This window comes from Coenobita brevimanus, chromosome 99 (assembly GCF_032717465.1).
Source record: "Coenobita brevimanus isolate Jiangsu-jjx chromosome 99, ASM3271746v2, whole genome shotgun sequence".
Classification (NCBI taxonomy): Eukaryota; Metazoa; Arthropoda; class Malacostraca; order Decapoda; family Coenobitidae; genus Coenobita; species Coenobita brevimanus.
In genome coordinates, this window is record NC_137052.1 from 181647 (window position 1) to 253735 (window position 72089).

At 41.4% G+C, this 72089-nt stretch overlaps 1 protein-coding gene and 1 non-coding gene across 2 annotated transcripts; both read right to left on the reverse strand.

The window, feature by feature from the left end:
- Positions 1-3666: 3666 nt before the first annotated feature.
- Positions 3667-26831, reverse strand: LOC145414395 (cyclic AMP-dependent transcription factor ATF-2-like). Its single transcript, XM_080283933.1, has 14 exons — positions 26774-26831; positions 25679-25793; positions 22578-22711; positions 20696-20886; positions 19817-19966; positions 18179-18373; positions 14412-14568; positions 13568-13705; positions 12103-12227; positions 11135-11325; positions 8255-8547; positions 7264-7373; positions 6084-6102; positions 3667-4008 (listed from the first exon to the last, which is right to left on the reverse strand). Exons 1-14 carry the CDS (start codon positions 26822-26824, stop codon positions 3799-3801), a joined length of 2079 nt encoding a protein of 692 aa, XP_080140059.1. The 5' UTR covers positions 26825-26831; the 3' UTR covers positions 3667-3798.
- A 2868-nt stretch (positions 26832-29699) lies between these two features.
- On the reverse strand, positions 29700-29818 carry LOC145414465 (5S ribosomal RNA). Its single transcript, XR_013899884.1, has one exon. It is a non-coding gene; the product is annotated as a 5S ribosomal RNA (ribosomal RNA).
- Positions 29819-72089: the final 42271 nt, after the last annotated feature.

Genomic DNA, 72089 nt, shown 5'->3' on the forward strand with positions numbered 1-72089 from the left:
GGATGGAGCATTGGGCTTCGTAAAATACAGTAGTACAGTAGACCCTAGTTATCTGTGGGGTTTGGGTTCCAGAGACCCCCGCGGAAGGCAAATTCCGTGGATACTGAAATCATCATCATAAAATGGCATATTTCCACATAAGCTAAGCACATCCCTGAAAAAATAAAAACATATTTTGAAATATTACAAATACATATTAACACTCACCAAAAGACTGTGTGTTTTCTTCCTAACCTTCGTACAATGATGATAATTGCTGTATGACGATGATGACTGCTGTATTGATGACGATGACTGCTGTATGATGATGACGATGATTGTAGTGGTTCCTACAGTGCCAATGTGGTGAGGCAAGGAGATGTGTGGCGGCACAGTACGTAAGCTGTGAGTTTGGTCTGACCCTTCTGACAAGATGCCAGATAATACCTTACACTCTCTCTTTGGCTTAGAAGGATTGCTTTTATCCTTTACTTGTTTCTTGGGAGCCATTTTTCACTTACACAATGAAGTACAGTAGAGTTGTAAACACGAGAAGGGTGACGACGACGTAAGTAACAAACTGATTGGCGTTTATGATAAGACTGGCAGATTGGCGGGAAAGCCCGTGGGTGCGGGTATGCTAACTGTAGCTACAGAAAAAGTGCAAGTTGCGCTCCAATTTCAAATTGTTACAGTGTATAGTACAGTATTAAAATAAGTTTGATCCGCGGAAACTGAAATCCGCGGATGCATATTTCGCCAATAAGAAGGTTCTACTGTAAAGTACACCCTTGTTATACGATTCTTGGTACTGGTATACCTGGATATACGATACCCCTAGATGTGATACCCCGGCTTAACAATGAGGGTAGAAATACCACCACACCCTGCATAACGATGGCCAAACCCTGGTTTAACAATGAGTTTATTTTTTTTTACCGATTTTGAGGATATTTTGGACTAACCTTATGTGTTTAGGTTGATTTGTATGCTGTTTTTATACTAAGATTAATGTGCTTTAGCCATAGGTGGGGTGAACATTGTCATTTTGCGGTACAGTTTACTAAACCTGATTTTTTCCAGACATATTTGATGATTTTCAGATTTTATTTGTTGATTGTGGTAGGTGAGGGCACTCACCATCCACTCACTCAATGTAGCGTTGCTCTCAGGTGTCTGCCCTTTCCTTTCCTTCAGCCTTCTTTCCTTCCATCCACTATAAAAAAAAAGAAAAGAAAAAAAAAAAATGAAATCCCCGAGCTAAACCTCTTCAGATCATATAGCCCTGCTAGGGTTACAGGAGAGCGTTACCCCTCCCAGCACAGCAGCCACTGGGCGGGGAGTGAACTTGCAACCTCACGATTACGAGCCCGACACCCTACCACCGAGCTACCGCGTTCCCCTCCTTCCATCCACTTCTGTCTTTCTTTCCTTCATTCTTTCCTCGTCCTTCTGCCTACAGGTGACTTTACACTCCCTCTTCTGTCTATCTTTCCTTCATTCTTTCCTCTTCCTTCTGCCTGTGGATGACTCTACACCGAGTAACAGGCCAAATGGTTTCCTGTACACCAGGAAACCATTTACTACGCTGGGTGGTAACCATATAACCAAATTTTGGCACCTGGTGGTTTAGTGGGTAATTGAGGTGCTCCAATCAGATTGAGCCGGTGAAGGTCTACATCTAAGGGGTGGTTGGGGTTTATTGCTCATGTAATGCCACTCAGGGATGAGTGAGGCTGGTCACTCTCATCTTAAATGTCAGGACCAACTTGCCAAGCCCTGGGCTCCTACACCCTTCATGGAGCAATGTAGGATTGGATGATGGAGGGATGGATGGATGGATGGCTTTAGAGAGTTATTTACAGGTGTTAAGCTTTTATGGCTGTTAGGCCATTTAAACTGGCTTTAAACCTGTTTTGGGGCTCATTTGGGTGGTTTTTGGACTTGGCTGGGAGAAACCCAAGGATGAAAAAACACATCCCATTACTTTACATGTTAAATATACCCCGATATACGATACCTCGGCTAACGATGGGTTATTACCTAACCAATTGCATCATTAAACTGGGGTACACCTGTATATGATCATTCACTTACATGATGAACAAGAATTTAGGACGTTTTTTATTTTACAATTCTCTTTTCACTTACACAATTGCTGTGATGCCCAATTTTTAGTTATACAATAGTTTTTTATTGCCAATAACACCTGCTGCAGAGCAAAAAATCGTTAACTAATCATTTAAACCCTGCATCCCCATCTTAAAACATAGGTATGCTTTAACAACAAACTGTGTATTTGGAAAGCAATAACATCTAGCCTTCCCTACCACCATTACCATGTACAGTACATCTATGGAATATGGAGCTTTTATTAATATTTTGCTTAAAGTTATTTTTTCATAGACTGAAACCCTTACCTTAAAGCAAGGTACACCCGCACACATTTGCTATTTGAAATAAACTTATAATACTAAGTTATCTGTTTTAACAACCTGGTTATCTTAATCTCTGAAAATTAAAAACATTACATTAATTACTGTACAGTACTTTTCAGAGCTAATCAGTGCACTTTTCAGGTATGATTGCTGACAGCTCCCTTTGGTGAGTTTTTTCAAAGGTGCAAGAAGTTTTCATATGTACGGGAACTGTGAGGTGATCATTTGCACAATGTTTGTACAATTAGTGTTTTATGTGATTCTTTCCAGTAAGCACAAGCTATTTATATAAACAGCTAATGCCTTAGATTACTACACAAATAGGGGACCAAGGGATTTTTTTTTTTTTCCACGCAGCATGCAAAGCTTTGTAATGCCAAACCTTTCCTTAGCTATGTATTTTGCATATTACACCTTAACATTCTCTTGCATGTTACTTATATCACTTTAATATCAATATAGTGTGCATCAATATCATACAAGATTATAATGAAGTGTAATGTGAAGAATAAATTGCTAAAAATGGTTATGAAATATTTTAAAGTCACTTAGAATGCAATCCCAAGTTAGGCCCAAAGGTAGTGATTCAGCACTCTTTTATCAGATTACAATCACCACCTGATAATCATTTTAAATTAATGGGATAATCTCTTCAGTATGAAGGAGTTTTATTCAGCTCTGAGGAGACTTCTCATGGTGAAGGGGTTTTTAGATATAATTTCTTACTAACCCCTTCAGTACCATGATATCATTTTTATTTTACTCTTGCTAACACTTTTTCTCTTACATGCCAATTAGTCTTAGTAGAATTAGCTTATTTTTCCAAACGATAACCTCCTATTGAACCAAAAGGCCTCCTGGTATCTGTACTTTCCACGCACTGCTATGCACTTCTATGTATCAGTTGGCTTTTGTCAGCTTTGGAGAGACCTCTCAAAATGGAGGGGCTAAACTTTCTGATCTGAAAGTCACCAAGAGTAAGTTTACCCTTTGAATCTGATAATATATTTTAAAGTTCATTCTTGTTTATCTCCTGACACTTATATTCAGCATGGCGGAGACTTTTCAATATGGAAGAGCTAGATATATCCTTTACTAAACCCTTCATCACTCTGGGGAAATTACTTAACTAAAAGTGATTTCAGAGCATCAGCAAGAATAAAATAAAAATAAACATCCTCTAGCTAAAGGTATTAAACTTAGTATGTTTTGTGTGGTGTGGTGTTTGTTGCGTGTGGGAGGGTGGTGGTGGTATTAATACGTGTATGTTTTGTGGGAGCAGTGTCTGGTGTGTGTGGGAGGGTGGTGGTGGTATTAATCTGTGTGTGTTTTGTGGGAGCAGTGTTTGGTGTGTTGTGGGAGGGGGGTGGAGGTATTGATCTTAGTGTGTTTTGCGAGGTGCAGTGTTTGTTGTGTGTGGGAGGGTGGTGGTAGCAGTGGGGTGGAGTGTGAGGTTGAGGAGGTGAGGTGGTGTGGGGTGCGTTGGGGTGGCCACTATGACATTTGGTGGCGCACTGATTACTAGAGTCTTGGATGCAGCTGGGTCGGATGTCAGGACATCAGACGCTCCAACCACAGTCACTTTACTCACCTGAAAAAGAATTTTGGCAATGTTAGCAGTCATCGTTCATCATCATTTTCTCTGACTCAATATCACCATCATCATCACACCTCATCTTCCCTGACTCATCATCACTGGTGAATATTAACATCATGGCACCTGTGGCTTCTATTCCCATGCACCACACACACTGCCCTCACCATCATAATCATCATCACACCTCCTATTACCAGATTTTGCACCTTCACAGGTAAGCTACCAAAGAGCATGTCTTGTGTTGCAATAGGCATTTTTTTCTTCTGTTTAAAGAAGTACATGTTTTGTTGGAAGTAAAGGTTAAAATGATAATGAAAATAATATTGAAAATACAGTGGTGGGGGGGGGGGATCACCATCCAATCATGGTGTAGTGCTCCTCGTGGGTGACTGCCCTTTCCTCTCTTCCTCTTCTGTCTTTCTTTCCTACTTTTTTTCCTCTTCATTCTGTCTATGGGTGACTCTACACTAAGTGACAAGCCAAATGGTTTCCTGTACACCAGGAAACAATTTGTTATGCTGGGTGGCAACCATATAACCAAACGATAGCACCTGGTGGTTTAATGGGTATTTGAGGCATTCCAGCCAGACTGAGCCTGTGTAGGTCATTCAATATTATTCCCATTATCAATATAACCTTTATTCTCAACAAAACATCTATCTTTATAAACAGAAGGAAAAAATACCTAATACAACACAAGACATGCTCTCTGGTAGCTTACCAGTGAAGGTGCAGAGGCTGGTAACAGGAGGTGTGATGATCATTATGATGGTGAGGGCAGTGTGTGTGGTGCATGGGAACAGATGCCAAAGGTGCCATGGTGTTAATACTTGCCAGTTAAAGTGATGATGATGAGTCGGGGAAGATGAGATGTGATGATGATGGATGATGGATGATGACAATGACAATGATGATGATGATGAGGAGGAGGAGGAGGAGGAGGAGGAGGTATGATGATGATGATGATGATGATGATGAGTCAAGGATGATGAGGTATGATGATGATGATGATGATAATCAGGATGAGGACAGTGATACTGCTGCTGATGGTGCTGGCAGTGTAAGGCAAGTAGAAATGTCGTAAAAACATGAATGTTAATCCATAAACTGCAGCACTGGGTTTTCCCACCTTGCTTGTGGTGGTGGTGGAGGGGGTATCAATTTCCTATGTGTAAAAAAAAAGAAAAAAAAGCCTTCCTTGATTAAACAGAAAATATGCTGAAGTTTTAATATCCCTAATATACAAATAATACTGTATCTCTTATAGTCTGATTATAATGCAACCAAGTTCCAGGATTTTTATTTGTTGTATACAAACTGACAGTCTTTTACATGATGAGATGAAATAACATGTCCTTGACTGCACGCATGCCAATTATTTTTCAATATTTACTGGAGTGATGTCAAGGCATGTTTTCATATTTAAATTCTGATTATCACTGAATCAAAAATACTGTACAACATGGCCATTGCCATAGCTGGAGGGGTGGTTCAGGTAGCAATGGCCACCCTGAAATATGCCTGAGCACTCCAGTGATCTCAAACTTCAGGCCAACACCTTTAGACCTCCTAATGAATCCTCCTTGGGCCACCCCAAAACTAGGTCTGGCTACCCATTTGTAAAATTCTAGCTACATTCCTGAACATGAGCAGCACGGACTGGGTGGGGGGAGGGAACAAATTAAAAATTTTCCTGATGCTTCTTCATGGTCAGGTAATTCATCACCTATTTGCATAAAAACAAGACATGAAAAAAGTCTGTGGCCTGACTCACAAGATACATGTCCCAATTCCAGGGTTAACACTGTACTTGACCATAAATGTGATGATGATGATGATGATGATGATGATTATGGCAGTGTGTGGTGGCTGGGAGGAACAGGAGTGTAGGTGCCTGAACATGTTAATACAGTAGAACCTCTTTGGTCCGGACCCCTTTAATCCGGATTTCTGTTAATTCGGACAAAATTTAAAAATAATAAGCTCCAAAAATATGTTGAAAGTAATTCTAAAGTCATTTTCAGTATTGGCGCGAAAGCGATCATCATTCGTTTAGTATCTGATCACACTAGGTTGCAACATGGGCGCCTGTTTAAACACAAGCTAGCATTAGTTCCATCAACTAGTTCACCAACCATTTATATTTTTACGCTGTGTTTCAAAAGTTAATCCTCCTTACCATGCCCCTTAATGCAAGTGTAGCTTCTGCAATGAATAAAGGTGTTAAAAGGAGGAGTTTGCTTACACAAAAATGGGTCAGAATATTCTGCAGTGTTTAATGATTACTATAGGTTATTTTTTGTACTTAAATGTGCCTTACTTGTACATCAAACATTAGCTTCTTGCCCATATGGGCGTTATCAGTATGCCAAAGATGACAATGTATTTTTTGCCTACATAAGTTTTATTTTTATTCCAAATATTACAGTTAATTAGTTAATTTATTTTTTTGCCTACACAGGCCTTAGTCACTTACTACAATTTAAAATGTAGGCTAGTTTCTTGTCATGGCCTTACCTGTAAATCATGCAATACAAAACTATCGTACATGATTAGTTTTGTTATGTTAGTATCCTTTCACCTTTTGCAGTTACGTAGGGTTGACATATGCCACATATGTTAATAATTAACAAACATACCATATGTAGATAGTTTTTGGTATGAACTGGAGATTACCCTGATGGTCCGGACAATCTGCTAATTCGGACAACCCTTCCCCCCATATAGTCCGAATGAGAGAGGTTCTACTGTACTTGCCAGTTAAGGTGATGGGCCAGGGAGGATGAAGCATGGTGATGGTGATGATTATGGTAGTGTGTAGTGAGTGGGCAGGAGGCAGTTGGACCCCCTTCCCCATGCTGAGTGAATACAAAACTTGTCTAAACAGCAAAACAGCATGCCTGTTTTATTTATATGGGAAATTAAACAAACATGTGACAGCAGAAAAAATTAAACAAATATGATGTACTCTGGTTGATGGTTTTAAACAGTACGTTGTTGAGTTACTGAGGGGGACGATGAGCCTGCAATGATCATACAGGCTGATGATGGTGATGGCAGTGTGTGGTTTGCAACAGGTAGTAAACTACCTCCCCTATGTTGGGAAGAAAAAAAAATTGTCTGATAGCACCAAAAAAAGATGTAGAAGCAATGCACTCAGGCTGAATGGTTTAAAAAGCTCTCTGGTGACTTACTGGGGAGGGAGATGAGCCTGGGATGATGATATGTGATGATGATGATGGTGATGGCAGTGTGTGGTGTGTGGAGGGCAGCTTAACCACGTCCCCCAGGCGGGTATGGTGCTGGTGCTGTGGGCTGAGGTAACTGGTCACTGTGTGGCTCACGGGGATGATGGCTGCCTGCAGGGAAGGATACCAGGGACGGGATTCACATGCCGGTAACAACCTTACTATCTTCTTTTCATTATAACTTGGCCAAAAATTGCCATCTCTCCATCTTGAATGTTGAGGTTTAGCAACAAAGACTAGAATGGTGCTAGTCCTAAAGAAGTGCTATGGAAAAGATGCACAGGCATAGCACTGTCTTCTTCTACCAATGAAGTACAAGAAATAAGCGGCAATAGAACGAAACTCTGGCCCAAGTTAGAGTGAGAGGACTATAACATCACTTCCTTACCAGTTTACTTTCATATCTGGTATGTTAATATAGTCTTGTATATTATTTACACAGTCCATTTTGATATAAAAATGAATAACAGCATACAAATGAATGATAAGGTTTACTGTGCAAAACTAATTGTTAAGGTATAAAAAAATTCAACCTCACACTTCTACCATCCATGCCAATGAAGTATCTAACTGGTGCTACTTACAAATATGTTTAGAGCTTTGTTGCCTATATATTAAAATGAATAATGAAATTTTAAAAAATCCATTCCCACTTTTACCTCCATTACAGTATTCATACAGCTGATTCAGCAGTTTTCCCAATTAATGATACCGCATCAACTGTACAGAAAAATATGTGATACCAGACACAGTCCTGTCTTATAAGAAGGACTCACTGTAGTGTAATTTACACAGCCATAAGAGAATTAACTTACTTTTGTAGAAGATACGACTGAAATGAGAAGCATATCAGGTTCATGCAAAGTTATGCCTGTGGAAGAGTCACAACTACACTCTCTTAGATCCTACAACTCACCACTGACTAAAACTGCCTAATGTTTGAACCAAAATAAAAAGGGAGAGATGACTTACCATGAGAGGATTTAACTTACTTTTGTCGAGGATGAGACTGAAGTGGCAGTGTTGGCTGAGGACTGCAGCAGTGGCACATAGCAGGACGAAGTGGAGGAACAGGATGAGGAGGACGAGAGATTTACAGGAAGCAGTGGATCTACCTTACTAGTGGCTGTGGAGGAGGGGATGGAGGGGAGGGAGAGGGAGCGAGTGCGAGGCTTGTTGCCCGGGGAGGGGGAGGAGGGAGGAGGAGGGCCCAGGATAGGGATGGCAGGCACTGAGGAAGGGGCCTCCTCACATCCTCCACTATTCATTCCATCAAAGAAACCATCTGAAAAAGGGAATAAAATTATCGTAGGTTAACCACAATAATGGCTTTATTCTTGGTAGCATTGGAGTCACTGTGGTACCTTTTCCTTAGTTACTTATTTAGTATTTTACATATTAATCTTCTACACTTGATCTGGAGAAGGCCTCTGACAGAGTCCCTAGAGAGGTGGTGAAGTGGGCAATGAGAAATTTTAGGATCAAGGAGTGGCTGGTTAGGGTGGTTATGGCCATGTGTGTGCGGGTGTTCGAATCAAGGTAAGGGTGAATGGAGATTTTTGAGTTTATAGTTTTCCGTGAAAGTTGCTGTGCATCAGGGTCAGTTTTGGGCCCCTTGTTGTTTATCATGATACCTGAAGCCCTCTCACATGACTTCAGATACTGTATAATGTTGATTGTAGAGAATGAAAGGGAGGTAGAGGAAAGATTTAGGAAGTGGAGAGATGGTATGGGACACAAGGTTTAAGAGCAAATGCAGATAAAACAAAAGCGATAGTATTTAAGGCTTGCGGCAGTACTGTCAGAGAAGAGGGAGAGTGGCCGTGTGTGATCTGCCCTAGGGAGTGGGAAGTAACTGCATCTTGTGCAGTGTCTGTGATAAGTGGGTGCATAAGAGATGTAGTGGTATTGGAGGTAAACTGTGAGATAATGCTGATTTCATGTGAGTGGCATGTTGGGGAGAGCAGGTGGAGATTGTCAGGTGTGAAAGGATTGATTTTGCTGGCGAGTCTCTTGAGTGTGTTGAAGAGTTTTGTCATTTGGAAGACATGTTATGTGCTGGAGGTGGGGCTGGAGCTAGCTCTGTGGCTAGAGTAAGGTGTGGCTGGAAATAAGTAAATCTCACTTAAAAGAAAAAAAAAAGCACATTGTGATCCATTATTAAGTCTTTCCTTGTCGCCACTGTGAATGTTTAAAACCTCATTATATGATTCTAATCATCACAATGTGTATATAAATAAATATATTGCTCATAAAATATTTCGGCTCGTAGTCAGTTTGGCTACTAAAAATTAATTTGGCTCATATATCTGAAACCTTAGGAGCCAAATGGCTCCCAACCATTGGCATTTAGCAAGAGCCCTGTATCACTTAGGCTACTACTACTGTATTACTTATTACCATTATCATCCTCATGCTGTCCATACTATCATAAATGAGGGGAGTTAGATAAAGAAAAACACACACACACATGTACATGCGCACACACACACAAACACACACACACACACACACAAAAGCATGACAACTATCATTAGAGACTGCTAAAAATGTACCACAACCCCAATGAATCATGCGATATATTTTATTGGTTTATTCTTACTGATTCCAGGCCAAGCTAAGAATACAGAATGGAGAGAGGGTGGATTGTATAGCAAAAGAAGAGAGGGACCTTTGCTTGGATTTGTATGGCATGGAAGAGAAGGACCTGGGAGTGACCATACAGGATGACCTATCACCAGAGAAGCCTATCAACAGGATCAAGGGAAGGGCATATAGACTACTGGCCAATGTAAGTGGCTTTTACTTATTTAGATGAGGAGATGTTGATGGAGATAACAGTGTCTATGATAAGACTGGAGTTTATGGTGGAGTGGTAACATAACCACATTTTGAGAAACATATTAATAAACAGGAGAAGGTACAAAGGATGACCCTAAGACTGATACCAAGCCAGAGGGGGTTGTCCTATAGGGAGATGTACCAGAAACAAGAGTTACCAGTCTTAAATGGAAGGAGATATAGGAGACTTGATTGTGATGCTTACATGAGTTAGAGGATAGAGAAGTCCTTTATGTATAAGATGAGGGCAGGGCATGAGGTTATAAAATGAGGAAATGTCTAAATGATGCTTAAAAAATTGTCTGTTTATATACCTAGGCTGCTTCCCCCAAGAAAGGGAGGTAGCCGAGACAGGACAACACACTTCCAATTTACTTATCCATTCAAACACATTCATTCACATCTTAGCCCCTGGGGGAGAAGGGACAGATCCTCACCTCACCACACCGCACGAGGGTCAACTGCGCAATGCAGTCAGCAACATCCGCAGCAGAGCCCGACAGCAGAGCTGGTTTACCCCTGCAACATCATAATGGACCCATCCCCTTACCCGCACCTGACCCGATCAGCTGATCAGACAAATGCAGGAGAATATCCCCCCATGGCGGCAGCATCACTCATTCATTCACAATTTCTCTCCAATCTTTTCTATCATGTGCAGCCACTCTCCCTTGCTCAACAGACATCCCTCTCGCATCCAACGCTCACTTCACACTGTCCATCCATCCGATTCGTGGTCCTCCTCTCAGCCTTACACCTCTCACATCTGATCCAGTTATCTTTTTCACCAATCACTCATCATCCATTCTCTCCATATGCCCCCAAAATAATAATAATAATAATAATAATTTAAAAAAAAATCCAGGCAGAAGCACTGACATTTGGAAGAGATGGAGACATGGTGAGAGCAAAGAACATCCTTGTATTCAAAACAGGCAACTAAAAGGAAGATAAGGAAACAGGACAACATAAGCTTAGCTTAAATCCTGTATGTGACAACTTAGGAAATACACCGATGTCAATACACATACCTCCCTGCATGGCGAGGGTGACAGGACAGTCCTTGTGTTGCAGTAACATGGACTTGAGTGTTGCCACCTCCGAACGCAGTGATGACACCTCTGACTGCAGCTTCTGGTTTGTGCACCCCAGCTCATCGTACTTCAGCGACAAATTTTCAATCCACTTCTTTTTCTTCTCTCGGCAACGGATGGCTGCCGCTCTGGTAGATGTAAACAGAGTAAGGGTAGTGTGCCTACACTTCAAACTGTAAGCTAAAATGCAAGCTCCCATTTTTTCCCAACAATTTCTGAGGCACATGACAAAAATGGAATGTATCTGACCTTCCTGTATCACTGTTGCTAGCACTCTTTTAATATGGGACACACACTGACCACAGCACTGTGCAATATGTGATGCAGGCTGACCACAGCACTCTATAATACTGGTATGTGATGCAGGCTGACCACTGTACCCTATAATACTGGTATGTGATGCAGGCTGACCACTGCACTCTATAATATGTGATGCAGGCTGACCACTGCACTCAATAATACTGGTATGTGATGCAGGCTGACCACTGCACTCAATAATACCTCGACGAACATAAAGGGATGCATGCCTAAAAGGCGTTCATTTAAACCAACAGTTGGAAAGATATGCATTTAATTATTTTGCACTTTGTAGCTTAACTGGTACTTTAAGCATGACTGTACAGTTAGATGAACCCTATTTATTTTTTAAAAAATGAATATGGTTCAGCAGAGTTTTCTGAAATCCACCAAGCTCAAGTTCAGATGAATCTGGGGTCACAACAACAATGACACTGCAAAATATACCTATCTATCTATTTATCTATCTGCATACTTAACTATCTATCTATAGCCAGATGTCTTAATCCTCAATGAGGCAGTCATAAACAAAACATTTCCACGTCGCAGAAATGGCACAATAATTAAAACTTCAACTCAGCCACTACAACATAACAGTACTATAATACCTGTTTCTTTCCAGGAACTTTTTGCGCTTCTCAGCAGGATCTTCATTGTCTGAGGAGTGACGTCTTTTTCTCTCCCCAGTCTTGATGCCGACAGTGTTCAAATTACCTTCATCATCCGCCTCACCCTGGCCAAGAGAGAAAGAGAGGAATATATATATGAATACATAAAAAGAGAACAGCTGACAGACTGACTATCTGATAGGTATGCAATAAGCAGTGAATACTGCATATAACACACACACACACACACACACACACAAATGAGGACAGTAATAAGGAAAAGATGTCCAGATAGAGGGAAGTAACAAGTGGAGTCCCACAGGGATCGGTGTTAGCGCCAGTAATGTTCCTGATTTATGTAAACGATATGGTAGATGGCATGATCAGTTATGCAAGTCTGTTTGCTGATAATGCAAAGTTCTTGAGGAGAGTAGAAGTCGAGGAAGACTGTAAAATGCTGCAGGAAGACCTGAATAGGATCCAGATGTGGGAAATGAAATTTAACGCAAAAAAATGTAAAATATTGGAAATGGGTAAGAGTGGCACGAGACCACCACTGAATTACATGATGGGTAATGAACCAACCAAGAACGTGAGAGAAGAGAAAGATTTGGGAGTGCTGGTCCAGGATAGTTTGTCACTGGAAAAACACATCAACAAGATAGTTAGAAAGACGTACAAGCTCTTGACTAACATACAAGTGGCATTCCACTACATGGATGAGGAAATGATGAAAAAATTGATAGTGGCCATGATCCGCCCCAAGTTGGAATATGCGGCAGTAGTGTGGTCACCGCGCAAGAAGAAAGGTATAAATAAGATCGAGAGAATACAAAGAACAGCAACCAAGATGGTCCCCAGCCTGGCAGATCTGTCTTATGGAGAGAGACTGAAAAAGCTGGACCTGCCTTCCCTAGAAGGAGAGAGAGGGGTGACATGATTGCAGTGTTCAGGGCCATGATGGGACTAGAAAAAATTGATAAAAATGATCTGTTTGTATGGGATGGGAGAGTAACAAGGGGACATGGAATGAAACTGAAAAAGCCAAGTTGTCTGAAGGATATCAAGAAATATAGCTTTCCACACAGATGCACAGACCTGTGGAACAGCCTAGACAAAGAGATCGTCCAGTCTAAAAACCTAAACGAGATCAAAACAAAATTTGACTTAAAAAGAGATGGGACCCCTCGAGTGTAGCTCATTTCCTGTATATCACAACTAGGTAAACTAGGTAAATACACAAACATACACACTAATAAACACATAAACACAAACACACAATCAAAATTCATCCAGTCTCTGCCTTATTCAAACATTTTTATTACTTTACTGTCACCTATATATACTTTAAAATTTTAGCAAACCAAATCTTTTTTTTCTCAAACACCATCACTTATACTCTTAAATTTTATCTTGAACAGACCAATCAATTTTTTTTTCCTCTCCCTCTCTCTCTCATACCAACCTCTGTGCTGCTGGTGCCACTAAAGTTCCGTGTCCTGGTCATCTCGGCAATGCGGTCAGCAGTGTTTGCTCTGGAGGCTCGAGTTCCTCCACCAGGACGTGCAGCTGTGCTGCTTGATGCTAAGGCCTGCTTCAGTCTCTGTGGACATGGAGAAAATCATCATCATCATCATCATCACTGCAATTTTAACACTATTTTTCATCATCATCATCATCATCATCATAACCTCTTTTTCCCACCTAAGAATCGGGTGAGGCAGGATCCAGAAAGCAAGGAAAGAGACACACAATAAGGAAGAACTAATCAGCATGCCCTCTACAATTGGCCACAGACTCATTGATTTATCTATTCAGTCTCCTGGAATCCTGACTATACCTTGAGGCAGATCTGATAACATGTTGTATTTCACATTTTATTCTTGCTTGTCCTGACAATTTTCTTTAGCTATGGGAAGTCTTTCAGAAGTGGAGCAGAGTGGTATGAGAGTCTGCACTACAATTAGGGCATGGTGGACTGTGAATTGTAGTTTGTGTTAGTACAGAAGCAGAGAAAGATGACAGCCAAACGTTGTCTACCAAGGTGCACTCGTCTCTCTCTGGGATTGGTAAAAAACGAGCTCTGAAGCGAGGTGGTTTATCTGTACCACTAATTAACTCTCTAAGGCTGCAACTACTCAGTCTGAACTAAATATAATTGTCATTAGCAGTCATTAATTATCTGATGTGTATTCACTTAAGGGTTTCCTGTGATTTACTAACAGCTGAGTACATCTGTTTGGCATCAGATGGATATAATACTAGAGATGACACCACCAAGACAGAGTAAAAATACAATAAACACTTACCATCTTGGCGAGAGACTGAGGTTGTGTAGAGGGTGAGAGAGAGGTGGATGGGCCGGTGGGAGGCTGGGTGGTCGTGGTGGTGGTAGTGGTGGCAGGGGAGGAAGACACTACAGGAGTGGCTGGGATTTCCACTGGTATCGCCTGACCATTTGGCAGTCTGAGTCAAGAAAGAAAATCATCATCATCAGCACCATCATCTTCGTCATCATCCTAATCCTGCTTCTCACTTGCCACTCTCAGGCTCCAATAATTCACTGTCGCATGAATTACATCACTGGAATTTGTTGGAATAATGTACAGTACTGATGCTGATGAAGTGACAGTACCATAACCATCACAGTCACTGATGCTGCTGCTGCATATTTTGATCGCTGGAATGACTTGGGCTGTCGACTAGCACAAAGGTTGGTCAGCCCCACAGTATACACTATTATGAAGTAAGCAAGTCCTACTCCCTTTAGTGTGGTGACCTCAATATGTAAAGTTTACTGGGTTTTAATCTTGTTTATTTTATTTTTTTATAATATGATGGTGTATGGTAGGTGGGGGCACTCACCATCCACTCACTCGATGTAGTGCTGTTCTCGGGTGTCTGCCCTTTTCTCTCCTCCTTCCATTCCTTCCTTCTTCTTCTGTCTTTCTTTACTTCATTCTTTTCTCATCCTTCTGCCTATGGGTGACTTTACACTCCCTCTTCTGTCTTTCCTTCATTCTTTCCTCTTCCTTCTGCCTATGGGTGACTCTACACTGAGTGGCAAGCCTAATGGTTTCCTATACACCAGGAAACCATTTAGTATGCTGGGTGGTAACCACATAACCAAATTATGGCACCTGGTGGTTTAGTGGGTAATTACAGCACTCCAATTGGATTAAGCCTGTGAAGGTTTATATCCAAGGGGTGGTTGGGGTTATTGTTCACATAATGCCACTCAGGGATGAGTGAGGCTGGTCACTCTTAATGTCATCTTAAATGTCTGGACCAAATTGCCTAGCCCCGGGCTTCTACGCTCCTCATGAGGCAACATAAGATTGGATGATGGATGGATGAATTGATGGAACTAAAGGAAAAGGCATGTGTGTGCACACAATTTAAGCATCTTGTTTTTATTACATCTTTTTTTAATCAAAAGTCAACTATGCACAATGCTGATTATTACTATCCAACAACTGCAGCAAACTGTTGGGAAAGACATCTACGATATGTAACAAGAACTGAAATATCATTAAAGTCCTAGATTGGACTTTGTGTTATGTGTACTTATGGTTGTTTTTCATGCCAAACAGTAATGACTGAGTAGGTAGTTTACCACACTTGTAACCAGACCTCACTCTTAACTCTAGAACACAAAAGTCCTGTGTTACTCCACTTAACACAAACGTCAAGTGTGACAGGCCCATTTTTCGAAAAATTAAAAACCATATCTGTAATCAAAATCTTATATATCCAAAAATACACACGGAAAATATACCCTTTTTACTTTATTTTCATCACCCAAATACCATAATCAAAAGAAAACTTGACACTTCTGGGGTGACTTAAAAAAAAAAAACTATCATCATCATCCAATCCTATATCGCCCCACAGAGAAGCGAAGGAACCCGGGGCTAGGCAAGTTGGTCCTGACAGTTAAGATGAGAGTGACCAGCCTCACTCATCCCTGAGTGGCATTACATGAGCAATAAACCCCAACCACACCTCGGATATAAACCTTCACAGGCTCAATCCGATTGGAGCGTAATAATTACCCACTAAACCACCAGGTACCAAAATTTGATTATATGGTTACCACCCAGCGTAGTAAATGGTTTCCTGGTGTACAGGAAACTATTTGGCTTGTCACTCAGTGTAGAGTCACCCACAGGCAGAAGGAAGAGGAAAGAATGAAGGAAACAAGCCTGAAGAGGGAGTGTAAAGTTACCCGTAGGCAGAAGGACAAGGAAAAAATGAAGGCAAGGAAGACAGAAGAGGATGGAAGGACAGAAGGATGGAGAAGAGGAAAGGGCAGACACCCAACAGCAGCACTACATCGAGTGAGTGGATGGTGAGAGCAAATGGCAAAAATTATTACATATTCAAAGATTACTAAACGATAAACTTGTTAAATGAAAGCTAAGGACTTGTCCTTATGCTCACAATCTCCCAGGTTCCTGGACCATCAGCTGGGGCAGGCACAACATCTGGCACAACTGCTCATTGTAATGGAGATTGACAAAAAATGGGTATTATTTTAAGAGTCAAAAAATAATGTACATGCAATAATAATTTCTTTTCTAGTTATGTACCCCTATAAATGCACACTACATGATTTTTATTCCCCCCTAAGGCTATACCCCTTGATTTCCAACCTGATTAAAAAAAAAAAAATACTACTTTCCAAAGAATCATTACATTTTTCTTTCAGTCATAAATGGACATCCATGGAATGCATAATATTTTTTAATGATTATTTACACCTGTATGGCACAATAAGTGATGTTTATTCCTCCCTAAGGCTATAACCCTTGATTTCATCCCGATTTTTTTTTTTTTTTTTTTTTTTTACTGACTATTTTCCAAAGCATCATTACTTAGTTTTTTCAGTGTCATAAATGGACATCCATGGAATGAATAATATTTTTTTATGATTATTTACACCTGTAAATGCACAATAAATGATGTTTCTTCCTCCATAAGGCTATACCTCTGGAAAAGATTATTCAATATCTGCAAAGAAACAAAGGTCATCAGTAACATTTATCATCTCTAGATTTCATAATTTCACTATAACAGTCACTCTGGAGAGCAATAATCACTAAAATCACGAACACATATATACATACTTAATTACAAACGTCGGGTCTGTGACACCAAAAATAGGCCTATTGAAAAACATGTGGAGAGAGCAGAAAGACATGACCTTCCCCTACAAGAGCAACACAAGGGAGGAAGGTACTGGAGTGGGCAGCCAGCCTGCACCCATACCCACGGAGTGATCACCTGATCAACATGGGTTTGGTGTCTCAGACCCGAAGTTTGCGTTCTAGGGTTAAAGTAGTACCTGTACCTCCTAAGGTCCATGAAAGGCAATCTCATCCCTTTCTGTTCAACTCCAATGAAACAGTTAAATGTTGCTCTCAGTCCTTCATATAAACAGCTCTGGAACTGTCTTCCTCAAACAGAATTTCACTCTCCTAAAGACTGCCTGCCTTTCAAACATATGTATCTGGATCTCTTGAAAGTAACACATTTTTTTTCCCATTTTTGTTCACTATCCTTTGGAAAAAGCAACTTTTGCAAGCTTACAACCACAGATTTTTGGCATTAAAAAACAAAAAACAGCTATCTACCTATAGCACATTTGTTCTAACTTGATAAAAGATTCTAAGCTCTTTACAGCTCATCTGATGGTCAAGTGCAGTCTGGTTGGAAGATTGATTTTACTAATAACTGAACAGACTCATTTTTAGCCCAGTTCCAACAGGCATACACAAACCAATTATAGTGTACACCTTAGATATGAAGAAGAGCAAAACTAAGCATAGTACCACAGCCAATCTTTCACTCTGATTATGTAGTTCTTAGTTAACTGTGCTCAAAAACTTTTATATAGCTAAGGAATGACTTTATGAACTAAAGGTTAAATACAGCCTTCATTCATCCTTTCACTATAAAGAGGCCCTAATAAGCTGAATACAACCGTCTGGAAGCAGCAGGGAAAAACAAAAAAAAATCATCATATTGAAGGGGTTAATGGAAAGGCTAAAAATATAAGATACCGTAACCTGACCTGAGTAGCAGCTGTAGTACAGTGGCGCTGGGTGAAGGTGGCACTGTGGTATTGGCGGTGGTGGCGGTGGTGGTGGCACACAGTGTGGCAGAGGTGGGGGGCAGGTGTTGTGATGGAGAACAACACTGACCCCCACTACTGCCCTTAATACCACTACCTCCATCAACCAACCCTAGTGACTGAGTAACTGAAGGCCTGCAAGTGACAAGCAGTATAATAATTCATCATCATCATCATCATCATCATCAGCTCTAATCTATTTCCCACCTAAAAATGATATCTAACCAGACCTACTTTTTGTAATGGTAATTCTGACCTCTAAAAGGTATTACTGTTTGAAAAGGTTCTTACAGATTATTTATGCATTTCAATAACAAACAATTATTTCCCAACATTACTGATAGCAAGGTGTACAGGACTATGGCTACATTACTAAGGTCCAGAACATTTATGGGGTAAATAAGCAGCCTACACACCTGGTATTGGTATATAACTGAAAGCCTTCCAGCCATATCTGGGAAATTTCAAATGATGTGTAATGGCACTTGAACGGCAACCTCACTGATGCAATTTTAAATTGACTGAGTGACTCAGATGATTTTGACTTGAAGTAAAATTTTTATGCTAGGGACTTTTGATTCATTGCTCTGGCACAATTGCTGTCAAACCATTTTGGGGAGTTGTATCTTTTAGCAAACTGCTGACTGGGTGTGAACAATTCCATACAAGCTTGTATTAAATCAGTAATGTGGGACTGCGTAGAACTGATGTCAATGAAGAAGAAAGACTGCCATGGAATACCTGCAAGACAGCCTAATTTCTGAATCCACCCCAGTCTGCCCTATCAAAGTGCCATCTGGTCATCCTGACTGGTTCAGAATGAGGAGGTTTGGGGCAACTAACTAACGAGACTTTGATGAGATTCTGGTCGGAGGATCCAAGTGGTGACAGTACTTCAAGCCTGTATTGACCTGGATTAGTTGTCAGGAATAGGTCCACCAGATAGCTGTTATGGTCAGGATCATCTGATATTCTGGCTGGTTGTTTTACCAATTGCCAGAAATTAAACGATTCTGCAAATAGCTTGTATCCTAGACCAGTATCATCAGTCCTGGAAGAATGCAATAACCAATCCACATTATGGATGTTAAAATCACCCAATATGGTCATTTCAGTGGTAAGGTGAGGTTAACGTTAGTCAACTGTGTGAATATGGAGTCAAATATGCTGGGTTCTGAAGAAGCATTGGGGAAGCAATAAACTACACGGATATATTTGGTAATATTTATATAATTTAATTTACTTACTGAATAATCAAAATTAGCTGAAGTGAAGTTAAAAAGTGTCAACTGCAAATTCTGATAGAACACCAGGTGCCACCCTTGTTACAGAAGTTTGTCAGGAGATGGTAACCAGGAAAACAAAATGGGGATATGTCAGTCGAAGGAGAGATTTGGGTTTCTGTGAGGAACCAGGCTAGAAGGGATATGGATTGGAGGAAAATGTGAATGGAAATCAGAGTGGTGTGTTGTGTCAGGTACAAAAGTGGCAGAAATGTCCTAAAGTGAAGCAGATACAATGGACGCAGCAAACTTTTATCCTTCATTGTATTTTCTTGCTAATGATAAGTAAACTTACCCAGCAGTAATGACGGGTGTGGGTGTTGATATAACAGATGATGTGTGTTGTGCCGCCTCTGCTGCTGATGCCACATTCAATGACAGTCTCCCTCCTGTCACACCACCCTCACCCTCCTCCTTCACATTCCCTGACCCCCCGTCCTCATTTCTGAAAAGTAAGTTTTCCATCGCATTTCTGGAGGGTAATAATTAAGCTTGGTTGTGCAGTCACACCTAATAAAGACTATACAGAGGTAGTTTCAGGCCATTCAGTTAAGAGTATTATGACTAACAGAAACTAATGTAATACTTTTGTCAATTCTACACAATGTGCTATCCACTGTACCAAGGACTTGTGAATTCAACTCTACATGGGACTTCTTTCTGAACATGATACATATCCCAACAAAACAAACACTCCATGATCTGGATTTAACCACTTTATTTGTGTATGTGGTAAAACAGGTTACTTTGTTTAAAAAGATTATATTGATATTCCATAAGACCCACCAACATGTCCTAGAACATCCCTGCTAATACCATCACACCAGGTCTCAACCAAACAGACTCTAACATGTATGCTGTCACCAGTGGGTACTGGCACATAAGCTACAAGGAAGTGCGTGAAAGTGTTGCGTGGGGAAACACTGTCAGACCTCTGGGAATCGTCTATCAAGTTGAGACACAGAGTCAGGCATATAAAAAAAATAAACTATAAATCAATTATGATCATCTTGACCTCTTTTTCCTATCCATGGCTGGGGTAAGGTAGAGCCAGAAAGAAAAAAAAGAGAAAACCACAATAGAGGGAGAACTAACCAACAGCATGGCCTGTGGATGAGGGCAACACACTCCTTCACTCTTCATACAAGCCCCTGAAATCCCGACTGCATCTTACCTGCATCCTGAGTTAGGACGAGATGTGAGGTGGGGCGGGGGAGTGGGGGAGCTATGGGGCGGGACAGGCGGCAACGGGACAGTTCCCAGGTCATCACGTGACGTAGAGGAGATGGTCTGGTCAGAGTCCACCGGAGGCAGCACTCGAGGGGTGTCCAGGCTCTCACAATTATTACCACTGCCGCTGAGGGACTGTGCAGGCCAAGATTAAACTCAGTATGGTAAAACAAAACATGGTAGTGGTGGTAGCAGTAATAGCTAGTAGTACTAGTAGTAGTAATGGTGGTCGTGGTGGTAGTGGTTGTAGTAGTTATAGCCCCGGGTTCATCTGAAATGTGAACTCAGTAGACTGCAGGCTCAAGCCCCATCTCGCCCTGGACCCATGATCTATGCCAGCAGAACCCCCGTCAAGCCTCCCCCCAGAAGTCCACCACTAGGTAGTGGGGACAAAGTTTCTGGCCACATGCCCTTGCTGGCGCTAACCCCTGTAATGTAGTGGGATGCGTTGTGTGAAATGTAAAGTGCAAGTGTAGTGCATAAGATAGTTTGAGGAAATGTCTGGGAGAGCATGCTGGTCTACTCTCCATGTTACTGTCACACTGGAAAGGTCAGCAAAGGGGGATGGCTACATTGGTTAGATGGCTAGAGAAACAGGAGCTCCAGCTCTCCCTATCACCAGCATTCCCATTCCCCTTGGGAGTACCACCCTGTTTGGCTCGTGCTACAGCCTCCTCCTAATACATATGACAACTTTTGGCATTAGAAAATGTACTTTCTCTTGTTCTTGGACCAACTGTTGTTTGAAATTACCCAAGTTCAATCCCAAACTGGGGAAGGACCAGCATGATTCTATAAGGTTCATTAAAACAGACTGTAATGATCTTCCACAAGACACACTGATATGTCATCATCATCATCATCATCATCATCACCATCATCATCTAATCCAGTGTTGCCCCATGAGAGGCATAGGAGCCCAAGGCTAGGCAAGTTGGTCCTGATATTTAAGATGAAAGTGATCAGCCTCACCCATCCCTGAGTGGCATAAGGTGAGCAATAAATCCCAACCACCCCCTGTATATAAACCTCTACAGGATCCATCCGACTGGAATGCCTTAATCATATAAACACTCCTGTTAATGCCATCACAATTAGAATGAGATGGTCCAAGCATACATGCAATATGAACATAAGTGCTGAAGTGGTGACATGTGAAAACATAAGGCATACAGGGGGAGGTTGTTGGTCATCATGTAATCATCATCATCATCTAATCCAGTGTTGCCACATGAGAAGTGTAGGAGCCCAGAACTAAGCAAACTGGTCCTGACATTTAAAATGGGAGTGATCAGCCACACTCATCCCTGAGTGGCATTACATGAGCAATAAACTCCAACCACTCCAACCACCCCTTGGATATAAACCTGCATAGGCTCAATCCAATAGGAGTGCCTTAATTACCCACTAAACCATCAAGCGACATAATTTGGTTATATGGTTACCACCCAGCATAGTAAATGGTTTCCTGATGTACAGGAAACCATTTGGCTCGTCACTCAGTGTAGAATCCCCCATAGACAGAAGGAAGAGGAAAGAATGAAAGAAAGAAAGACAGAAGAGGGAGGAAGGAAAGAAGGAAGGAAGAGAAGAAAGGGCAGCCACCCAGGAGCAGTACTACATTGAGTGAGTGAATGGTGAGTGCCCCCACCTACCACTAGTCATCATGCGATGATGGTGGTATTTCCTCTCACTTACCCCTTACCTTCTCTCTTTCCCCTCCACTCACTTTCCCTCCCTGCTGATGCCGAGCCTCAGAGAATGGGCAATCAAATATACCATATGCCTTGAGTTTTAAAAATGGAAAAATAAAAAATAAAACTCACCTCAGTAACAGAGTGATGTGACCTGAGGAGTGAGGCACGTCTGAACTGTTCATCGAAGGGGTTGAGTGAGATCTCCTGAAAGAGGCCAACCTCCTCACACTGACGCAGGAATCTGGTGGGGGTTGGCGTCTGGTCTGCAAAAAGAGACAACGCAAATTTGTTAACATTGAATCCAGCTGACATCCCTTTAGCTTATTCTAGTTACTACACTGCAAAACAATTCTTTTAAATTTAAGAAGGGCCTCTCATACTGAAGGGGTTTCCTAAAACAGTACCTGACCTTTCTTAGGCTAACAGTAAGTAAAAATGTCATGAGATATCTATCTATCTATTACCAGATGCCTTAATCCCGAGAGGGGTGGCCGTATCTAAAATGAAAAATCTATCCATGGACTGAAGAAGTCAAAATTGTGGATGGCATACTAATCAATGAAAAATACGAACATAACTAAGGCTGTATCCATGACAAATGCTTGCTGATGCTGGTGGGAGTTTTGTAGCACTTGTAGCACGGTAACCTACAGAAGTGGCCCCAATGTATGTGGGTGGGTGCAGGCAAGAATTTCTATAACCTATGTTACAGTGATGCAAAACTCAAGCCTGCACCAGACAGTATTTGGTGCTGACATGGTCGAACATTTATTTTTGCCAAATGAACAAATGAAATGAGAAGATTCTGATTTCACCTTGCTCTTCTTGTAACACATCTCACAGTAACAAGAGGAAATGGCAGTAAGTTTGTCTGTGAGGTCAGTGTTGTAAGTGGCTTTAGAGAATTGTGCAATTCTTCCTTACTGATTTACTTTGCATTTGTCATCATCATCCAGACCTGCTTTCCCACCCCAAGTAAAAATGAGGTAGGGTCCAGAAAGCCAGTAAAAAATTAACACTGAGATAACTAACCAAAGTTTACCAATTTCAATGAGCAAAACTCCCATGCATATTACACCTCAGCATCCTCTTATATGTTACTGATGCAAACTATGACAATAAAATAATATAAACAAAACAGGAGGTGAAATGCTTGAGAAGGTTGATATTTTTAAATATCTGTGAGCTATAATGTATTGTGTAAATATGGCAAAATGATGGGTGATGTAAACGAGAGATCACTTCACCAGAGAAGTGTAACTGAAGGGCTCAGTTGATTTTTGAAGGGCAGGGTTGTTACTACGAAGTTTAGAGAAGCCTGCGTAAAAGCGCTTTATTAGTGACACTCAAACAAGAATGAAACCTGGGCAGTGAAAGAGAAAGAACTGTTTAGGTTGCAAACTGCTGAAGTGATTTCTTAGAACAGGTGCTGATGGGAGGCAGATGGAGAATGTAAGTAATACTGAAACTTATGGGTGTTATGGAATTGAGGAAGGAACGAGAGTGAGATGTTGCATTACTGAGTAGATACAAAGAAATGCACTGAGATGGTATGGACATACAGTATACAAAGAATGCATAGGGATAGGGTACCAAAGTAACTTTGTGAAAGTGTATGCAAAGTTAGTGCTGATAGTGGCAGACCTTATGTAGTACAGAGTGGAGCAGCATATTGGTGAAACGAAGAGCCTAAGAGAGTGAGAAGTGTCTGAGGATAACATAACCTAGAAGCATTTCTGTCACAACCATTCCTTGCTTTGGAGTTTCCTGGTGGAAGCAAAGCATCTAAGATGATGATAAATAACACATGGCGATGATGATGAACATAAGAGAGAATGTTAAGGTGTAATATCCAAAATAAGTAACTAAAAAGGAAGTGGAGAGGTACTGTATATGTATAAGTGATGTGAGATGGTAGAAGAATAGCCTCATGGCCGATGACATGGAGACTATTTCTTTGTGCTCATCCCCAATGGGATTAAGGCATCTGGCTACGAACAAACAATTAGAATCCTTCTATGCCACCTAAAATCTGGCACTGAATCTGGAGCTGGGAATCTCACCCATGATGAATCCATGGTACAGGTCTCCCTCGTTTTACTTTGTATCGTTTTACGATATTTCGCATTTAAGATCCTTATTCTTTAGTACCAGGGGTTCATTTTACAATTGAGCTCCCTTGCATTTTTGATTGGACATGTGGAGATCCCGTGCTCACAGGCAGATCAGCTAAGAGTTGCATGGCATCCCCGCCCAAACCTCCACCTCCACCACCTCTCATTCTCCTGATTCATGCACCCCTGCCACCCAAACCTCCACCACCCCTGCTTCCTCCCTCTCCACCTCGTGTTGACGAGTGATGGGCTTTGGCCCAGGATGTCTCCTAGCATCGGAGGAGACATTAAGGCATTACGTCCTCCAGCCTCGAGGGGGACTGACTAAGGGTGGACAGAGCTACAGTACAGTAGGAGGGTACATAACAGTACAGCTGTATTTCATGTTGTTTTTGCTATTTCATGTCTTTATGTTTGCAAATGTACATACATATGTGATTCAGATGCACTACAATACATACAACATCACCATTATTATTGCATATTAGATCACTTGTATGGGTCTTGAGTTCCTTATACATGATTCCAGGAACGCATCCCTATTTTTCCCATTAAACCTTAATTTCGCTTTACGATATTTCGGTTTACGATTGCCTTTCTAGGAACGCATACCAGTCGTAAAACGAGGGAGACCTGTACTTGACTAGAGAGGGAGTGTGACTATGTTAATATGGTACAATCCCCCAAATTCAAACATCCAAATTACAAAAACCACCACTTTCCAAAATATTTTTCATGCAATAGGGAAGAGTGTTGATATCATTTCCTCACACACAATGAATACACATCTGTAAAAGTTTATTTGTAGACAAGTATAATAACATACATTTTGTTACTAATACACAGTATTTAATTGCACTTAGAGCACTACTAATGGTATTGCAGGCTATATTTTACCTAACGTTTCATACTTACCAACCACTATTCTGTTTTTCAAAATATTCAAATTTCTGTCAAGCCTTTGAACCCAAGCATTTTGGATTTAAAAACTGATACTAACAGCATAGGAATGAATATTAGAGTCCAATATGCCACATAAATCACAAAGGAAAAAGTAATATCAAGCCTCCTATGCCACTTATAATACAGCAGTGAACCTGGAGTTGGGCGTTTCACCTATGATGAATCCGTGATGCTTGACTAGAGAGGGAGTGTGGTGGTCACCGCTGACTGAGAGCTGCATCTCATGTCGACGCCTATGCACTGTCAGGTGGTCCTCGTTGGTGAACCTCTGAGGAGCATTAGCAAGCAGAAATATCATCATCATCATCCAATCCAGTCCTCACCATCACCACAACCATCCTCATCATCACCATCATCATCATCATCATCATAACCCTGTATCTAACAAATACGAGGGGCGTTCAAAAAGTTTTGGCAACAGGGTAATAAAAGCAAAATTAATACAGATACACTTTTATTGAACTTCACACTCCTTCAACATACTCTCCTCTAAGGTTTACACACTTCTGGAGCCGTGTCATCCACTTAACAAAGCACTCCGAGTACTCAGAAACAGGTGTACTCTTCAGTTCTGAATTTATCCTCCTGGCAAGGTCCTGTTCCCTTTGAAAATTGATTCCAGCAAGTTTTTCTGACAACTTAGGGAATAGCCAAAAGTCACACGGTGCCCCTAAGTTGTCAGAAAAACTTGCTGGAATCAATTTTCAAAGGGAACAGGACCTTGCCAGGATGATAAATTCAGAACTGAAGAGTACACCTGTTTCTGAGTACTGGGAGTGCTTTGTTAAGTGGATGACACGGCTCCAGAAATGTCTAAACCTTAGAGGAGAGTATGTTGAAGGAGTGTGAACTTCAATAAATGTGTATCTCTATTAATTTTGCTTTTATTACCCTGTTGCCAAAACTTTTTGAACGCCCCTCGTACAAAAGGTGGAATGTAAATGTCATGCCTTCAATGGTGAAAATCTGTGGGTATGGGACATGGAGATATTAATTCACTGTCATCAACTTAACCCAACTTACCACTAATACATGGGGCGATACAGAAAATGACACAAAGAGTGAAGTACTGATAGATGAGGAACATGTTAAAAGGGTTGCATAGAGGTACAGGTGTAACTGAGAAAAATGACAGAGAGGAGAGGAAAGGAAAGGAAAGGAAAGGAAAGAGAGAGAAAGAGAGAGAGAGAGACAGAGAGAGAGAGAGACAGAGACAGACAGACAGAAAGACAGACAGAGACTACTGACCATGCCACAACCAGGCTGAGGGCAACCAAAGGGTTTGTCGACCTCCGCCATGATTGGAGGCGAACGGTGGGGCCACAGCAGTGGCGTTCTACGGTGCTGCTGGCTCACCTTCCCTCCCGTCCTGCATCACACTACACCCCAATTGGCCAGCCAGCATGGGGTGGCTCTCCAATCTATAAATAAATATGGAAGAACATTGGTATTAACAATCTTGTTTTAAAATTTACAACACACTACTATATTCTAAAAAATATAGTAAAAACACTGATTATATAAACCTTTTTCTCTCTCTCTCTCTATCTACCTATACACACACTACAGGTATAAACTGTATATGTATAGGCAACTCCTGGTATCTCTGCAACAGATATCTGAATTTCAGCTTCTCCGAATGGCCTTTCCCTCCCCCCCCCACCAAAACCCTTTACCTGAATCATTATTCTCATTTATCTGAATTCCTGTTCCGAACAAATGCCTCTGAAAGATTTTTTCAACTAAAACCTCAAGACTCAAAGAAATGCTCAGCCAACCTTCTACAGAGTATGGTTGTACTGGATATTTTGCATCAAAACCCTTTACTGAATCAGTATTCCTGCATATACGCTTTTACAACAAACTGTCTGGCCTGTGGCCCTCTTTTGAAGATTTTCAACATGCTGCACTGGGCACATGTCACATGCCCTGCCAAGGTGTGATGAAACCTGTCAAAAACAAATCTTAAAGAATGGGGCTATCATATGGTGCAAACCACACAGTGATTAGCCCTGTGGTTGCTGAGATTTAAGCTTCTCAAAAGTGTTATGGTTAGGTCAGGTCGGGTTGGGCAACTCATATGTGAGAAAATGCCACTACTTGACGAGGGACTCGCGAGGGCTTCGCCCTCACTTGTAACCATATCTCACAAATGTTGGGACTTAAAATGCATGGGCAGTAGTTTGTGGGTAACAAGCAATCACAGACATAAAAAAAATGGCTGAGAAGAAAAGCAACCAAACATTCCCCCAGATTATGCTGTGCAACTGTCAATTTACATACAGGTCTACTTCAATCCCAGGTATGAACAAACTGAGGCAAAGCAGACTCTTTCCCAAAGCTGATCACATTTGTATGCATCCACTAATTTGTATGCCCTCAAAGACTTTTTGGTAGCCTTTGCACTGGCCACGGTTGTCCACAAGGTAGAGCCATGCATCCACAAAGTTGGGCCCTCCTCTAGGCTGACATTTCTATTCATTAATAACATATGAGTTATATAAGAGGAGCCTGTGGAGTCACATCGAGAGACAGGCTGACAAATGAGGATATAAAGGAGCATTGTGGTGTGGATGTGGATGTGATAGGAAGCGTTAGGAGGAATACACTGAGGTGGTCTGGCCATGTGGAGAGGATGGAGGGTGAAAGACTGACGAAGAGAGTGTATGGGAGTGAGGTGGAGGGGGGAAGAGGGAGGAGGAGGCCGAGGATGAGATGGAGAGGTATGTGAGAGAGGGGGGTGTGAGTTGGGAGCGGGGCAGTGAAATGGCGGGGGACAGGGCGACGTGGAGGCGATTTGCTTGTGGCCACCCCAAACGGGATTGAGGCGTCTGGCAATAGATAGATAGATAGATGATAAACAAGTGTAAAGAGTTAGCTACTGGGTAACCATTTTGCCATTACGTATCATGTATTATCTTGATACCTTATTTCCTTAACATACTGAGATTATTTCTGTTAGTGTCTGAAGAGTTGCCCATCATCCTCATGTCAAAAAACATGAAGCTGGCAAACTTTTAAAATGCCTAGCTCGCTGCAAGTCATGACGTTATCTATTTACTAACATCACTGCTCCCATACTGTATTCCTTGGGTGATATGAGCTTGGTATCTCTTCCTTCTCACAGGTGATTTTTTTTTTTTTTTAAATACTGCATAATCATCATCTGGACCTACTTCCCCACCCAACGGCAGGATCAGGAGGGAATGTGACAGAAAAGTTCCAACACTATAGCCTTAGTGAAACACATGCGTTGGAAGAGCAGATGAACCTGTGTCCCTGATTGTGCCTGTATTACACTTACAAAGGCTTTCCTTAACTTACTCACCACTTATCACATTAAAACATGAGGGTGGGATGCTTTTCTGATGTCTGTCTCCTTCATTTAGTCTTGTGGCTGGATGATATGGTGACAGAGTTCAAGAAGTTACATCTCAGAACAACCTGAAAGAAAACAAAGACAGCTTGGCTATTAATCATTGTAATGGTAACAATCAATCCCATATTACTGTACTGAACTTCCATGGGAAGGGCTCAAGGCTATGCTAAAATACATGGTTGTCCAGTACTGGTATAATTAAGAACCGATGACCAGCCTACTTTCTACGAGGGTATTAAATGATTGGAAACCTCCAGTCACTATTTCAGGATCAAACTTATGTACACTGCTAGACCATCAGTCTGAATGGGGTGCTCTAACCACTCAACCACAGTTGTACACACCACAAAAATTAGACTCAAGTAATTATTGCTAATGCTATCCTACTGAATCTTATTGAGAGTTTTCTGATCATCAGACCTAGTTCTATGGTTAATACACAGTTTCTCTCTTAGTTTCTAAAATAAGCAGATTACAGTGGGAATGGGTGAAGAACAATCTGTCGCACATAAATCTCCATTATTATTAATTCCCCACGAAAGTACCATAAAAGGTGTTTGCACTGGTGAGCTATAGGTTTAGAATACAAAATAACTGGACTAGCCTAATAATGGGCTGAAACAAGAATAACACTTTTATTCATCTTTACCATTAATAAATAGCAACATTCATCATTCATTCATTGCCAGACGCCATGTATCCCAAACGGGGTGACCAAGGGCTTAGAGTTAATTGTTTTACAGGGAGGGGCACTAATCCTCCACCAACCCCACTTGACACGTAGGGAGAACGTTATGCCAACAGCATCTGGTGTTCCCAGGCGGTCACCCATCCAAGTACTAACCAGACCCAACGTTGCTTAACTTCGCTGATCGAACGGGAAGCGGTGTACTCAACGTGGTATGGCCGTTGGCATGACTACTGATAAAGCCAGCACTACTGGGGTACTGTTCAACATCACAAATCAAGACTATTTTTACTTATTTGTGCAGCTGTATTCATGGTTATTATATAAAATAAACCTGAGAAGCCCTAAACTTACTGTGAAAGACACATAATGCTTTCCTCCTTTTGCAAAGTTCAGGGCTGAAAGATGACAGTTAAGACCAAGCTATGTGGCTATTAAAATTAGGTTAGAAGAATCTCCAAAGTATGTAGATTTTACTATTAGGTTAGAATCTATTAATATATCCACTAATAAGGCTGTACAATTAAAAATATAAAGATTACCCAAGTCAAAGTTACACTGATAAATAACCTGTCACATGTCCTGTTACCGCAGAAAGAAGATTGCATCACAGCTGAGTGCATCACTTCACAAAAGTGAATAAAATCATTAAAACTTAACAGATCACTTAACAACCAAAAGACCACTATTACACAAAATAACAAAACGAAAAGAAATACACGTTAGTAAAATGGCTAGACAGCCAGAAGAGACCAGTATTATGTAAGAACTGGCGACACCCTCTGACTCGCCATTACCACAACACACTACAGCAAAATCATAATCTTGTCAACTACTGCCAGGTATTTGCGCCAAGAATCAACAGACCCAATTTTACATACATTTCTCCCCATTCCAAGGCCAAAAAACACCGTATTGAAGTTGCAAATGACTGGGTGTGGGAAATGAAAGACTTGAACCCGATGACGTAGGCGGAGCTTTGTTTACAATCTGCAACCCCACTAAAACTACCGACATCCAGCCGCAATATTTTTACCCATTATATCGCTCTCATTTTAACATTAATTTTAACATTACTCATGATGACTATCTATAAGACATAGCGCCACCATCATATTAATTGGATTATAAAAACCTTCCACCTAACTAAACCTATGAATACACGTCTGTGATTGTAAGTGTCAACCATTTTCAAGTAACGTGGTCGAGGCGCAAAACAAGGTTTAATCCTCCATGGCGCCCACCATCCATTGACTTGAGGCAGTGCTGCCATTACGTGATGCTGCACCGAGTGACAAGCCAAATGCTTTCCTGTAACCTGGGAAACGATGTACAGAGCTAGGTGATAACCAAATAGCGGGTTAAGGCAATCCAAATGGATGTGATACAGAAGGATTTACATTTAAGTGATGGTTGGGGATTATTGAAACTCAGGGCAGAGGGACTGGCCACTCGCCTTCAGTGACAGGACTGAGTTGCCTAGTCCCGGACCCTTACGCTCCTGATGCAGCAATAATGGAGTGCATGATGATGATGATGATGATGATGGTAACAAACTACTATAGACGAGAGAATGAACAACAACGGACATGAAAAAGCAACACAAACAGTATATATATATATATATATATATATATATATATATATATATAGGCCTATATATATATATATAAGACGAGATACAGTAATAAAAATGAGACAAAGGTCTCATTCTAACACTGAGACAGCCTTAACATGTATACTGTACAGTATGGAAGGTGGGTATTATCGCCAAACTGGTGACATGTGGAAGGTGCGTGATAAGGAGGAGGACTGCTGGGCCTCAGGCTGTTACGTCTATGCCCAGAGACGAACGCATAAATAAAGGAAGAAAACTGACAGGATAAAACAAACAAGCATCCAAGCTGCAAGACAAGAGCTCGGAGAGAAGGTGCCAACAACCACGCAAACCCTACCTGACAGACCTAATCTACCCCTGACAGCCACACATCTCCATTATGACCATAGCACATATTATGACTTTAAGCTAGTTCAGATTTAGAGTTAAATGTATAGTTCTCATCAACCTCTTCACTACAAGAGGACGTAAGTTGATTATTATTGTCTAGTATCAGTAAGAATAATATAATAAATGACATGCTTGACATACTCGGGCAGAAAGGGTTAATAAGAGGTTTGAGGAAGAGGTACCGTACGGATATTAATGTGGGCAAAAAACAATGCACAGTATGAGGTCGTAAGAAAAATATATAAATGGATGTGGGCGCTAGGAAGGGTGGTGGATGTGGCTGAAAATGTGGTGGGATGGTAGGATGGGTGGTAGATTTGGTAGGAAGGGTGGTAGAGTGTGGTAGATAAGGCAAAGTGTGGTAGGTATGGTAGAAAGTGTAGTGGATGTGGTAGGAAGGATGGCAGATATGGCAGAAAAGGTGGTGGGATGGTAGGAAGGGTGGTAGGTGTGCTAGAGGGGTGGCAGATGTGGTAGAAAGGGCGGCAGAAAGTGTGGTAGATGTGGTAGAAAGAGCGGCTTCAGGGCAGGGCAGGGTAGGTGGGCACAGTGATTCCAAAGGGTTACGCCCACTCCTTCATCGCCATACATGGTGACTTGACCCTCCTGCCACCACACTACCACAACACACTACCACACCACACCACACCACCAGCCCTTACTACCACTATACCACACACCACTACCACACCACACCACCAGACCTTATTACCACTATACCACACACCACTACCACATCACTATACCACACTACCACATCACTATACCATACTGCTACACCACACCACAATACCATACCAAACCACGGCACTACACCACACCACATCATGGTACTACACCTAACTACAACACTACATTCTCACACTACACCACACCACACCACACAACAACACTACATTCGCACACTACACCACACCACACCACACTACAACACAACATTCGCACACCACACCACACCACACCACACTACAACACTACATTCGCACACCACACCACACCACACCACACTACAACACTACATTCGCACACCACACCACACCACACCATACTACAACACTACATTCTCACACTACACCACACCACACCATTTTCCCTATATTAACTCATAATTTTCTTCCACCCTATCGGTCCACTCTGTTCAAGGTGCAAGACTGGGTCAGACTTGCTATTTGTAAAGGGAGTGTTATAACCTGAATTTACCCTTTATGATGTACGGGAATAATTAGAAGGAAGGTGGGATGTGGAGGGAGAGAGAGAGAGAGAGAGAGAGAGAGAGTGTGTGTGTGTGTGTGTGTGTGTGTGTGTGTGTGTGTGTGTGTGTGTGTGTGTGTGTGTGTGTGTGTGTGTGTGTGTGACCAGACTGGAATACTGAAGGCACACGTAATCACCCCTCACTTTTACCACTTCACTCCCATGACTCAATTTATATTACACTCTCGCTGTCTACACATGATTCTAGTCAGAGAGAGGGAGAGAGAGAGAGAGAGAGAGAGAGAGAGAGAGAGAAGAGGGGGAGGGAGGGGGATCACCACTAAGGAAAATAGCAAAGTGATATCGAGAGCAAAAAATATAGAAGCAAATAGAGTCCTCAGGTTGAAATAATGCAAAAAATAAACCTCCTAAGACGACGTGTTAAGAAGCCTCTTGGGACGGTATTTCTAATTGCTTCGCAGATTTCGTAACCCCTCTTCCTTGGCGATTTATTTTCCACATTTTTTTTTTAACAGACCAGAGGAAGGAAGAATAAATGAATAAAAAATAATCCATACACCAGATGACTGATGTCCTCCATGAAAATTCTGCAACACTTGGACTTGTACGAGTGTAGGTTGAAGTTCGGGGGGAAACCTATTCTGGGGAGGCAAGTTCCAAAGAGATGCGGGGGGAAACCTATTCTGGGGAGGCAAGTTCCAAAGAGATGCAGTTCGGGGAATAAAATTACTCTGACAGGCGGAAGTTCTGCAATATGACAGTGTGACGGTCCGGTCATGAGTGCTACCAGATGGATTAATAATAATAATAATAATAATAATAATAATAATGTGGGACTACAGCAATATGAATGCAAATCACGGTCATAATTATATGCCAGGTATGTATCTGGCTAATTAGAATGAGTATAAATCAGTAAATAACATGAGTAACTAAAAATTTATGTCCAAGAGATATTAAATATTAAAATCTTTCCTTTTTCATTTTAAACTCTTACATACTCTACTTTAAAAAAAAAAAAGGGAAACTCTTATCTCTACCCCTGCTATACCCTGTTCACTTTAAGAAAGTGTAAAACTGCCACCTCTCCATCTTGGATGCTGGGTTACAATAGGAGATTAACACTAGAATATGGTAATAGTCACGAAGAAGTGCTATGGACAGAATGTAGTGCCGCATTACTGTCTTATTCTGCCACCTAGCTAAGGGAAGAGACAATAAGGGAGCAGAGGGAAGGAAGGGAGGGGGAGAGGAAAGGGTGGAGGAGAGAGGGAGAAAGGTCGAGATAAAAACGAGGGGAGGAAGAGGAGCCAGGGAATGGTGGGAATGGGGAAGGGGGGGGGTGAGGAAAGGAGAGGGGAAGGGGAGGGTTGCGGAAGGGAGAGGAGGGAAGGGAGAGGAGGGAAGGGTGAGGAAGGGAGAGAAGGAGGGGAGGGGTGAGGAAGGGAAAGAAGGAGGCGAGGGGTGAGGAAGGGAGAGGGGAAGGGGAGGGGTGTGGAAGGGAGAAGAGAAGGCGAGGGGTGAGGAAGGGAGAGGGGAAGGGAAGGGGTGAGGAAAGGAAGGGGAGAAGGGGAGGTTGGAGGAAGGGGGAGGGGTGAGGAAAGGAGAGGGGAAGGGGAGGGGTTAGGGACAGTGGAAGGGGAGGGGTTAGGAAGGGAGAGGGGAAGGGGAGGGGTGAGGAAGGCAGGGGAAGGGGAGGGGTGAGGAAGGGAGGGGAAGGGGAGGCATGAGGAAGGGAGAGGAGAGAGGGAGAGGTGAGGATGGGAGAGGGGAAAGGGAGGGGTCAGGATGGGAGAGGGGAAAGGGAGGGGCTAGGGAGGGAGGGGAAGGGGAGGGGTGAGGAAGGAAAAGGGGAAGGGGAGAGGTGAGGAAGGTAGAGGGGAAAGGGAGGGGTGAAGATGGGAGAGGGGAAGGGGAGAGGTATGGGAGAGGGGAAGGGGAGAGGTATGGGAGGGGGGGAAGGGGAAGGGGAGAAGTAAGGGAGAGAGGGAAAGGGGCGCGGTGAGGAAGGGAGAAGGGAAAAGGAGGGAGAGGTGAAGGGGAGGGGTGAGGAAGGGAGAGGAGAAAGGGAGGGGTGGGGCAGGCATAGTACAAAGAAAGGGAAAGAAGGAAACGAAGGAAGGGAGGAGTGAGAAGAAAGGAAAGGAAAGGAGGGGGAGGTAAAAAGAGAGAGGAGAGAAAAATGAGAGAGGAGAGAAAAGTGAGAGATGGAGGAGAAAAGAGAACGGGAAGGGAAGAGGAGAGAGGAAAAAAAAAGGGGGGAGGGGACTGAGCAAGGAGAAAGACAGCGAGTCAGGGAGGGAGGAGGGAGGGGATGGAAGGGGAGGGAGAGGGAAGAGAGAGGGAGGATAAGAAAAGGAGAAGGGAGAGGACAGGAGGATAAAGAAGAGGATGGAACACGAAGGAAGAGGAAGGGAAGGAAAAAAAAAAGAGAGAAGAAGGGAAAGAAGAAAGTGGAGGAGGGAAGGAAGAGGAAGGAAGGAAAAACGAAGAAGAGGGAAAAGGAGAAAGTGAAGGAGGGACGGAAGAAGGAAGAGAGGGAAGGAAGAAATGGGAGCAAGAACGAAGAGACAAAAAGAGGAAGGAGGAAGGGAAGGGAAGGGAAGGGAAGGGAAGGGAAGAGAAGGAAGGGAAAGGAGGGAAGGTAGAAGAAGGAAGAGGAGGGAGGGAAGAAGGAAGGGAGGAGAAGGGAGAAGGAAGGAGGGGGTATGATGCTAGCTAAGATGCCAGCCAGCATACCCCTGCTATATATAGTGTCTACCCTTCCTCCTTGCTTTCTCTCTCTCTCTCTCTCTCTCTCTCTCTCTCTCTCTCTCTCTCTCTCTCTCTCTCTCTCTCTCTCTCTCTCTATCATACATTCGCCACATACATATCACGCCACAATCCTTCCATTACCACCCCATACATACTACATACACTCTTCATACACTAAAATGACAGGCCTCATCATCTTCATTCAATGCAAGTTGCAGTAATATACACCTTACCCGTGAAATCCTGCAAAGGCCAGATTTCTGAACCGTCTTAAGGTAAGACTAAGAATGTTTCCTTAATCTTTAAACATTCACCTACTTTACAACTGAAAAACAAGTTACAATAAATATTAGATCAAAATACGACAAATAAAACCATTTATGATAATCGTACACTGCAAAAATTGAGAACAAAAGACAATTAACGTATCATGCGCAAAAAAGTGAAAATAATAATAATAATAATAATAATACCGTAATAATAATAATAATAATAATAATAATAAGAGGGAGGGGGAGACCGAGGATGAGATGGAGGGATGGGGTGGAGAGGTATATGAGAGAGGGGGGTGTGAGTTGGGAGCAGGGTAGTGAAATGGCGGGGGACAGGGCGACTTGGAGGCGATTTGTTTGTGGCCACCCCAAACGGGATTGAGGCGTCTGGCAATAGATAGATAGATAGAATAATAATAACGAAGAAGTGCCACGTAGCTTCTTAAGTCCGTGAGGCCCAAGGTCGCTTAAGATGATTATAATGTTTGTTTACATGTTTATTTTGAAAAGACGCAATTTGCATCTCCCTTAAACACTGACGGATGCTGAAGAGAACGTAGCTATGGTTAAAATAAGCTTTCACAATTCTCTCTCTCTCCTATGGTTAAAATAAGCTTTCGCGATTCTCTCTCTCTCTCTCTCTCTCTCTCTCTCTCTCTTTAATCGGACCTACCTATATTTAACACGCCTAAAAATATACACTGCCTACCGTAACTAGCTACTCATGTATGACACCAATACAAAATGAATGCAACAACCTTCATCTTGCAAGCATTCAAATCATCAGTCACACACACACACACACACACACACACACACACACACACACACACACACACACACACACACACACGCACGCACACGCACACGCACGCACGCGCGCTAATACCATCAAAGAAACCCTGAATGGAACAACCCTAGCATGCATTCAGTATGGACGGTGGGTATTAGTGCCAAAATAGTGACATAAGGAGGTTGGGTGGCATGTAGGAAGAGTGGTGGGCCTCAGGAAATGGACTGTTAAATCTATACCTATTGTGGATCATATAAAAAAGCGAAAGATAATGAGTGATATCCAGAGAGAATGAATGACAGTGAATTAATGCTACAGTACGTGAAAAATGGAAGAGTGATTGATAATATGTATAACCTTTAAGGCTAAAGTGAACAAGTGAATGATAAAGTGAGAGTAAGAGGGTGAGTGAGGTAAGAGAATAAGTTATCGAGTGAATGGGACGGTGAATTTAGGTGAATGAGAGAGTTAGAGTGAATGAAAGAGAGTTAGAGCGAGTGAGAAAGTGAGTTAGGGTGAATGAGAGAGTGACCAGAATGATAATGGTTTAAGAGGGCGGGATTTACTCTGTTTACTGAGAATACAGGATGTGAGTCAGGGAGAGAGAGAGAGAATCCACACACACACACACACACACACACACACACACACACACACACACACACACACACACACAGATAACAAAAGATAACCTGCTTGCCCATCACAATCACCAAATTATCCTTAAAAACAAAGCACAAGTGAAAGGAAAAAAAGAAAAAATTATCAATATAACATAATTGGCAATATACGGTACCTCCAATATACTCATATATATATATATATATATATATATATATATATATATATATATATATATATATATATATATATATATATGCTCACCATCCACTCACTCGATGTAGTGCTGCTCTCGGGTGTCTGCCCTTTCCTCTCCTCTCTCCATTCCTTCCTTCCTCTTCTGTCTTTCTTTACGTCATTCTTTCCTCATCCTTCTGCCTACGGGTGACTTTACACTCCCTCTTTTGTCTTTCTTTCATTCTTTCCTCTTCCTTCTGTCTATGGGTGACTCTACACTGAGTGACAACCCTAATAGTTTCCTGTACACCAGGAAACCATTTACTACGCTGGGTGGTAACCATATAACCAAATTATAAGAAAATCCCTAATAACTCTTCCTCAGCGATTTATTTTTGGATATGGGAGGCTATTATAATCTCCTACGTTCCTTATGCAGAGTATGGTGGCATTGGAAGGACTTACGTAACACAGAAGAGGATAGTACGGTATAATAAGCAAAATAAATCACTTTGGAAAAGGTGTTAGGGAGCTTCCGTAACAGACAAGAATACGGAACTAAGATAGACATGAATGGTATGTGCCAATAACATAAAATCAGATAGTTAATGATGTGCAGAAAAAAATCGCTCAGGAAGAGGTGTTGCGAAGCTTCCTGTTGCATTTGCAATACGAAATACACAATACGATACATAATACAAAATACAACAACAAATAATAGCTAATAATAATAATAATAATAATAATAATAATAAAACCGGTAATAATAATAACGAATCTCAACTTTTTTACAGCGATGGAAAAATAAAAAGTGTAATTCGTTCTTCTCCTATCCCCTTACTTGATGCAGTGTCAGGCATATCACTGAGTGTCATCATCCTCTCTGCGTGGTGATAAGGGGTGTGGAGGGGGGAATAAGTGGGGGAGGGTACGGGGGAGGGTACGGGTGATGGGGAAAGAACAGGGAGAAGGGGGAGGGGAGGAGAGCAAGATAGGGTGAGGAGAGGGGAAAGGAAGGGGAGGAATGCAGGGGAAGGGAGAGGAAAGGGAAAGATAGGGCGAGGGGTAGGGAAAGGGAGGAAGGCAGGAGAGGATAAGGTGGTGAGAGGGAGGGAAATGGAGGAAGGTAGGGGGAGGGAGAGGGAAGGGAGGAATACAGGGCGAGGGGGTGGAAGACAAGGTGAGGGGGAGGGAAGAGGAAGATAGGAGAGGGTGAGGGGCGGGAGACAAGAAAGATTAAGGGTGGTGAGGGGGAACTAAATGGATGGGTGACAAAGCAAATTATCTCCCTGGCTCCTATGACTCACTCCACGTTGAATAAAATCGTCTGGCGTTAGCTGAACTTTGGCCTCTCTCTCTCTCTCTCTCTCTCTCTCTCTCTCTCTCTCTCTCTGGGTACGTATGAGGCAGGCAGGCATGGCAGACGGCCAGCTAAGTCACGTGCAAGCTTATCTTGAAGTGTGTGTGTGTGTGTGTGTGTGTGTGTGTGTGTGTGTGTGTGTGTGTGTGTGTGTGTGAGAGAGAGAGAGGGGGGGGAGGGCACAGAAGACACTGTAACTATGCAGGGACAAAAAAAAAAAAATGTATCCAACACACATCTCCTACGCTTATTAGTATTCATATATGCTTTAACTAACCGCTACTTTGTTTAGTCCGCAAATACCATAATAAAGACACACTTCCCGGTTACACAGAGGACTGGTGAATATACAGGGTCATCCATATATAGCACTCCTATTGCATTCATTCCTACTTGACAAATACTTTTACGGTCTCATATAGCAAATTAATTCTACGGTCTTATTCTACCCTGTTACACAATCTCAAACAGCGTATACCTCCGCCAACGTCGATAAAGTTCATGATTATTCCTCCAATCGCATCCGGTTTCACCTCAAAACCTCATCAACTCTTCCTTGACCCACTACCCACGTATCCAACATACTTCACCCAAATCCCGTGACAACTTTCTGATATATCTTGAAGACAAACAGACATGGGTGAATACACAATCTCTATCTATGTTGGGAGGGGGTGATTATATTTTTCACCAGTCTTCCAGTTATCAGCTGATGATGACGATGACGATGAATAAGAATAAGAAAGAAGAAGAAAAGATGATGATGATGATGATGATGATGATGATGATGATGATGATGATGATGGGTGAACATGGATATATACATAGGGCAGCTTGGCACTGAGAAATCCTGGCGTGGACACTCAGTGTTGTACAAGACCTACAAAAATGAACACTTCAGTATCTGACGCCCTCCACAACACTTCAGTATCTGAAGCCCTCCACAAGCCAGGGTCTACAAACTTTACAATTCCGCCAACGATGAATGCACCTCCTACACCATGTAATGTTACCCGCTACACTCTGTTCCCTTTAACTACACCCCTTTTATTCCAACTTGACCAAGATTTTCATCCTTTTGCAGCTTCACGTACCCTTATGGTTGACAAAGATGACAATACGGCCCCACATCCTTTACTCAGCACTTCTTTGGGGGTAGGATCATATTTTAGTGTTAATTTCTTGCTACAGCTCAGTATTCAAGATGGAGAGATGTCAATTTTAGGCCACGTTAGAGTAAAAAGAGTATGCGTGCAAAATCATCTCGCCATCTTTCATGCTGAGCTGTAACAAAGAAACTAACACTAGAATATGGTGCTAGTCACGAAGAAGTCAGCTGTAAACATGACAAGTAGGTTTATACACAAAGCCCCCATTATACTAACCAGAGAGTTCCAACACATTACAACTTTCTCTACCTAACTGGAACTGTGAATAAACTGGGAACTATGCCATTCTTACTTTACTTGGCTCAGTTTTTTTTTCTTTTTGCAGCTTATTCTATGTGGCTCAGTGGCAGGAAAAGACGATACTACGGCTCAACATGTGTCATAGCACTTCTTCATGACTAGTGGCTATCATATTCGTGTTAATCTCTTATATCTCGGCACTTAATAATCTTACACACCTCAGTGGCAGAGAAAGTACAACTCAACATCTTTGCCATAACACTTCTTCGTGATCAGTATCGTATCGCGCTAATCTCACATTATATCTCCGCATTTACTAATATCAGGTACATCAGGGGCAGAAAAAGAATTAAAGCTCAATATTTTTGCCATAACACTTCTTCGTGACTAATATCGTATTCGTGTGTGCCATATTCGTGTTAATCTCTTACTATATCTCAACAATCAATAATTTCACGTAGTTCAGTGCCCGAAAAAGACACTACTTCAGCTCATCTTTCCCATAGCACTTCCTCGCGACTGCCATCATCCTCTAATCTTTTACTTTAACTACGATTCAAGGAGGGAAGGCAGTTTTAGGCCACGTTATGGTAAGAAAGTATAGCAGTAATTACGCTTTGCAGGCAGCCAGAGAATTTTAGCCCTTATACCTGAAGTTTCCATATAGTAAAATTATACGGTAGGTAGTTAGCAAGACAGAAGGTTTACAATTGTAATGCCGTATTTCTTCTGTGGACTTCCAGGGTGAGCAAATATGTTCAAAAGTGATTTATAATGAAGAGCTGCTACACAGTAAATAAAAAGGAGTGTTCAGAGGGCAACACGCGTCCACCCGCTAGTCTAAGGGACCGATATTTGACCTTAATCTGTGACCCTGACCTTTGACCTTTCATTGTGACATTTAACTCTTGCTTTATGAGCGCGGCCATCATAAATAGATTGACTGATAGACAGACAGATAAATAATAAAGCCGCCTTATAAGTACGGTACGCTAGAGCCCCTGTTCTTGTCGGGTAATGAAGCTCCCTAACACCTCTTCCTTTCGATTTATCTTAGGATATGGCTGGCTAACATACTTCAGTGCTTTATTTAAGCAGAGTATGGTGATACTGCAGTGATTTATGGAACCACGAGCGAGGAGAGTAAGGATAAGCAAAGTAAGTCGCTTACGAGAAGGTGTTAGGGAGCTTACTTAACCGACGAGAATAGGGATCTAGGACTTACTTCAGGCTCTGTAGTAATTTAAGGCCGTCAGCTGAGTCCGTGACAGTGTGTGGAGGGTGGCGTGACCTTCGCTCGTCGGCAAAAATATTCCCTAAATATACCCTCGCTATGGCAACACCCCCACCCCCCATACACCAAGCCACACTTCTGTTTTATTCTGGCGTGTATTTTAACTGGCTTGGGGGATTTCCTAACACTTTTTATTCGCGATTTACTCGTAATCTCCGCGTTACACCTCCTTCTTCGCAATTTACAGTACAGTACTCGTAATCTCCGCGTTACACCTCTTCCTCCGCGATTTACTCTCTCTCTTACACCTCGGCACCTTCTTGTATCTTCATGATACAAACGATGTCGATAATGAAACGATAAAACACACCAAAAATATAATATGTAGCAGACAAAATAAATCACTTAGTAGACGTTACGTAGCCTCCCTGTCACCCACAAAACAGCCAGTATTTCCAGCAGGTGCAAACACGCAACTCAGTATATTTAATGCTTGGATCACGATGGACAGAACACAGAAGGAAAAAAAAATTACTGATTACAAGCATGATATGAGGGAAATGTTTGCGTCAATGAGATCATATTTACTCAGGATTCTAACTGACTTCTCGTGGTGAAGAGGTGACAGCACACAATTAGATGTACGTAATATGAAATGAAAATTGTTATGGTACTGTATATTGATATCTGGTTGGATTAAATGAACGATATGACCATTAGGAAAACTGCGTATCTTCAACGCGGTGCTCTCTCTCTCTCTCTCTCTCTATTTACTTGCCAATTAATAAATTACCCACCTTCCCCACTCCCTACCTTGGCTACCTGCCTACCTACCGTAGTTCCTTCCTACCTGCCTACCTTCCTACCTGCCTACCTTCCTACCTGTCTACCTACCTACCTGCCTACCTACCTACCGTACCTTCCTTCCTTCCTACCTACCTCCATCATCCACCTTCTCCACTCCTTTCCTTGCCTGCCTGTCTCGTGTCTACCAACCACATTTCCCTCCTACCTACCTACCTTCTTCCCTTCCTACCAGTGTACCTACCTACCAATGCTACCTGCCTACATACCTAGTCTTACTTTTTCTTTTCATGTCTACCTACCTACTTACCTACCTACTTCCACATTTACCTACACACATACCTAATTGGGCCTACTTACCCTACCTACTTACCCATATACCTACCTACTCTCTTCTTTATCTTGCATGCCGTGCTGCCACCTACACCCTTCCTCCATTACATTTAGCAGCTGTTTCTCTCTCTCTCTCTGTCTCTCTCTCTCTCTCTCTCTCTCTCTCTCTCTCTCTCTCTCTCTCTCTCTCTCTCTCGCGCGGCCAAGTTAATGTAATACGAGTATGCCAACATTTTTATTCCTGATAATAATGATGAGGGTGATGACTGTGATGACGATGACAGTAGTAGTAGTAGTAGTAGTAGTAGTAATAGTAGTAGTAGTAGTAGTAGGTGATGATAATAATAATAATAATATTATTATTATTATTTATCATTAACAATCATCACTATCACAACAATACCGGTAGCCATATATTACAAAATAATAATAATAATTCATAACAATAATACTAAATTTTTACGAACGCATCATCTAAATTAGGTATAACCTTCATAAATACCGCAGGGAGACAAGATTGATACAAAATGGCGGACGTGTCAAGGGTAAAGCCCCAACCTAAGCTTTAAAGCCTTGACAAGCCTGAGGGGAGGGGAGGGGAGGGGAGAGAGGAGGAGAGAGGAGGAGGGGAGAGAGGAGGAGAGAGGAGGGGAGAGGGGGTTGGGGGTTGAAGCAGGATGTGGCTCTTGTTGCTTTCATTACAGTGTGTGTGTGTGTGTGTGTGTGTGTGTGTGTGTGTGTGTGTGTGTGTGTGTGTGTGTGTGTGTGTGTGTGTGTGTGTGTGTGGAGAGAGAGAGAGAGAGAGAGAGAGAGATCCAGCCTGTTTGCATTCACCCTTTTCATTAGGGAGAAGAAAAAGGAAGAAAGAAGAGGAATGCAAGGAAGGAAAAAGGAGGAAAAGGAAAAGAAGACGAAGATGACGATGAAGAAGAAGAAAGAGGAAACCATATGCTAACTTACAAACCTTATCCCTTTCAAAGACCATTGAACACGGGCGCCAAAATAAACACCTACTCCTTTCAATACGCCTTCCTTACATGTCGCGGCTATTTATATCTCTATTTCCATTTGAAAATTATATACCTCAACGCTGGCTATTTCTCTCTGCTTATCAGCCCTCCCTAAGCAATTCTCTACCTGTCTATGCACTTCCTGTCTGCCTGCCTTATTACCTGGTTGTCAACCTATCTATCTGCCTGACTGGTTACATGCCTGCCTGTCTGTCTCTGCCTGCTTATCTGTCTATCTACCTGCTTGATTACCTGCCTGCCTGCCTGTCTGCTTCTACTTGATTATCTGTCTCCTTTCCTGCCTCATTATCTGTTTGCCTGCCTGCCTGCCTGATTCCCTTGCTGCCTGCCTACCAGCCTCATTACCTTCCTGCCTATTTATCTACCTGCTCGCCTGCCTGCCCATCAATACACCCCTGCTTGCTCCGTCACACGTCTCTCCTGTGATATCTTCCGCATTAACCCCTTCTCTCCCATCACGTACTTGGAATCATATCCTTGCAGCCTTAACACCTTTATTATTATTATTACTATTATTATCATTATTATTATTATTATTTCACCACAACCACTACCACCACCTCCATCATCGTTATTATTATTATTATTATTATTATTATTATTATTTATTAGCTATTTTTATCTCAAGAAATTCTTAACATATCACAGGCATGTATTAAACCTATATCTTCCCTCCAGTTCAAAGAGTAATACCCTATCAGGAAAAAAATCGTCTGAACTTATCAGCGTTCCCGGGGTCAATGACCAAGTCCTTCACCGCCACAAACCTCAAGCTGAACACACTTCGTCAGTCTCTCACCCTCCATCCTCTCCACATGGCCAAACCACCTCAGTGTGTTCCTCATAACGCTTCCTATCACATCCACATCCACACCACAACGCTCCTTTATATCCTCATTCGTCAGCCTGTCTCTCCATGTGACTCCACAGGCTCCTCTTAAATAACTCATTTCCACTGCTCTCACTCTTGTGTTCTTCCAACAAAACTGAACATGTAAAAAAATCGTCTAATGGTAGCAGTAAATAAAGACGATATATAATGAACACGACCTGAAAAACAGACGATTCTTAATGAACATGACATAATAAAATCGTCTGGCCGTAAAGAATAACGAAGAACAAAGAACAAAATTGTCTGGCGTGGAGAGAATAGCAGTGAGCATGACGTCATCGAAGAGAAGGGGTTTACAGGAGGGACAAACACGAAATTAGCATAACGTAATTGTCGCTCAGCTGAGAGTTTTTAGCACCTGAGAGAGAGAGAAGGAGAGAGAGAGAGAGAGAGAGAGAGATTACAGTATATATTGAAAGCATGACTCATCCTGTTAATCCTGCAACCCCCCGCATGATTTTCTTGAGAGAAAGAGAGAGAGAGAGAGAGAGAGATTAGATTCACTGATCGTCTTCATTTACATCTTCACTTACACAGGGTTTTCCTAAACTGTATAAAATCGTCTGTTTGTAGCAAGAGTAAAATTAAGAGAACCCGATGTTATATTATTGAAGGGGTTAATGCTTGATGATGATGATGATGATGAGATACGCCTACACATGCACAAAATCGTACTAAAACACACACACACACACACACACACACACACACACACACACACACACACACACACACACACACACACACACACACACACAACACAACCCGGAAGCAAGAAGAGAGGAGGATCTTCAAAGGGCCTGCCATAACCCTGAATTAATTCCTTCACCTCGTGCTACAAAGGGGTCGCCTTCACGTAGTGGCATTGATATAACTGGGGTGGATGGAGCTGCCAGGTTATACAAACGTCCCTCACCAACTTACCTAGCACCCGAAGGGAGGATGGAGGACTGCAGGAGGAGGGCAACTTCAGCCTGCAGTGCACTGGGTTCATGTTTGAAATGATTCTGGGGCTACAATACCGTATTAAAGATTATTATCATCAGCATTATTATTATTATTTATTATTATTATTATTATTATTATTATTTTAAATCTTGCTCCTTTCAGACGATTTTGCCTAACTTTCCGACACCTCTTCCGCTCGACAAGCCGCCCCTAAGCTGAATAAAATCGTCTGAGGGCAGCAGGAACAGACTAACCCACCTGCACTTCTCAGGGGCAGTGGTTAAGGCCAGTAGGTGCGTGAGCGCGGGCGAGCCTGTTTTAATAGCAAGTCCGTCTGGGAGCATCTACGCGACCTTGAGTCCCTCTCTCTCTCTCTCTCTCATTGTAGTATGTGATTTGTGTATGCATCTCTCTCTCTCTCTCTCTCTCTCTCTCTCTCTCTCTCTCTCTCTCATAAATACATAAACACATTAATAAACACAAACACAGCGACATAAACATCACCCCTTCAATCTCTTATTTTAGCGCACAGGGTTGTCTTAAAATAGCGCTGCACTGAACACTCGCCTAATGGTATTTTGTGTTGTGGGATCGGCTCAGTCTGCTGGTGTGGGTGTGGCAACTGGAGTAGGAAATTCATAAAAGATGCAGGATAGATACTGATAACGCACGAACTCTCTCTCTCTCTCTCTCTCTCTCTCTCTCTCTCTCTCTCTCTCTCTCTCTCACACACACACACACACACACACACACACACACTAAAATTAACATACGGCCCGGAAGGTAAAAATAAAGTTGGTGAGAAGACGCTAAAATGACGCCATCATTCTGAAAGGGTTAATGAATTCCCTTCCCTTTGATCCTGAGAGAGAGAGAGAGAGAGAGAGAGAATCTTCTAACCTTGAGTCTCTCCGTCCTCCATTCCTCCCTCCCTCCCTTCCTCTTCCTCTTTCTTTTCTCCCTCCCTCTACAATTTAGATACGGCAAAGGGCAGAGGGAATAGAATCATCATCATCATCATCATCAGCACCACCACCACCACCACCATTACTGATATCATCATTTTCATCACTAACATCATCACCATTACGACCGGTACACGTCATCACTCTCATCACATCATTGCATTATCACCACCATTTGTCATCATCACCACTATTTACACCACCACCACCATCATCATCACTATCATCACCACTATCATCATCATCACTATCATCATCACTAACATCATCATCACTATCCAAATCCCATTTCCCAGTATCTTGCCCATTATAACTCAAGCTTCTATATCCTATACGGTACTCTCTCAACTGAGGGAAATCATCTGGAATACAAGATTTCTCCCGACCATGAGCAGGTTAATGGTATTCATGCCCGTATTCTCGTCGGGTAAGAAAGCTCCCTATCAATTCCTCCTTGGCGATTTATTCTTGGATAGGACTTGTTATTATCCTTTTGTATTTTATTTATGCAGTTTTGAGACAATAGATGGATTTATAAAACGGGCGGAGTAAAGTGTAATAAGGAGACTAAATCACTTAAGAAATGGTGTTAGGGATTTATTTTGGATATGCCTGGTTAGTATCTCATTGTAGGTCGATGTTAGATGATTTTATACAACACAGGAGAGGACAGTAAGGTGCAATTGGAAAAATAAATCGCTTAAGAAAAGGTGTTAGGGAGCTTCCTTAATCAAGCACATGAAGAGCCTGTCACCTGTATACATAATCAGTTAAATCAGTAAGTACGACAATCAACCATGCTCCGTTCATCTTAACTAGGCGTAAGATTGTCTTCCACCCCTCTTGAGTGCTGTGCCGTGGCTATAGCTTAACACTGGTCACGAAGAAGTGCAAAAGGACGAAAATCTCCTATAATAGTTAAATGACTCTCTCTCTCTCTCTCTCTCTCTCTCTCTCTCTCTCTCTCTCGTTCATGCTGTGCTGTAACAGGATATTAACAGTGGAATAGTGTACTGGTCATGAAGTGCAAAGGACGAAAAATATCCGACTAAAATAATGAACTATTAGCGTAAATCTGACTCACTTACTCACTCTCTCATGCTATATTGTAGCAAATAAATAAACTCTGGCATAAGGTGCCTGTCACGAAGAAGTGCTAAAGAAAGGACGTGGGACCATAATAGTATTACCCTTTTCTGCCACTATGCAGGAGCAAAAGTACGAAAATCTCGGCCAAATTAAGGTAATTTAAGTACAGTTGAATAATAGGTATTCCCGGTTAATACCGTAAATACCGGTAATAGGTACAAAGTGAATGATGCGTAACCGTGGAGAACTGTGTAATCGTGGTGAATAATAGATAATCGTAGTGAACAATGGGTAATCGTGGCGAATAATGGGTAATCGTAGTGAATAATAAGTAACTGTGGTTAGTAATGGGCAATCGTGGTGAATAATAAGTAATCGTGGTGAATAATGGGTAATCGTGGTGAATGGGTAATCGTAGTGAACAACTGGTAATCGTAGTGAACAACTGGTAATCGTAGTGAACAACGGGTAATCGTGGTAAATAACAGGTACCGGGTGATGGTGGTGAATAAGTAACGGTGGTAACAGGTCATCGTAGTGAAGAGCATCTTATCTCGCCTCTACGCCATGACGCAACACCCTACGCAACACATCACCACCCGGATTCACGAACGCATTGACGGGGTTGTATTCTAAGTGGTCGTTTATATTTCGTAACACCTCTTCTCTTGCTATTTATTCTAGGGTTAGGAAGATTAAAGAAACATTATTCAGTTACGACAGGGAAAAGGTGCAGCCATCATCATCATCATCATCATCACCATTCAATTGTCATCATCGTCATCATCATTTTCATCCTAGCACAATAACCTGTCTGACTTAGCAACCACCAGCCATTCTTTTGAATCATCATCATCATCATCATCATCCTCACTTATCATCACCATCTTAATCACTACCATACCTCCGTCAATCATCACTATCATCATTTGTCACCACCACCACCATCATCATCATCACTCATCCTCATCACCATCATCTTAATCACTACCTCCGTCTCTCATCATCACTTACCTACACCATCATCATCATAATCACTACCTCCACCACTCATTACTATCAACATTTACCATCATCATCATAATCACTACCTCCACCACTCATCACTATCAACATTTACCTCCCCCATCATCATCATCATCTAGTCCTGACCACCTTAGCAACACATTAATCTTCCTTGCCAACTATCACATCGGTAACCACGTCTTTTTTATCGTTATCACCGTTATCATTACTATCCTAAAATTACGGTATTTTATCACCACCATCACCACCCAAACCCATTATCTATTATCATACAAAAGTTGGCAGGACCCAGAAAAAGAAAAAAAAAGGAAGAAAAGAAAATTATAATACGGTAGTAGTAGTAGCACCAGCATAATAATAATAATAATAATAATAATAATAATCTTAATTCTGGTGGATTTTACATCACTCTAGTTCTTTCATCTTAAATTGGCCTAGATTTTAGTCTTCTTTTTTTTTCAGCTTATTTCAGCTCAACGGCAGAAATGACAATGCTAAGGCTCTACATGCTCCCATTGGACTTCTTCGTGACTAGCATCATATTCTAGAGTTAATCTATGGTTACAGATCAACATTCAAGACAGAGATGGCAATTTTAGGCCATGTGAAAGTCATAGGAGTCGAGAATTGAATGTCTTCCTCTGTCATACACAAGCCTGCATTAACCCTTCCATAAAATTCACTCAAAGCTCTAAAAAAAAAAATACCGTCTGTCTAGTGAAGCTCTTTGAAAAAAATCGTCTGTCTTTAGCTAGTACAGAATATCAACGTAACAGCATCAATAACAATGAAGCTCTTATCACTCAGCTGAATAAAATCGTCTTGCGTTAGGTGGCATCACTAGAGTTGTTCCGAAAATGAGGCGGTTAATAACGATGCAACGATACCATTAATTCGACTCCTATAACTAACTCCGCTAAAAAAAAAAAAAAATCGTCTTGCCAACCCCCAAAGTAAAAATAAATAAAAAAATAAACAGCAGAAACGACCATGGGAGGAGTTTTAATTAAACGCAAGAATATTTCAATATTATATGAAAATAGGATAAAAATACGAAAATAAATGATACTAATGTTCGTTCACTAAACTAGGCAAATATTTTCCTTTTGCAGATTACTTCCAGTACGGTAACTCTGACGAAATAAAACAATATTACGGGTCTACATCCTCCCTACACATCTTCGTGACTAGCACTGTATTCCAATGTTATGGGAAAAAGAGTATGGTTATGCAGATTTGTGATGATGTTTGCCGGGGTCGAAGCTGAATGAAATAATCTGGTGGTAACAAGACCCGTACGGTACAAGTTTTCTGCGCGCACGCACACACACACACACACACACACACTCATTGCACAGCGATATATAATTGCAAATTAAAAGTTGACTGCAAGTTTCTCTCTCTCTCTCTCTCTCTCTCTCTCTCTCTCTCTCTCTCTAATTAAAGTGGTATATAACTGCAAATTACAAAGACATCTGCAAATCCAAATCTCTCTCTCTCTCTCTCTCTCTCTCCTACTTTTACTAACACTATTCACGTATAACAGAATTACTTAACGTTTAGACAAAATAATTTCTCTAACAAGACAAGAGAACGTGACTTAAGTCTTCAAAATAATCGGAGCCCATTTTGAATATTATCGGTCGAAAAAACATTGTTTAGGGGAAAAAAAAAAATAAAACTACAGATCTATAGATAAAGAAGTATTACAAAACGCATATTATTAATCATACCTTTACTTCAACTTATCACTGAAGAAGACACTGCTTATGCTTTCCTTCTATATAAGGCTGTTGACTTATATTCACTGCACAACCTCAGCAACCACCACCACAATAGTCACTAATTCAACTCGAAAATATCACAAACTCACTCGGTCTTCAAAGACCTTCAAAATTTTGAGCGCACACGCGGGTTACTGATGGCCAAACGGAGACGCACACCCTCCCTCTCAAGATGCCGAGGCAACACTGACTCTGACTCCTTAATCCTTATCCGCCTCCTCCGCCGGATTCTTGACCGTGTTTAAAAGGCGTCAAGTTTTCACATAATGCATCGTTCGGTCTGATTATATAACTGGTTATATTTTGGGAGAAAATTGTTACTTAACGTTAAAATAATTCTGTTCCCTGCAGCTAAGAAAACCATGATGCAGTGCGTAAATGTAGCAATTCTCGACTGTTTGCATTCGATTGCCGTATAAATATACTGATAAGAATCGCCTCATTGCATTAAATAAATAGGCATATGTCTGCTTACCTTTAGCTTTGCTACTAAATATAAGCCTAAATAATGCATACATCGCATGTGACATCCTGAGCGATAACTTTTGAAAAACTCGTACACAGATGCCATGTAGTGAATTTCCACGAGGTTTTCCTTTGATACTCTTCATTGCATTACCGGTATTTGTAGCCATTATTGATATACCTTATATCTATGAAAAAATACTTATCTATAGTTATATAGCTAACGACTCACTGAAAATACTTGAATAACGAGTAAAAACTAGTTCTAATGGGTCGCCTTAAATTCCTTTCTATACACTCATATACCAAAGGTGAGAATGGATACCCAACCATTACCCCTCCCTCCGTTTGAGAGAGAGAGAGAGAGAGAGAGAGGGAATCATAACTAATTAAACTGGGATAAAATTCTCGACAACTTCGAGCCATATTACTTTCTCATGGGGTACGTTGCACTTTTTGCGTCCTATGTAAACTCTCACGAAAATACGCAACGCACGCTTCATTCTAGCTACCGACTGACGTATATATTTTTCTACATATCTGGCAGAACAGGGGTTGAAATACACCCCCCCGTGGAGACACCCCCCCTAGGACGGCCACGGCCCCACTCCCACCCCAGGAGACCACTGAGGGGCAGGTAGAGAACGCGCCAGGTCCGAGCGATACGGGCCCAGGTGCACCACGGCCCTACGCCCCTCTTCCCATCAGCACGGCCAGCGACAACTAAACAGTTCCAGTCAACTATATCTCAGCCGTGCCAGCTCTCGCCAGGATCGGGGTGGGACTTGTCCACAGACAGTCCCAGGCGCACCGCAGTATCGGCCACTGTCCATACCGGGGAAGGATCGTCCACTGTACGCCCTTCAGCTGCAGCCACACCTGGAACCAGCCCCGCAGTGGCGGGCACTATACGTCCCGGGTTGGACGTGACGGCCACTGTACGCACGTCTGCTGGCAAGCCAGGGAAAGGCAGAATCGCGACGTCGGCCACTGTCCACGTCGGGGAAGGAGCGGCCACTGTACGCCCTTCATCTGCCTCCACCTCCTTCGGGAGCGGCACCGTGGTATCGGCCACTCTCCATACCGGGAAAGGAGCGGCCACTGTGCGCCCTTCTGCTGCTGCCCTCAGGGTATGTCGAACCGCGACGACGGCCACATTACACGTCGGGGAAGGGTCGGCCACTGTACGTCCTTCGTCTGCAGTCCCTAGGGCTTCCCCGTCAGAGGAAGTCCCTGGCGCGGCCCACCTACCACCAAGAGGCCACGCGGGACGCCCTTCTCACTCTCCCCACAAGTGTGGCCCCCAGGAGGAGCTGCTGTGTGAGGAGTGGTGGCAGGGCTCGATCTTGGGAGAGGGAATCCTTGCCCTACGGATCGCCCCTGGACGACGCCCGGCACTGACGGACGCCACGCGGAAGGGACGCCGCAGATGACTCCTGACGGCGGTCCAGAATAATGGTGACCGCGGCCTCCGGCCACCCAGGGACGTCCCCAGGACCCCGGGGCGGGAACTCCTGAGCCCTTCCCGCCGACGGCCCTCTGCCCAGAGTAAACGGCAGCAGGCGCGACTTCTGGCCTTGTTCGGCCCCAGTCCCGAGGGTCACCTGTCAGGTCAAGGCCCCACTGAGAAAGGGCCTCCCTGCACCCTGGACCACGACCACGCTCAGGCTACTACTCCCCCTACAGTAGTCCCGTGCCCTCTACGGAAGAGCGCGCCCGAGGACCAGCCCTCTACGCCCGGGTGCCACCTCTGATTGAGCCCAGGTTTCAGCAGCCCAAGAAGCCCACTAGTGTAATAACAGTGACCCCCTACAAAACCAGGACTGACAGTGTCTGTATTATACGGCTTGTTTACATCAGTGGTACAGTGAAGACTGACAGTGTTCATACCCATCGCAGACACCTCTAATGTACAATGGGTTTTGTCTGAATGTAACGAGTGGTACACCAGGACTGTACGGGAAGAACTATATGGACTGCCTATAATTCCTATGTACTATTAGTGAATATTGTTGACTGATGGTGATTACCCTTGTATGTATTGTGTGCAGCAATTATTGTGTACCAAAAGCCTGACATTGTCCATATAACCCACATTGTATATACTTGCTGTATATCGTAAGGGAACCGGAATTAAGGCAATATATGTGTAAGGTTGGTCTGCCGAGTTTTTATGCCCTGTTCCTCTTGTTGTGTGTTCTAGATCCGGTCTCGAAAGAGGCCCCCGATCAGTAACTGCTGTTCTTAGGACGAGAAGTCGCCCTAAAAACACCTAGCATAACAGTGGTAAAGAGAATAAATACATAAAAATAAACAATCATTCCCTCAGTACAAATTTTTTTTATTGTTAATTATTTACCGTTAAGTGATTTTATTAAACTTTATGGGACTGTAAACGTTTGAAATGATGTTTTTTTTATTGTTTCCGCTTGGCGATTTTACTCATTAATGAATGTATGAGGGAGGGTGGTATGGCGTGGAGGGAGGGGTCTTCAATGAGTAGGGACGGAAATCTTATGTTCATTTTTGAGGGTATTACTCACTGGATGCGGCATCAGGAAACAAATATAGATGCAGATAGTCCGATACATACATAAACACGTAGATATAACCAGATCTAACAGACACATAACATACAGTACGTAGACAGACGGATGTAGATAGATAGAAATGACTCGTTGGTAGAAACACGGGCAAATACACAAAGATTTGTTCTGTATTTCCGGCGCCATTCTTGTTTACGCATCCCACACAGGTCATCAACATTGCTTCACATACTGTTGCGACACTAGATGGCCATTCTCTCTCTCTCTCTCTCTCTCTCTCTCTCTCTCTCTCCTATTACTACTACTTTTGCCCCTACTACTTAAACTGCAGCTGCTGTCTTTTACTACTGCTACCATTACAGTTTCTGCTGCTGTTGTTACTACTACTACAACCACCACCAGCACTACTTCCACCACCACCTCCACTACTACGTTTCCCTTACTTTAAACGACCACATCTCACCTTTTTTATTACTCCATTATCAGTGGGCAAACAGCCGATACTTCTACTTTCGTGTTTTTCATGTTTCTTGTCTCGCGATCTTACTCACCCTATTTATAAGAAAGAAAAACGGAATTAGGATATGATAAGAATGATGATGATGATGATAATGAGGAGGAGGAGGATGGTGACGAAAGGATGTGGTGATAATAACTTGTACACTTAACCATTTACAATATTTTCACACACGAGAAGAGAGAGAGAGAGAGAGAGAGAGAGAGAGAGAGAGAGAGAGAGAGAGAGAGAGAGAGAGAGAGAGAGAGAGATTTAACAAAACCAAATTCTAAATAAATCAATTTTAAAACGACACACACACACACACACACACACACACACACACACACACACACACACACACACACAAGCAGGATATTAAGGATCCAAACCGTATATAAAAGTTTATTAAAATTACAAAGCAGAATGATCAACAAGGAAGGTGGGGGAGAATGCGCTGTCCACGCCAAGAATGCCCGCCATGCGAATAATTCCTGTGTGCACCCTGCTCCACACACACACACACACACACACACACACACACACACACACACACACACACACACACACACACACACTCAAGAGTGGTATTTAAGTGTTCATTATTTTTTCTTCTTTTTCCTCCATTTCTCTTGCCTTCTCTTCTTCTTCTCATCCTCCTGTTCTTCTTCTTCCTTCTTCTTCTTCTTCTTCTCAAATTACGGTTTATAATAAACTACTTATCCAATCATGCATTACTACTCTTATAGTTCTGAAGGCTTCATCTACAGTAACACCCTATTCCAATTACATTACATACATCAATATATTTTTCAAAATACTCTCTTCATAGTGTGTGTGTGTGTGTGTGTGTGTGTGTGTGTGTGTGTGTGTGTGTGTGTGTGTGTGTGTGTGTGTGTGTGTGTGTGTGTGTGTGTGTGTATGAGGGCAGGGGATATCACTACTTGCAAAAACTTTGAGTGTCTGTCAGTCATCAATATATCCTCTTCCTTTATTAGTTTTGCTAAATCTTCATTAAGACAATTACCTGTACTTCTTTTATTCAAACAATTTACCGGAAAAAACTAAGATACAAATATGACGTGATTTTATTTCCATGCTCTTGGTGATTGCAATATTTACAATCCATTTTCTTTTCACTCAATCGGGTGAGGGGACTAGGGACCCCCTCCTCTGTTTTGTAGTTCCTAAAAAGAGACAGGCCAGAGAAAGGGATGGGGGATGGAGTTATCCCCGTACCCTGAAGATTGGGTCTATGAATGTGCGTGGATGTAGTACGATTGAGGCTAAAAGGGAGGAGATTGGGAGAATGTTTGTGAGAAGAAAGTTGGATGTGTTAGCTTTGAGTGAAACGAAGATGAAAGGGAAGGGGGAATCTATGTTTGGAAGTGTGAATGGAAGATTGTCAGGTGTTGATAGAGGAAGGGCAAGAGAAGGTGTGGCCTTGTTAGTGAGTCCGGAAGTTCAGCAATGTGTGATTGAATGGAAGGAGGTGTCATCGAGACTGATGTGGGTGAAAGCGAAATTTGAACATGAGTTGTGGGTGTTTGTGAGTGCATATGGGCCTGGTAGTGAAAGGGATGAACAAGAGAGGAGTCTGTCTGGAATGATGTTGATGAGTGTCTGCAGAGTTTTGAAGCGAATGTGAATGTGGTAATGATGGGAGATCTGAATGCTAGAGTGGGAAATGTAGCAGTTGAAGGCGTAGTTGGTATGCATGGTGTGCCTGGAAGAAATGAAAATGGGGAACGAATGATAGCGATGTGTGTTGAGCGAGAGATGGTGATTGGGAATACGCTGTTTGAGAAGAAAGATATTTATAAGTATACATGGGTGAGACAGGAGGGTGGAAGGGTTGTTGATAGAGCCTTGATGGACTATGTGGTTGTGTCTAGGAATGTAATAGGAAGATTGTTGGATGTGAGAGTTCTGAGAGGGGAGGGTGGAGGTATGTCTGACCACTACCTGGTGGAGAGGAAAGTTAAGAGTAGGTAAGAGATGGATGAGAGCTAGGAGGGTTAGGTGTGGCAGGGAGGTTTTGAAAGTGAGTGAGTTGGATAAAAGAGAGAAAAAGATAGAGTATCAGGAGAAATTGAAAGATGAGTGGAACGCAGTGAAAGATCGGGAAAATGGCAGCGTGGAGGAGGAATGGCAGTTGTTTAAGAGTGCTGTGGTGGGGCATGCAGAAGAGGTGTGTGGTGTGAGACGTGTGGGTGGTGGTGTAAGAAAAGGAAGTGAATGGTGGTGCGAGGTAGTAAGTATGGCTGTCGCTGAGAAGAGACGTGCATATGAAGTGTGGCTGCAGAGGAAGGATGAGATGTCATATGAAAGGTATAAGGAGAAGAGGAATAGAGCGAGAAGGGCTGTGCGTGATGCTAAAGTGGCAGCAGATGAGAGGTGGGGTAGGCGGCTGACAGAGAATTTTCAGCAGAATAAGAAAATGTTTTGGAAGGAGGTGAAAAGGGTGCGAAAGGGAGAGTCTGGGAAGGAAGAACGAGTAAAAGCAGAGGATGGAAGGATGTTAATTGAGATGGATGCAGTAAGGAAGAGATGGGCAGAGTATTTTGAAAGATTGTTAAATGTAGAGGAGGAAAGGGTGGCTGAGATTGTGGCGGATGGAAGGGTGCAAGGAATAAATGTGTTGGGAGAGTTGAATGATTCTTTGATCACGAAGGAGGAAGTGGAGAAGGCAGTAAAGGAGATGAAAGCAGGGAAAGCTGCAGGTATGGATGGGTGTGCTGTGGAATGCCTGAAGGGTGGTGGAGTGACTATTGTTGACTGGTTAGTAAGATTGTTGAATGTGTGCTTTGAGAAAGGTATGGTGCCAATTGACTGGGCAAGTGCTTGTGTGGTCCCGTTGTATAAAGGCAAGGGTGATAAGTATGAATGTACTAGCTTTAGGGGTATAAGTCTGTTGAGTGTTGTAGGTAAGGTGTATGGTAGAGTGTTAATTATGAGAGTTAGAGAGGGTACAGAGGGAGTAATTAGTGATGAGCAGTGTGGCTTTAGGAGAGGGAGGGGATGCGTTGATCAGGTGTTTGCTGTGAGACAAGTGTGTGAAAAGTATTTAGCGAAAGGCAAGGATGTGTTTTGGGCATTTATGGATTTAGAGAAAGCGTATGATAGAATTGATAGGGAGGCTTTGTGGACTGTTTTAAGATTGTATGGACTTGATGGTAGGTTACTAAAAGGGGTGAAAAGTTTTTATGTAAATAGTAGAGCGTGTGTAAGAGTGGGAAATGCTGTGAGTGATTGGTTTCCTGTGAGAGTGGGGCTGCGACAGGGATGTGTGATGTCGCCTTGGTTGTTTTAATATTTACATGGATGGTGTTGTAAGGGAGGTGAATGCAAGAGTTTTAGGTGGTCTGAGTCTGGTAAATGTTGATGGAGGAGAGTGGAATCTGAAGCAGCTGCTGTTTGCAGATGATACTGCACTGGTGACTGATTCAGAGGAGAGATTGAGAGAGTTGGTAGAGGAGTTTGGAAGGGTGTGTGAAAGGAGGAAATTGAAAGTAAATGAGAATAAGAGTAAAGTGATGAAGTGTACGAGGTTGATAGATGGTAGGGGGATGAATATAGTTTTGAATGGTGAGTTGCTTGAGGAGGTAGATTGTTTTAAATATCTAGGGTCACATGTTGCTGTGGATGGAAGAATAGATGCAGAAGTGAAGTTTAGAATAAATGAAGTAGGAAAGGTGCTGGGAGGAATGAAAAAAGTGTTTAAATGTCGTTCGCTTTAGAATGGATGTAAAGAGAAGGCTGTATGAGGGTGTTGTGGTACCGACTGCATTATATGGGTCTGAAACATGGAATATGGGTGTAGCAGAGAGGAAAAGTTTGAATGTAATGGAGATGAGATGTCTGAGGAGTATGTGTGGAGTGACGCGTATGGATCGGGTGCGAAATGATGAAGTGCGAAGGAGAACTGGAGTTGTTCGGGAGATGGCTGGTAGAGTTGAGCAGAGGGTGTTGCAATGGTTTGGGCATATGGAGAGAATGGATAATGAGCGATTGGTGAAAAAGATAACTAGATCTGATGTGAGAGGTGTAAGGCTGAGAGGAAGACCACGAATAGGATGGATGGACAGTGTGAAGAGAGCGCTGGATGCGAGAGGGATGTCTGTTGAGCAAGGAAGAGTGGCTGTGCGTGACAGAAATAAATGGAGAGAAATTGTGAATGAATAAGTGATGACGCAGCCCTGAGGGGATATTCTCCCGCATTTGGTCTGATCAGCTAGTCAGGTCAGGTGCGGGTAAGGGGATGGGTCTGTTATGATGTGGCAGGGGTAAACCAGTTCTGCTGTCGGGCCCTGCTGCGGATGTCACTGATTGCATTGCCCAGTTGACCCTTGTGCGGTGTGGTGCGGTGAGGATCTGTCCGTTCTCCCCTTTGGGGCTAAGATGCGAATGAATGTGTTTGAATGGATGAGTAAATGGAGAGTGAGTCGTCCTGTCTCGGCTACCTCCCTTTCCTTGGGGGAAGCAGCCTAGGTATATAGATAGATAGATAGATATATCAAAGCAAAACTAACTTCATTATTTATTACCGGAACATCTTCAAGCGACCAATGGACTGTTAAGGCCTCTCGAAATTTCACTCTACCATATTTAATTCGCTAAAACTATAATTCTTATTTCATTTATTTATATTTATTGCTCATTTATTATTACTCATTTTATTACTCAAAATTATAATTAATATTTTGTAATCTATTATCATTCCTAATATGTAAGTCACATTCCATATCCAGTTATTATAACTCATACTTTTAATATATAACTTTCCTCACTTGGACAATCATACTCCCTATCCACATTTTTTGAACGCACACTCTTTCTGCTCAAGTTTAGATTAATAAGCAAACTCCTAATCAGTTCCCTGTTGCAACTAGAATTCGTTTTTGCAAGAATAAAGAGTCTTGGGAAGAATATGCACTCTGTCTGTCCCTCACACTCACACAAAAATCTTAAGTCCGAAGGGAACTGACTGAAAGTTTATTATGCAATTTTTAACTCCGTCTCTTCAAATTACAGTGACAAAGTGCTTATGTATTTAAAAAGATGAAAGAAAACCCTGTGCGTAATACCCTGATGATATAATACGGAGGCGTTCCATGGTGATTTATGTGTTCTTTGTGGTTAAAGTTCACCCGTGGAGAAAAAAAATAATTGATGCACCACACGTTAACCAAAGTAAACCTCCTCTGGTCTAACTGTCAAGTGAGTGACCTTCTCTGCATTATTTTTCCAAACTAACGTCCCATTTCTCCCCCTAAAATAATCACTAACTTCTACCAGAAAGAGTAAAATTTAAACCCGCCTTTACACTTTTACTGTTTGTCCGATAGTTTAATTTTTCCTGCCAATCATGACGGTTCCCTTTTATTGTCTCTACTTTTCGTTTACTTGCATTTTGTTTACTTCTCGTCTGCAGCGTATAAACAATCAACAACATTCCAGTATCGGATATTGAAACCATAGATAGGCTTACAATAAAGGAACCTAACTATATAAACAGATGAATAGACGCTAAAGAGTTACATTAAGGGCCTAAAACTAACTTACAAAAAATGGCTTCGTTGATAAACATGAGAATAAAAAAAGAAAGTGGGGAAACAAAGGAAATAATCGGCTAAACATTATCCTTATTTCTGAGGTAAGGCAGTAAAATCTTCTAAAAATGCGAAATGGAACTGAGTCTGCCTCTTCTAACGGGCAAATCTCTCCATTGTATCCAGCTAATAGTAATATATCTTTGTATTATATTTATGTACAACTCTACATGTTATGAAAAATGTCTGCTTGCATCGTCTACCTTCAAAAAACAGGCAGAGGTCTACATCCAAAACACGGTTGCATCAATTCAAAGTTAGACAGTTGTCCAGTACGCTATAGAAATCTACCAGTCGGATTCTTATTGGCGTAGGGTGTTCGTAGTACTTTTCCCTTGGCGATTAATTTTGCGTATTACTCTTCACTGTTCTTTCTTATTATCCATGTAACTCCTTTAATACGTCTTATATGGAGTTGTTCTTGCTTCCAGCAGCAATTTTATTCAGATTTATTAGACTTTTCGAACTGGGGGGGTTTGGTTAAGCACTCACCCACACCTGCACCGCGGAGGATCTCCTACCTGGCTATTAAACAATAATAATAATAATAATAATAATAATAGTAGTAGTAGTAGTAGTAGTAGCAGAAGTAGTAGTAGTAGAAGTAGTAGTAGTAGTAGTAGTAGTAGAAGTAATAAAATACACGAACAATAGTAGTGGTGGTTAAAAAAGTAACTCCTCGCTGGAAGTTACTATCAACAATGTCTATCAATAAACAGTCGAGTAATACGCAAAACATCACCAAGGTGAAGGCAGCACGAAATCTCCAACGTCAACACAGACACCGACCACTAAGTTTTTAAGCAATATCACCTTTGGCTCTTTGTTGCATATGACATAACCAATTATATACAGCAGTGATAAAGGGTAATGCAGTACTGAGAAATAATGATACGTGATTATTTGATTAACACAAATACATGACCAATACAAAAATGATAAAGGATAATGCGGTACCGCGAAATGGTGCGTGATTTCTTAATTAGCACGAATACACGATTGAGCGTTACTCTGACAAAGATCCACAACTCCTTTCAACTCAGTTGATGGTTACGTGTAATCAGATTGAAGGGAATATCCGACTAGTAACCAAGGAGAAGCAATCCTACCTCACAGTTAAAGATTATCTAATTTCATGTACCTACAGTATGACATCGTGTTTAACTCGAGAAAGAGGTCTGGATCCCTCACATGTTCTCGTACTATAAGAAGGTTCCCATGTACCTGTTCCTTTCCGATTTATTCTTGCATATATCGCCTTCATATCAAAATATTTCTCACTGGGATAAAGAAATGGTTCCATACGTCATTCTTACCATCTTAATCACTATTTCATGTTTCACTGTGAGACCATCTGCTGGACAGTATCAGGAGACGAACCTGCTGCCTTAACATAAAAAATGAACAGCAACCTGGCAGCTATCTTGTAAAATGTTTCGTGGTCAACATTCCAAACGCTACCGCTTTCAAATATAGCATTTTCAGTGTATTATGCATCATATTCACCATGTTTGCATATAATGGCTCGTGTATATTACCAGCGGTCTTTGACTAAGGTGTATTACTGGAGCAACTCATGTCATATGCAACCAAAAGCCGAATTCTGATGATACCCTTTTGGAAGACTGTGGCTGGTTCATTGTCTATCCACTGACAGCTTCGAATACGCTTAAATAAATCATCTATTCTTGAATGCACTAGACTGACAACCAAATAAATCGTACAAGCTCCAAGCATTCTAATTACGTTACTTTCACCACAAACAGGGATAACGATTAAAAATAATTATACGCTAACTAAAGCTACATTGTGAAATTAGTCGGGAGTTGATGAACGAACAAACTTACGATCAATATCCAACCAAAACGATGCCTGGCTGTTGCAAGATGGAAAAGACATGGAAAATTTCTGCAATCACCTTTCCTCAATTTTTCTTCAATGCATGACGTTATATATATATATATATATATATATATATATATATATATATATATATATATATATATATATATATATATATATACCGGTATTCTTGCTACCACCGGACGAATGCATTCACTTAAGGGCAAATCTTTACGCGTTTAGTGAAGGCTATTATCACACTACTCCAATTCTAAATAGTTTCCCTAGAGCTGAATAAAATAATTTGGTGGTAGGTGTGAAATACCATCGGAGTGAAGTTGCAGACCTTCCTGCAAAACAAATCTTGAGGAGACATCTCCCCTTCGGGGCTAAGATGCGAATGAATGTGTTTGAATGGATGAGTAAATGGGGAGTGTGTCGTCCTGTCTCGGCTACCTCCCTTTCCTTAGGGGAAGCAGCCTAGGTATATTGATAGATAGACAGCTAGATTTATTCTGTATATTTATTTATTATAGAAAGGTGGCCATGTGGAGAGGATGGAGAGTGAGAGACTGACGAGGACAGTGTATGTGAGTGAGGTGGAGGGGGAGGCCAAGAATGAGATGGAGGGATGGAGTGGAGAGGTATATGAGAGGGGGGTGTGTGAGTTGGGAACAGGGCAGTGAAATGGAGGGGGACAGGGCGACGTAAAGGCGATTTGTTTGTGGCCACCCCGTATGGGATTAAGGCGTCTGACAATAGATAGATAGAAAGGTCAGGGGAAAGGGGGCACAAAATCTCCCAGATGTTCTCCTCAGTCAAAAGTTTGCCTGAATAATACTGGAGAGAGTCCAAGGGCAATAATAAAAAAAACAAATACATTTTTTCGCGAATAGTCAACTCATTCACGAACGATTCTTTTTTCTTGGACGAACTTGAGACGATGGAGGATTCGACATTCCTTTTCGTTTTCCTTCCTACAACACAATATATCCTTCCGGGACACTGGATAATTCGGCACTTTCCTCCTCCTGCTTCCCCCGAAAACATATTACGATTATACACTCACTTGATCGTAGGTTTGTTCGTGTATCTGGGCCCTACAAGGTTGCTAATTTTCCTACATGCAGTGAACATCAACGTGACCAACGCAAGTCCCCGCCAGAGCTGGTTTGAACCGACTTTGATTCTCTCAACAACATTATGACGAAAAATGGAGGGAAAACTTGGAATATTTTTACGTCTAGAGGCTCACTGGGCATACACGCTGTCGTATGTATATAGATTGATGTATAGTCTTTTTTTTTTTTTTTTTATCATGCAGTATTGCAGGAAAAACGTCCTCCATCGTTGAAACACTGATGGAAATATTGAATGAAGGGGAGCTGGGGGAAAGTAGGGAGCGGAGGGGGAAATATTCATACACCATTCACGATTCCTTTGAAAAAAAAAAGTTTCAAAATCCACTCCAAGATATTCGTCAGATCACATGCAATATATCTAAAAATATCTAATAACTACCAGAACGCATTCATATTATCAATCTTCCTTTTGGCTTTTAGTTGCAAGTCATATTCTTATAGTAACATTCACGAAATTAATCTGCGAATCCTTAGGTGCCATACTTATGGAAAAACACATCTCGCCTATACCTAACATGCTCAATATATGCTTAGTTTTTGTTAACACCATGATTCAGAAACGCGAAGATTAACTAGTAATATACTCCAATGTAGTCAGGGGCGAAACATACTGCGTTATACATGACATGGAATTACTGTTCACCTTAACTTACAGTATGTATGTATATATATAATAGTAATAGCACTTATTTGGTTAACTATATAAACGCAACTTTAAACATTCAAATAACAACTCATGCTACTGGATATGTACATGATATTTAAACTGGATAAATGTCTCACTGAGGAGCGAATGTATATATATAGATCTCTTTTAAACAAATCTAACATCATTATTTAAATCTACACAGTTAAACAAAAGTCTATAACAAAGATCAATGCATAGAGGATATTGCATCATCTACACATTACTGGATAATCCGTACTCTCGCTGGTGTAAAGAGATGTAATACCTCCTCCTTAGCGATCTATTCTGTATATTTCACCTTAATATTCTCTTGTATGTTTTGTATATCTTTTTAACAGCGACAAAAACTTGCATCAGTAACATACAACAGGATATAAGGATGTACAACACAAGTCGCCGAGGAAGAGGTGCTACGGTTTCCTAAGCCAACAAGAACACGGCCTTATTATGCAGAAACTCATACGGTAAGAGCTGCCCAAAATCTACATAAACATTTTAACTTCCCACCTAGTCCCTTTACCAAATCATCTCACCCCTCACGCGAAGTACACACACACGCGTCAGTTTCCCGGAGATGAAAACAGTGTATATATATATATATATATATATATATATATATATATATATATATATATATATATATATATATATATATATGGTAAATATTTTTCACTTACTCGGTCTGTAATGTTCTAAAATAGGTTACCATTAATATTTCAATTTTCTCTAGTGACATTTGTTTACATTCGCTTCGTTTTCTTTGAGCCCGTACCGGGCAACTTAGGTAACTGCTGGAAATCTACTTCTCATACTCTTAATAATTCCTTTTTAACATTCAGTGAGATTGTTCCCCAGAATGCTGAGGTTTGTACTGCTGGGTAAATAAATGATCTAAATAATAATAAAAATATCTTAATGCTAACGTTGTAAATGTCGCAGAGTGTGATGGTTGTAAGCACAGTTGGAATCCTGTGTTGCTGCTTCTTCACAGCGGCCACATCAGCGTCGTCACCAGCTGCACTGCAATGGTCGTTGATACCACACGCCACCACTACGTAAGACCACCACCTCTGCAAGAATTCAGGTGATATTAGAAGTAAAATTAAAACCATTTCCTATTACAGACGGTAGTGGTGATGTTAGGAGGAGGAAAATGTTAATGAATGACAAGTAGAGAGCAATAATCACTACAATTTCCCATGTTATCTAATTCATAATTCACTTAAATTTCGAAGAGCTATTATATGTCTTCTTACTGCACCAGCGTCTCTTCCAGAATAATCTAGACTAATCTTACAGTGGACAGAAAAGCGTAAGCTCACAACGTCTTCGTGCTTCTACAACTTTTCTTAAACTACAGCGAGACACAGATAAAGGCTTTACTCTACGGAAGGACAGGAAAGAGGAAAGTGGGATACAAAGAAAACAGTTATGGTGAATTCAGGGGAGAAAGAAAAGGTGATGCTCAAAAATCTTAATCAAAACAAAAGTAACAAAAGCACATCGATATCGCAAAAAAAATGTAAAGAAAATGGCGTCCCGCAGCAACCATCGCGGATGATGCGCATTAAGTACCTCAACCATTTTTCTTTGTTTTCTTTATTTCGTTACCATGAGATAAAGTTGTCTTAGCTTTGTAGAAGAAAGAAGTTGGGGGGTAGTAAGCTGCAGACCCACCTTGGAGCACAGCACTGGAGGGAAGAAAAACACAGGTTAGAGAAATCACAGACAGCGGTACGTGTAAGGCTAGGTATAATTGGGAAAACAGAAGAGTACAGCAAAGCATAAGATTGGTAGTACATCCTGGAAAAAAAAGAAAAGCACAGTAACATAAGGGTGGGCGTACATCTTAGAAAAAGGTATAGCAACGCAAGAACGATTGTGTACACCCTGGAAAAAAATAAAGCACAGCAACACGTAAGACTGGCTGTTGTTAAAATAGTAGCATAAAAGACGGGTGTTCTTAGGAAAAATTAGAAAAGAAAACACGAAGCGAAGTACAACACATAAGACTGGGTGAACATCTTGAGAAAAATGAAAGTACAACAATAATACAGGTAGTGTATATGCAAGATTCAGCACTCAGGAAAAGAAATATAGAGTAAGATGTAAGATTTTGTGAACTTTGCAAAATAAGACAGCAACATATACGAGTAAGCTGTTCTTGGAGAGAAAAATGAGAGCAACACATTAAGATAAGCCATTAGAAAAAAAGAAAAGAAAAAAAAAGGCAGCTACAAATAAAGCGAAGTGTTCTTGAGAAAATGACAACACATTAAAATAGGTCACTACCCACAAAAATTAAATAAATAAATATATAAATAGTAAAAAATAGGAACTCTAAGACTGCACTGCTCCTGGGAAAAATAAACAAGTAAGGCTGGATGGTATATATATATATATATATATATATATATATATATATAAAGGAACAATTAAAAGTTATAAAGATGACATTGTTAGATCAGGGGCGGATCCAGTCTTTGCTAAATGGAGTGGGGGGAGGTTCATAATATTTTTTTTTTAAATAATTCTACACTTCAAATTCATAGCACACACACACACACACACACACACACACACACACACACACACACACACACACACACACACACACATGCATCACAGCAGTTTACCTATCACCATCAACTACGAAGCTTCATCAACTAAGTCTGATTCTAAAACAAGGAATTGCTAATCAAGTAATGCTTTTTAATTATTTACTCAATATTTCTGCATAATTATAGCAGGATTAAAATGGCCAGATGAAAACAGAGGGGGGGGGGATTCCTAATGCCTGAGACCCCCCTCCCCATTCTGGATCCGCCACTGAGGACTGAGGGTTGTTCTAATATTAATAATAATAATAATAACAGCAACAATAATAACATAAGTAGTAGTAGTAGTAGTAGTAGTAGCAGTAGTAGTAGTAGTAGCAGTAGCAGTAGTAGCAGCAGTAGTAGTAGTAGTAGTAGTAGTAGTAGTAATAATAATAATAATAATAATAATAATAATAATAATAATAATAGCAAAAAATTAAAATACATATCATCCTTATAACGCACACCTAAGCATCACTGCAAAAACACCAACTACAGGCCTTTCACCTTAACCTGGCCTAGAATTTCGTCCTTGTGCACCTTATTTCACACAAATTAGCGGCAGAAAAAGAAAGTATTACCGCTCTACATCCTTATCCTTGCACTTCTTCGTGACTAGCATCGTACTGTTCATCTATTATCTCAGCATTCAAGATGGAGATGTTACTACGGCTCTACATCCTTTTTCATTGCACTTCTTCGTGACTAGCACTGTGTACATTGTGCAACTACTATCACATCTCAGTATTTAAGATGGAGAGACGGTAAAGTTAGGCCAAGCTAGTGTAAAACGAGTATACACATCAATTCTCAATGGTTGGACGAGTTAAAGAAGCTCCCTAACACCTCTTTCTAAGCGATTTATTTTATTCCACCTTGCTATCCTCCGGTGTGTTATATAAGTCCTTCTGAAAATTCCATACTCTTCGTAAATATCGCACAAAATTATATTAACCGGCCGTATCCAAAAATAAAGCGCTGAAGAAGAGATGATAGGGAGCCCCCGTTAAGTGCCAAGTATACAAGCCTTAAGCTACAGGATAAAGCTGAAGGAAACAGGAGTAATAATAATAATAATAATAATAATAATAATAATAATAATAATTAATAATAATAATAATAATAATGACTGCATAAATTTGAGCCAATTTAACCTATAACTTACACTGGTTATTAACTAACTCAAACTTGTACATTAAATCTATCACGCCTGAACTAACATTATCAAGAAAATGTACGTAGAATAACTTTACGGAAAATAATAATAATAATAATAATTATAATAATAATAATAATAATAACAACCAACAACAACAAGAATCAATCACTCCTGCACTAACTTTAATCACCATCAAGGAAATATACGTAGAATAACAAAGCTAAATAATAATAATAATAATAATTAATAATAATAATAATTAATCACTCTTGCACTAACATTAACAATAAACAAGAAAACATACGTAGAATAACTTTAAGCTAAATAATAACAAATAAATAAATAAATAATAATAATAATAATAATAATAAGCTATCCTCACTATAAACATCTACTACACCCGAGATAAATTCAGGTTCGCTTAAGACTCCTTGCCACTTCTTTGTGATTAGCATATTTCTAGTAACCTTAATAAGAAAATCCATACGTAACCATCCAATACTGCCTCAAGATATTAAGGCAATGGTGACTGGGTACGTGTCCATGAGTAGCATTATACCGGAAATAAACCCCAGCCTTCCCTAAATTGGTTTCCCCCCAAACTTCACGCAGCAGCAGTTCAAGTCCAACTGTTACAGATATTTTTATGAATGGGAGACGCCTGTAATCTGTTGTATAAGTTATTTTTTTACCCAATTTGCTTTTCCTTCCCCTGTTATCTATGTAAAGAAAAAAAAAAGTAATTCGGTGTATGGATTATTTCTTTACTATATTTTTCCTTCCCTCTATAAGGGAAAAAAAAAAAACTACCGTTAGCATTGAACCGTAAGGCGCGTCCACACCAAACTCCTGCTGGCGCGGGCGGGTGCGGGAGGGAATTTGTATCGCTGTAACCCCACTGGATGCGGGAGGGTGCGGGCGGGTGCATGCGGGTGTGGGCGTGAATTTCTATAGGTAAAGTAATGAAGAACTCCCGCCCGCGCCAGCATGCATCTGGTGAGGACGCACATTATGGGTAAATATTTTATGAAGTGCCTTGACCCACTAGACCACCACGTTCTACAATCTAATATAATAATAATAATAATAATAATAATAATAATAATAATAATAAAAATAAAATAATCATGATGATAATAATAATACTAATACTAATAATAATACTAATACTAATACTAATAATAATAATAATAATAATAATCCATCCATCCATCCATCCATCATCCAACCTTACGTTGCCCCATGAGGAGCGTAGAAACCCGGGGCTAGGCAGTTGGTCCTAACATTTAAGATGAGAATGAGTAATAATAATAAATAATAATAATAATAATAATAATAATAATAAATACTACTACTACTACTACGACGACGACAACGACTACTTACTACTACTACAACTCTATTTTTTTTTATCGAGGCGAAGATGCACTTTACAGATTGGTGATGATTGGCTGAATGCAACATGTCCGGATAACATTGCTGTTTTTTAAATAATTACCGGTGACGTGAATCGAAACCCAATTGCAACGATGTTACTCGGACATGTTGCATTCAGCCAATCATCACCAATCTGTCAAGTGCATCTTCGCCTCGATTAAAAAAACTGAGTATACTACTACTAACAATAAGCGTACTGTAATAATCATAAATTGCCAAGGAAAAGGTGCCAGTTAGCTTTTAAAACTCACGAGAATACGACTCACAACTAAGACTATTACACTGACAACAGACCGAAATATGTACCAAAAAAATAAATAAATGAATACACAGCTAATTTATATATATGTAGCAGTAGAACCATGAAGGAAAAAAACAAAACAAAAAATGAAAAAGGTTGAAATACATTTAAGCTCGTAGCCAGCCCACACCCAGACCTAAATTTTGCTGGAATAAAAGTTCGTGGAGTTATGCTGGATTAATGGCAAATGTAAATAGACGTTATCATTATTACTTTTTTTCTTTTTCGTGCAGTATTAACGTGCTCGTGCTCATTCCAGGTGGGTTAGCCAATTGTATGAGTCGAGTAGGATATTAAATGCAGGAAATACAGGGCGGAATTTAAACTACGCCAAAATTGAGACAAACTGAGAAGAGGGAAATCAGCCGCGAATGTTATGCCCAGCGAATTCAAGGCAAGGCAGAGGAATAAGTTATGATATTAATGGAAGGGGGGGAGGAGGACAGAGGGAGGGAGGGGAGAGAGGGGGAGAGAGAGGCAGAGGGGGGGAGGGAAGGAGAGGAGAAGGGGAAAGAAAGGAAAGAGAGGGGGTAGGTGAAAGGCAGGGAGGAGAGAAGGGAGAAGGAAAAGGAAAAGGAGAGAAAGAGAAGTGAAAGGGAAGGGAGAGGAGGAAGATGGAGAAGGAAAGGGAGAGAATGAAGTAAAGGGGAAGGGAGGAGAGGAGGGAGATTGAGAGGAGAAGGGGAAAGAAAGGAAAGAGAGGGGGTAGGTGAGAGGCAGGGAGGAGAGAAGGGAGAAGGAAAAGGAAAAGGAGAGAAAGAGAGGTGAAAGGGAAGGGAGAGTAGGAAGATGGAGAAGGAAAGGGAGAGAATGAAGTAAAGGGGAAGGGAGGAGAGGAGGGAGATTGCACGAGACTGAGGGAGGAAGGAACGAGGGGGGAGAGCGTGAGGGATAAAGAGCAGGAAAGGAGGACGGAGAGAGAGGAGATTGCAAGGATGAGAGCGAGGAAAAGAGAGGATAAAGAGGGAGATGAGGGAGGAGGATAGGAGAACGGGGAGAGAGAGAGAGAGAGAGAGAGAGAGAGAGAGAGAAATAAGACATGAAGAGATGGGCTCTACTAAATCTTAAAAAAAAAAAAAATATCTGGGATACTAACGAAAAAAAAGCTCAATGTACGATAACAAGACAAAAAAAATCTTAAAAATTATTCTAGGAAAATGGCCACAGAAGCAGGTCAAAATTGTATGGTAGATTATTAGATGTTAGAAAGGAGGAAAAATTAGAAAATAGAAAAGAGGAATAGATATATTAGGATTCATTCTACCTCCATATGATGTTTAGTTGTGTGTGTGTGTGTGTGTGTGTGTGTGTGTGTGTGTGTGTGTGTGTGTGTGTGTGTGTGTGTGTGTGTGTGTGTGTGTGTGTGTGTGTGTGTGTGTGTGTGTGTATTAGCGGCCCTGTTAGTCTATTTACCCACGAACATTATCTGGAAGGGTAATTAACTCCAGTATACGTTAGTAAGGCTCCATATTATTGCCCCGAAGCTTCCGTAGTTAAGAAATGCTGTGTGTACGTGTAGGTCATCGTAGTGAAGAGGTTAGTAGCTACAGATTACCTAAGAAACGAACACCATGTAGACACAGTAATAAAAAGAGATACACATCAACTCCCCCCTCTATCTTTCACACACACACACACACAGAGCAGCCCATAAAACGCACATAAACAACAGTTTGTTCAAAAATAAAACGCCCCTCCACAAAAGCAAAAGCACATCGTAAAATGTGGAGAGAGAGAGAGAGAGAGAGAGAGAGAGAGAGAGAGAGAGAGAGAGAGAGAGAGAGAGAGCCGCGGTGGGTTTCGCTCCAGGGCGAGTTCTTGGTAAGGAGTAAAACCTCAGGCGTCTTGGTTTTTATCTAAGTTTTTTATGAGTAGCAAAAACTTTAATGAAATATCGAAAACTCTATGCAAAACAATGCTCTTGATCATTTTTTTTTTTTTTAAGTAGCGGAGAAAGTCCTGGAATGTCATAAAATTCATTGAAAGGAAAATTTATAACATGCATTTGGTCGTGGAAATTTTTGTGAGTCCAAAGAATGGGATGCTGGTAAGATAAGTCATCATGCTCTTATAATAAACCTGAAAGCATGGGTAATGCATTATAATGATAAGAAATAAGATTTACTGGAGGCAGATATAAATACAATGATGATGGATGTGGTGAAGACTTAATTGTATTCCTGAATGACTGTGACAGAAATACCATTAACATAAAAATTGATTGGCAACATATACCGTATGTACGCCAACATCCATAAGCCAAGGAGAACCACCAAGTTTGCAGTGTGTATTCACACCCCCAGGCCAGAACAAAGTTCTTACTTGAAGATGTGAAGACACTAATGCGATCAGAGAATTTCGCGTCTCAATATTCCTTACGGATATCAGCGTCAAACTGTATTACACATTAATTATATATATTATATATATATGTAGCCAATACATAATATATACAGTATATATATATATATATATATATATATATAATTAAATTAAAATATATATTATACATATATATGTAGATATAAATAAATACATATATGGAGAGAGAGATAGAGAGAGAGAGAGAGAGAGAGAGAGAGAGAGAGAGAGAGAGAGAGGTAAACACACCGAAAAAACATCGCGAGAGTGTGACACAAACACAAACTGCTAGACTGACAGAGACAGACAGTAAACAGATCGTACAGCCGGCCATAGACAGGCAGAGATACTGGTAATGAAACAGACACTGAGATAAGGAGACAGACAGGCACAGGCAGGTAAACAGACTGACACAGAGATAAGTAAACAGAGAGACAGGTACGCAGACAAAGTAAACAGAGAAGCAATGCAGGGGGACATAAACTCACTGACACTATGGTGAGAATATCGCTGCCTCTCTACCAGCCTCCGCATCCCTTCACCCTGCGGGAAGAGAAACACAACTGGGGTTAGGTCTTACCCTCTTCACTTCTTATTTATCTTTATCCACCTTTTATTTCCTTACCTGCTCTCTCTCTCTCTCTCTCTCTCTCTCTCTCTCTCTCTCTCTCTCTCTCTCTCTCTCTGCTGATTACTTTTTCAATTTCCCAATACCGTATTTCCCTATAGACCCCACGAAATTTGGAGACGCGGTATGTCTGGTTACTATATTTCTTTCACCTCAACTTGGCCCAGATTTTCGTCCTTTTGCAGCTTATTTCACGTAGCTCAGAGGCAGAAAAACAATATTGCTACTCTACGTCCTTTTAATAGCACTTCTTCGTGACTAGCATCGTATTCTAGCGTTAAATTATCTTTACAACTCAGCATTCAAGATGGAGAGAGATATATATTAAGTTGTTACAATAAAAAAAAAATGCACAAAAAGGCAACACTAAGGCTCTATACCCTTTCCACAGCACTTCCTCGTGACTAGCATAATCTTCTAGTGTTAAATTATTGCTAAAACTTAAGCATGAGAGAGAGAGAGAGAGAGAGAGAGAGAGGATTAGGCCAAATTAGAGTAATATATGAGC

Coding starts and splice junctions, on each gene's coding strand:
- LOC145414395 (XM_080283933.1), bottom strand. CDS start 26,824: ATGGCGGAGGTCGACAAACCCTTTGGTTGCCCTCAGCCTGGTTGTGGC. Junction 22,712..25,678: donor GCATCACGGATTCATCATAG/GTGAAACGCCCA, acceptor CTCTTTTTGCAG/ACCAGACGCCAACCCCCACC. Junction 18,374..19,816: donor ACACCCGTCATTACTGCTGG/GTAAGTTTACTT, acceptor TGTCACTTGCAG/GCCTTCAGTTACTCAGTCAC.